The sequence below is a fragment of the Vidua chalybeata genome, chromosome 1, assembly GCF_026979565.1.
Source record: "Vidua chalybeata isolate OUT-0048 chromosome 1, bVidCha1 merged haplotype, whole genome shotgun sequence".
NCBI lineage: Eukaryota > Metazoa > Chordata > Aves > Passeriformes > Viduidae > Vidua > Vidua chalybeata.
In genome coordinates, this window is record NC_071530.1 from 39336007 (window position 1) to 39408095 (window position 72089).

At 40.2% G+C, this 72089-nt stretch overlaps 1 protein-coding gene across 5 annotated transcripts; it reads left to right on the top strand.

The window, feature by feature from the left end:
* Positions 1-9654: 9654 nt before the first annotated feature.
* Positions 9655-53762, top strand: LRRC3B (leucine rich repeat containing 3B). 5 transcript variants are annotated; one of them, XM_053949918.1, is made up of 3 exons: positions 9655-9817; positions 19086-19176; positions 52501-53762. In XM_053949918.1, the coding sequence occupies exon 3, from the start codon at positions 52666-52668 to the stop codon at positions 53443-53445; it is 780 nt and encodes a 259-aa protein (XP_053805893.1). In that variant the 5' UTR covers positions 9655-9817; positions 19086-19176; positions 52501-52665; the 3' UTR covers positions 53446-53762. The 5 variants fall into 5 exon arrangements, with proteins under 5 accessions (XP_053805893.1, XP_053805884.1, XP_053805897.1 ...); XM_053949909.1 differs by lacking the exon at positions 19086-19176; XM_053949922.1 differs by lacking the exons at positions 9655-9817; positions 19086-19176 and adding an exon at positions 10414-10562.
* The last annotated feature ends 18327 nt before the right edge of the window (positions 53763-72089 follow it).

The following is a 72089-nucleotide window of genomic DNA, read 5'->3' on the forward strand; positions in this document are numbered from 1 at the left end:
CTTTGGTTTTAGACAAACAATGCTATATCAGAAATGTCTCATTAGAAAAAACAATAATGTAGCTGATGTTTTTGTCCTGACAATGTAGCATCCTATATAAGATCCAATATTACTGTGCTCATGTTGCATTTCTGCAAGCACAAACAATGTATCATCACTGGACAATAATTTTGCCAGATGAAGGCTGTGATTTTGTCCTCTGAGGGTTGTCTGTAAGCAGATAATACTGTTGAACTAAAAAGAGGGATTTACAATTAAACTCTTTTTAGTTATCATGCATAAGTCCAGGGAGCTTCTGAAAATGGTCCCTCTTTGAATAATTTAAATATTTTTCTAAAACATTTAAAGTGATATAGGCTCAGTATCAGAATGATATGTATGGCTATTTTTAAATAGTAGTGTAAAACCCCAGCTGCACAGCTTTGTCTGTGTTCATATTTTATTAATCAGTCTGTTTTAATGTCCTCACTTCTCACTCTCATTATCTTCCTTTAAGTCCCTGCCCAGCTACTTCCTAGAGACCATTTTAAAATTAATTCTAATTATTTTAGGCACTTTAAATATGACTGTCATCATAAGACTGTTCTCTTAGTGAACTAAGTTGTTAGCTGACAGCAGTATTATTTGGGGACCTTGTCTTACCATTTCCCCCAAGCTAGCAAGAGTCAGGCCAAATCCTTGGTCTAATCCTGTTTACTTATTTACAATTTAAATAAATTTAAATGAATATGCCACAGGATAATTGACTCTCTTAAAATGTAATAGGAAAATAAAGAGGATCTAAACTCCAGCTATTTTTCAGAGAGGAAGACAACTCAGACAAATGCTGTGACCAGGCTCATTTTCTGCAATCAGAAAAACCCTGAACACATGGGGCATTTTCTCTGGCCTGTTGGGAATCTGGGGCAATTTGTCCCCTCTGATTAGTGATCAGTATGGCTAACAGCTTCAGATACTCCACTGAGTCTGAAAGAATTCTTGGCAGACCACTGATTTTAAGTGGTATTTAATGTTTTTTTGGGTTAAACACTCTGGATGGAAACCTTTAGTGCCTTTTAACACAATAGTGAATGAGAAGACCAGCCAGGATTTGTGCATTTGACTAGTTAAACAAGAGCAAAAATGTCTGATCTTATTGACATCCAGAAGAAATGAGGCAATTATGCTTCGAAGATTTCTGGTTACTTGAACGTCTTTTCATTTGTTTTACCAATTTTGTTGTGGATCACTGTGTATCTATCATGACTCTGAAACATCAGCTTTGGCAATTTGTCTAAGATCAGTACCTTGTAACAAAAAAATCCCTTAGTGGGCTTCTTTGCAGAAAGTCCTGCCCCTCTCATTTCCTAAAAAAACAGAAAGACAGTGTTCCTGCATGTCATTTTCTCTGGACCTCTAGCTCTTTTATGGTGCTTATCCATCCTGGTTGTACTGGCAAAACTTAATTCAGTTGAGGGAGGGGGGGGTTCACACTGGACTTTCTGTGAAATTTTCCAAAAAGGAGACTGTTGAAAGATGATAATAAGAATCACAAACTGTGTTAAATCTCTACCAGCTTCTTCTCAGAGTTTCATTTATTACTGTGGAGAAATACACATCTTCTTAGGGTTTCAATCTCGGTCATCCCTAGTGTTCAGCACCAGAGAAGAGTAATAACAAGGGATGGCTAATATCTGAGAAGAGAAGGAAATCTTCAGACATAGGACTTATATATATATATATATATATATATATATATATATATATATATATACACATAGGACATATATATAATATACACACCAAAAAAGTATATATATTACTACAGATCATGTCATTTCCCCTGTAATACCATATTATATTTGTCTATATCAGAACACACCTGTTATTACACCAAAATATAATTTTCTCATGAGACAATTTCAAGGAAGATAAAAGCACTTTTTTCAACAAACTGGCTGCAGAAAAACAATGGCAATCTCATAGTAATAACTGCTTTTATGAAGCATGTTTATCTTACGAGCAAGATCTACCTTGAAAGTAAATTGCATATATTTTCCCATTTTATCTAGGTGCCTAAGCATGAGGTATCATTTAACCTACATATTTGTTCTCCCGGTGTTTCTGTAGGTATTGCTACAAGTGTCACTCAACACAAGACTTAGGCACATAGTTTACTTTAAAACCTTTAAAAAGCTCAATTGAAGTCAATACCAGTACTTTTGACACATTATATTGAGCAGATGTGTAAATACCTGCAGGATCAGTATCTTAGGTTGGTGGCTTCTTTGGGTGCACCATACTTCTATTAATGTAAAAATACCACATAAATATGTGGAAAAATATGCACTTACTGTAAATATGCACATATCCCAGTAAATTTGGATATTTTGTAGTTTGGAGTTTTGTACATAACAATAATAGACATAATTTTAAAAATTCAACCTCACATCAGTCAATCAAGCCAATTATTCTGAAAGACTCAAGATAGCACATCCTAGGTACCATGTGAATTCTTCCAGAGCAATCAAGTTCTATAAGTCCTCATGATACTGTACATAAAGAAAGAAATATCTTCAATATCCTCTGAACAGTATCTCAAATGTCCACATCTTAGGTGGCTGAAATGAATAGCTATTATGCTATTGTCAGTTGTTGCTGGACTATATATTTTTTTTCCTGTTTAGCGAAGACAATAAATCCACCAAAGTTTCTCATTTTCTGCCCAGACACCCTGCAATTCTTTATGGAAACATCTTTTCCATCTAGCTACTAAAAATGACAGCAAAGATTATGCAATAGAGGAGTTGCTTGGAAAACATAATTTGCAGTCTGTACATACACTCAATGACACAAGCCCATTTCTTAAATAAAACTGTAGTTTAAGAGAAACCTGTGATAAATCTAAACTGAGAAGAATATATTGATGAGCTAAGGCTATAATGTGTCCTTTTCTCCTACCCTTCAGCAACAAAAAAGATCCACTTTCTGTAACGATAAGCATTATATGAAGCTATACCTACCATGATTTTGTAGGCTTCCAGGTGCAAACATCTTGGGGGTCTCTAATACCATTTTTGTTTATAAATAATTTGCAGTGTCACAGTGTTCGTGGCATTTACTAGTGATAGATACAACACTTATTTTACAACTATATTATTCAGTGGCAGTAAGACATGGAGATGTGTTTCTACCTTGTTTCACCAGTCTTAGTTGGTGTTCTCTCATTCCTTTTTATGACTCTTTGGGTAAGCTGTTAGAAACAAGTTTTCACTAATTATGTCAATCTACACAGAGAAACAGCTAATTTATGTTTATTCAGTAATTGTTTTCCTGGATGCAGCCAGTCGCACCTTCCAACCACACCAAAACACCATGGTGTGTTTAAAAATGTTTTGCCAGAGAAGGTGTTAAATATCCAAGTTTTCCTGCAGGGATGCTGAGCACCCTCGCCTGTCATGAAGATGGAATATCTCATAGTTTAAGACTGGACATCTTCAGAAACCTGCTTTCAATAGGGCTTTTCCACAACCAAGCTGCCACTCTACCTGCAGTTGTGTCTGCCAACCTAGGCATGATGGGACTACTGATGGCAGAGGCTGTGAGGACAGGATTCTTCTACTACAGGAAGATACCTCTGATAACTTCAGATGCTTGCAAGGCAAATACCTGCAAGCAATTGGCAATATTTTGTGCTTGCATATTTTTAAATTTTGGTGGGAATTGCTTGGTTTTTGAATTCTCAGTGAGGTTTTCTATCTCTGACCAGTGGCACTGGAAACTATTTGGTGCTTGTGGCTCATGGTGTAACCATGGACTGAGAGCCCTGGAAATTAGAGGCTGTTATTATGTATGAGTTTTAAATTTCCTTTTAATTTAAGACCAAGAGAGATCATCAGACTGTCTAATCTGTCTTGCATATAGGTGCCTATTAAATGTTGTACATGTATGCCAAGGCCAAGAGAACTACTTTCATTAGCCCGTAGTATTTTAGTTCTCGAGAAACCAAAGTAAAACAGTGCCTAAAACAGTACCTGAGCTTCCTATGATACTTGAGAGCTGATTAGGCATACCCAGACCACCACAGAAAAAAAATCATGCAAAATATCCACCATGCTTGCCAATCTGAGCTATTAAAATTTCTACTGCTTCTGGACTAGGCTTAATTCAAACCCAAGCATCAGATGTCTAAAATAATTTTCTGAATTGGTTTAATATCTTCCTGGCTACAGCAAGATAAATAATACATGGTTCAAGGGAAGGCAAAACGTTCTTCTGCAGAATATATGAGACCAAATATCTCTCAGAGGAGAGAAGAAGAGATTCTTCCTCCCTGCTCTAGGCAGCCAACTGGAGCTCTCAAGTATGGGATTTGATTATACTTATTACCTTAATGCCAGCCTGAAAATGTCTGAGTGGGCAGGGTGCAATTCAAGCCATCTTGTTCTAGCCATAATGGAAGAAGTTGCACAGATGCATTGTTCTAATGGATGTAGGGCCAGAGGGACCACCAGGGGACCTAGCCTTATGTGACCCTCCTTCCCTCCCTGAGCCTGCTCTGTCCATTAGAAGTTCTCCCAGAAGCTGAAGTAAAGCTATATCTAAGAAAGACAGCCTTTTTTTAGGACAAGATCAAGCAATGGTGAGTGCACCACCTCCCTTCATAAGCTGTTACAGAGTTTAATTACCTTTACTGCTAGGAAATTGCATCTGATTTCAAGGTTGATTACATCTAACCTGAAACTTCCAGTCACTGGATTTAGTTGTGCTTTTGTCAGCAAGAGTGAAAAAGCTCACCATTGTTATCTATTCCCTGCATCCTCTCACTCTTTTCTTAAGTAGAATATGTCCAGCTCTTTAAGCCTCCTATCTCAAGACTTGTACTTGACATACAAAATATTTGGATTTTTCTCCAACATTTTCTCATCTTCTTTAAACTGAAGGCACCAGAACTGTGCTTGATATCTTGGAAACATGCAAGAACTGTGCTGAGTCCTTTCCTCACCAATGTACTGAGACCTCATGTAAGGGGTGATGAGGATAATCACTTTCTATTATTCCCTGAGTCTCTGCTCTCAGAGCCAGTGTTCATTCGTACAAGCTTTTGGACTGTAGTGAAATGAATTTAGTGTGCTGCTTGTTGGACAGTGATCATTTAGCCAAATCAAATTACTGCAGAAGTAATATATCGTCTTTATTTATTGTGCTATATGGAAGCCTTTAAAGCAAAGATTCTATCTCATGACCCGATGTTGGTACCTAGGGCACAGGGAACGTGCCCTAAAAGACCCAAAGTGCTGAAAACAAAAGAAAACAGTATCAGATAAAGACTGTTTCTGATTCTGTTTGGAAAGCTCCTCACATTGAATGAAATCTCCCCATTAAAAGGCTACATTTTGAAATTTGTCAGTGAGACACTTCTTAATCCTCGCAATAGGTGACCTCTTAATTCCATGTAATGCAAGACTTGAAATCAAAATATCATGTGGTATTAACTGCCTTGCAGAAATCCAAGTATCTCCTATCAATACAACTGCTTTTCTCCTGCAGACCTGTAATCTTTTATATAAATCTTCAAAATAACCAAAAACTCCACAGCAAGTGTATGTGTTAAGAACTAACTGCCACTAACTTGTTTTGACCAGGATTAAATAGATTTATTCTTCTTCTAATATTTAAGCATCCCAGAAACACATGCTATTTAGTGAGGAGACCAAAACATCAGTTTCAGCTAATGGATGGCAGGCACATAGCAGAAAAATATACTTCCCTACTTACATTGTTCTCTAAATCAGAGCTAGGTGGAGTATGAGCTGAACTAGTTGAGTTTATTTACAACCACTGCTTCTCTCTCAGTGTTAATGAATTACTGACAGTCTAAGGATCTTCTGTTATTTAAAACAGAAGCTCTCTCCTAAAAGTCACTTAATCTCTTTCCTATAAAGGGACCAAGTAAAAGACCAACAAAACCTTACATATTATGGAATCTGCCAAATACAGGTACAACAGAAACTACTGGTGCTTCTTGAAGGGAGTGTTTAATGCCCAGTCCTCAAAGCCTTGTGAGAGTAGATGTGCTTAGATGGTCTGCACATTGCCAGCACAGAGCTTAAAAAGATTAAGAGACACAATGGATTTGTACAGGCCCTCTGTAAAGAGGACTTCGATTCATTACTAATCTTCTCAGGGCAAAACCTCATCACCTATACATGCAGTAGCAGTACCTATGGGCTGAGAGGAGAATGAGTACTGCTGGTACCATCAAGCCTAGAGAGAGAGCAGAAACAGGTGTACAATTTAGGAATGCAGCTATAGTGTGAACATTGTGGTTTGTGTTGCTTTTAGTATTTCCAGGTTGCAAAATTTCATGCTTTTTGCTGTTCTTGTGGCTCAACACAGACTACTGCTCTGGGCCCTGCCTGTGTCCTCCCTTGGATTATGGAGTAATTCCAGGGAGAATGTGCTCCTGACATGTCTTCACACTGCTCTCTACAAAAAAATCACACTCTGGACCATGAACAGAATATTCCCTCTTAACTCCTAAGCATGTGCTGCTAGAATTAAAAACGTTGTGAGATTTAGCTCTTTAATGCACCTACATCTAGAACATTAATTTCGTACTACTGTTGGTTATGAAAAGAATTGATCCTGTAATGAAAGGAATATTAGTCAAGGGATAAAGAGAAGGTCACTCAATTTATCTCAGCACTGGAAGAAGCGGTATTCTTTGCTGATTTTGTAAAAAGCTATTAATGTCTCAGAAAATAAAGGTAATAGGTGGTACCAGATGATTCTTTAATTTAGCCATTGAAATATTTTGTTATTATTTATACATTTTTAAGAATCTAATCCTGTAAAGTCTTGTTTATATGAATAATCCTTACTCACAAACAGTCTTGATGAATTATGTAGGGTTTTTTGCGTTAGAAAAAAATAATTTGTGTAAAGATCAGTACTACCAGGCCCTTAAATATTTATAAACACTCATCAAAATTATTTTATGAGGGAAACTGAAGAACCATCTGGTATCCCCTGTTATTTAATGCTCCCTGATTTTCCTAAATACGTGTAGTAGTCAGTAAATATTAACATTTTCTTTCTTATCTGAGGGCAGCCAAATGACCATCTCCTTATCCTTTAAACTTACACTCCTTCCTAACAGGACTAATCCTTTCATTTCTACTTATGTAAAATAGACAGGTGATACCTGTAAGCCAGTCAGCAAATCTGCTGCTGGGTTTGTTCAGGGACCAAAGTTTCTTTCACCTAGAATAATAATATAGTCTTTCTTCTGCACACAACCACCATGACATCAGCAGTATTTTAGTCCTTAAAAATCGGTGACATTTTTAACAGCAAGTAGCTGTGCATCCCTTTACAGTAATTTCCCCAAGAAAAGTACTCTATTCTTCTTTTCAGAGACATACTAAACACCCACTTTTCAACTGAAGTTGTAGATGCTTAGCTGTATTCCAAGACTCACTCAGGAGTGAGTCTTTGAATACAAACCTGCAAACCAGCTACACATATGCAGCTGGTCAAAAAACTTTTTATTAGGTGCAATTTTAACAACAACAACAACAAAGTATTTCTATATTTTTGTGAGGTTCTGTTTTCCTTGGCAATTGCACTTAAATCATTAGGATGAATGACATCATGGCTAATGCAGTAAGTTAAGTTATGCATGCTAAGATCAGTCTTCTCTTATACTGTTGTGATACTTAACAATGGGAACAGTTCATTCCACAAAGTAACAATAGAGGTTCAATTTTAAAGGGAAACTACTACTTTTTTGCTTATGGTTTTTTTTGGGGTTTTTTTTTGTTTTTTTTTGAGGGGGAGGTGTCAAGCCAAACGAAAAGCAGATCTGCTAACTCTTTTCTTTTTTTTTTCTTTTTTTTTTCATTAAAAATATTTAACAACAGCAAATCACTACAAGGAAGTTTGCAATGCTGATAATGTGGTGTATTGCAACCGAGTGCATCCATTCTGGGTACTACACCCAGCTGCCATATCTATATAACAAACAGTAAAAACATATGAACACAAGCTGTAGTTGAAGAAAGGGATGCTGCATATTAGATTTTGGGTTTGGGTTATCAACAATGACTGATATTTTTCTACTTCCTTAAAATGAATCTGAGTTGGTTTCAGCTATAAGTATAAAACTCACAAAGCCTGAAAATTGTTTCCTATTGCAAATAATACAGGGCTGGTAATGCAGTCATGGCTCCTTCAGTCAGTTTCATCAGCTTTGTGACACAATCAAACACACTGCAAAAAGGAATGCATGCTCATGTACTAGGTTTTTATTTTTTAACTGATTGTGTCTTCAAAGCTGGGTTGAGTCAGTCAGTGCAAGAATTGTGCAAGGAAGTAATGAAAGTGATTTTTATCAAGTTGCTTTTTGTATTTTTTATTTTCTCTTATGTGAATAAGAATTTAAAATGACAGGCATACATATAAGTGTTCATGAGCCAATTTGCAAATATTCCTAGGAGAAAAAACAGCAGGCTTTGCTGTAGTACAAAGGCCTGGTCCTGCACTGTCTTGCTAATATGATTCAGATAGATTACTCAGAGAGGTAAATATTTACTTGGATAAAAACTCACAGGACTGAGGTTTAATGATGAAAATTGACATTTGGCAATGTATTAGTTGCATGCCTTTCCTTTGTCTCCCCTTCCCTCAAAAGACCTCCTCTCTGTGGCCACAGCACTGGTCCTTTGGATCTAGAAGTTTCTTTTTGACATTGGCTGATATGGAGATAAAACAGTTTTGTATAGTTAGAGGCAAAAAAACCAGCCCAGAGGAAATCAATGCCAATTCATTTTCTGTTCCATGCAGCATCTCAGGCAGCTTTCACCTTAAAGCAAACCAGCTAAGATGGATCTTTCTAAAACCCATCTACCCAGGTGCTCTCAACTGGAGACAGGCAACAAAATTCTTTGCTGCACGAAATGAATAGAATGCTTACTTTGCAGAGCCAGAGTAGAAAAGTGCACAACAGAGAAAGTATGTTTGAGTGAGAGAGGCAACCAATTGGTGATGTTTCTTAAAGTCTGGGTTATGACAGGCCATGCAACTGCTGCAACACAGCACATTTCACAGAAGCACCTCTTGGAGAATAAAGTCAGCCTCGCAAGAACCATGGTAAACCCGAAGCAGGATGTGAATAACTGGATCATCACAAAAGGCTGGTGAGGCTGAGCATAGCATAAGTTCACCTATCGTAGCAAGTATTATACATTGGCAATGACAGCTGTTCACTCCGATGAGCAAAACAATTAACCTTATTCCTATTTGGCTGGGGCACTGGGGGGAGCAGAAGCACCCTCCGAAGGCACCCCACGGTGCTCCGGACAGGCCGGGCTATTCTCTCCATCGGTCCAGCGCGGGCGGCCCCGGCCCTGCCTCTAAAGCTGGAGGGTGAGAGCCACAGTCAGCCCCGGGCGGCAGACGGGCAGCATCACCCCTCGCGGGCAGCACCTCCCCGCTGTGTGGTGGGAGCGAGAGGGAGGTCTCCTCCTTCTCTCCCTCCCCGCCCCGCTCTCTCCTCCCTCCCTGCCCGCCTGCCTCCGTGCCTGCAGCCGCAGCGCAGGGGCAGGGGAGCGGCGGCGCGGCAGGCACAGCCTCCCGGCGGGCGCCCGGCGGAGGCAGCAGGGCGGGCGGGCGTTGGCTGCGCCCGGCCCCGCCGCGCCGCCCGCAGGCTCCGCCCGGCGCTCCCATGGCGCGGCGGCCCCGCGCCAGGTGAGCAGCGCTGCCTGTTGCGCCGAGCGGAGCGGAGCGGAGCCACCGGGGCCACACGCCGAGAAGTTTTGCGGGCAGGCGCCGCGATGTGAGTTGCGGCGCCCCGCGGATGCACTGGGTGGGGGGCGGCAGCTCCGGGAGGAAACTCGACGGGGAGGGAGCGGGGGGAAGGCGATCAGCGCTGCTGCCTCCGAGGGGCTACCGTGCCAGCTTGCCCGGCAGCGATCGGCCAGGGCCACCGGCGATGCCCCCTCCCCCAGTCCGTGCTGCCGAACCTCCGGTGTCCGTGAGTCCCGGGGGGTGACGGGGTCGGGATTCCGCCGAGGCAGCGGGAGATGGGGAAGGAATCCAGAGGCGGAGGCTCTGGGGAGGGGGTTGACACCCTCCCGTTTGGGAGCAAACGAGGGATTTGAGACCTGCGGCCCCCGATCCCGTACCGGAGCAACATCAGAAAAAGGGGTGGAAAATAAAGCGCCCCTCCCATCCGTGCGTGTTCCCGGGGTGCCTGGCCGCTGTCCCTGCCCGGCCGAGTGCGGGCGGGCTGCCGGAGGTCGGTCGCGCCGCTCAGCGTGCGGGCGGCGGCCGGGGCGCCGAGCGGGGCTGCCGGGGAAAGGGGGCGGCGGAGGCGAGGACGGGAGGGAAGACGCCGTGTGTGTTGCCGTAGGATTTTTCCACTTTGAGACCTATCAGGACCAATTGCTACGGTTCGGGCGGCGGTGGCCGCGATGCGGAGGGAGGGGGGAAGAGGGCATCTCCCTCCGAACGCGTGCAACAAATGGCAGCGGCGGGCGGCAGCTGGGCTGCAGGACAGCGGCGGTGCCTGCTGCGCCCAGGTGAGCTGCGACGCCCCCGCTGCCCGGGGAGGTACCGGGCGGAACCGTAGCGGGTGGCGCTGGAGCTGCCCCGGGGGGCCGTGGCGGGGTGCGGGTGCCCCCGGCCCGGGACAGGAACGGGGGTTCAGGGGTCCCGCGGCCGTGGGGAGCTCCGTGCGACTCGGCGCTCTGAGCGGGTCACGGTCGCGACCTCTGAGCCCGCACAGAATTGTCTCGATCTCTTGCAACAAGCGGGTACTGGGTACTGTGTGTCTGTGGGAACCGCGGGCTCTTCTCTCGCCTTTCTGGCAAACTACATGTCCAGAATTTCCCTCGACAAAAATTTGGAAAATGCCTCAGATGTGCCAGCGAGAATTCTTCTTTCCGTCTTTGCTTCTGCCTTTAAAAATTAGGAGATTTTAGAGTATCGGTTAGAAAATGTCAAAGTGATTCAGGCTGCAGGTTATCGTCCCATCTTTCTGATTGTCTCTAGACAGCAGAAATGGTGTAATTACTGAATGAAAATAGCTGAACAACTTGAAAAGCATAAATAGACCAACCACCTCAAGAGTCAGAATGAGAACCAGGCAAACAGCATTTACTGCTCTCCTCAAAGAGGTAATCCTAGAGTTATTTACATAGATATGAAAATGACAGAATAAGCGAAAGCTTTTGAGATTATTGGAATTAATTAAAATATAATAGCCATGACAAAATGTTACAGATTTGGTAAGGAAAGGAAAACAACTCTTTTTCAAGCTGAAAACTCTGGCTGGGATAGCCTTTTCTGAATGTTGAAAAGACCTGTCAAAAATTTCTTTCTATGGTAACCTAATAATTTGTAGGTTTTAATTGGAAGGTGTGCATCACGCCCTACTGAAAGCAGTAGCTTGAAGGCTTTGATACAGAGCACCACAGTGTTCTAATGTCTTACCTATTGATATTATTCTTAGTAATTAAATTTAATTTAAACGTATAAGCTTCTAGTTTGGTTTAAAGGGAAAGGAAATAAGCTGTAGCATGAACTAAATTTGCAAAACCTTTGCTATATTCAGAGTCTAATTTTCTAGTTTAGTTTCTAAATAGTAAAATTGCTCAGAATTAATTATAACTGTGATTGCGGCACCCCTTACTTGTGCAAGTTGCCTGGATTTCTGTGGGATTACTTCTACCGGTAATATTCTGATGGCTCAAGATAGTAGGATCAGGCCCATGGTCAGAGAGTTCCAGCACGCAGCACCATGTAGGGTTGTGTCCATTGTCGCTAATGAGATGATTTGGACTTTGGCAAGAGAAGAATGTGAGGTTAAGTCCAAATCTCTTGCATTTATTCAGCTATTGCTGGCTGGGTCACTGAACCCTGATCTTGCCTTCCCCTGAGGTTTGCTGTAAAATGTGCGCTGACTTCAGTCCAACCAAAACGAGCTCCTGTGTGATTGTAGTTTGCCTTAGTTGCCTTAGGGCGGGTTGAAGCTGCTGAGTGTCTTGGAGATCAGGGCCTGAGTAAATGAGGATTGTACCTGCAGCTATCAAGAATCAATGTGTTTTCCGTCAAATGCGAGATTAATTGAAAGAGAAGTATCATTTAATAGGCATATAATTCTGTGGTCTGGATCCAGTCCTGAGCTAATAAAGTCCATGTGAGCTTTTTCCATATAAATGGAATAGCAAGACTTAAGGGTACAGGTGTGATTTGTCTTTTCCATGTGCTTTATGGATCCATATTTCAAGTCTTTTGGGAGGTAGGAAATTCTTTGTGCTCACCCTGAAACAGCATTAGGTAACAGAGCAAGTGCATTATATGCATTCTTCCAGCAGGAGAACTGGAATTTATAAAATTCAGCTGTATTCAGAGGTGCTAACTCAAGTGTCTAAAGCCAGTGAAAATGTATTGCTTCATTTCAAAAGCACCTTTAGATATTCAGTTAAATAATAAGGTGCTTCTAAGTCTTGTTTTTAAGGATATTTCCTGTCACTTCACTAGGAATATTTATGTGAGTAGCACAAGGGATACATGGCTCACTGGCAGGAAGATTTTAAACTTTTTAATGAAATGGATGATTTAAAGAAGAAGGAGTATGGGTAGAAATATTTCTCGTTACCACTTCAGTTAATCAGAAGATGAGCTAAGGAAGGTAGTTCCTCTCAGAGTGGAATACTGCAGTCGTAATGACTTACAGGATTTGCATGTAACTACTGTCCTTGTTGTCATCTGCATGCCTGGTCTTTGAATCAGCACTCATTAGAGAATGCAAATTAAATTAGTGTTCTGTGGCTAGCAAAATAATGCCCCTAATTTTGCCTCATTCAGTAAGCTTTGTTCATAAGCTTAGAGAAAACTCTTGTAAAGCAATTTAGAAACTTATAATAATGTTAAACAGAACCTTATTTCAAAATGATGGTATTTTGAGCCAAGAATAAATTATTTGAGTTCATAGAATATGTAGCATTTACCTTGGCTTGTTTGGCCAAGCATTTTTAAGTTGATATTTTATTTACTAAAAGTAACCTCCAGAAAGTACAATTTTGACAGGGTACTTCAGTACTTGTATGAATCAAATGCCAGTATGTCTACTGAAAGTACAAGCAGAAATGATTTAGGAATTTCTCAGAACCTTCAATAAGTATTTTTAAAGAGATTACAGCCCGTGAATACATGGATGAAGAAGGTATAACTTCTGCTCTTAAATCCAATGTGCCGTGGGTGCAGTAGCATCAAATTTAGAGATGTTTTGGTGAATTTAATCTCTGCTACTGGTTTCAGTCTAGCTCTTTTCATAACTATTGTCTGTGTTTCTGTCATTCTGGCGTGGTTTGTTAGTCTGGATGTACAGCAGACTTGTGGGTACATCCCAGAGGGAAAAAGAGTGTGATGTGGTATTGGTTTTACTCATCATTTTACTGCTTCATCAGAGCATCAGATAAACAATTGCTGTGGAACTCACTGTGGAGGAGGATCTCATTAGTTCATAGTGCTTAAAGATGCATGATCCTGCTTCATGGAGATTTCTGAGGGTGACTGGTGTCTGTGTCTGTACTTGCTGCTGATGACCTGCACTGCTTATGCCCATCAGCACCTGTATCCAGTGCTGGCTTTGCTTTACACGCTTAGGTTGAACTTGGAAACACAAATGCAATGCTTACTGTTACCAAAGTACCTTTTATTCCTCTCTCTGGATATTTAAGTATATGAAGGTACACTGACTACCTTCACCAAGCAGATATTTTTTAAAAAATGGTTTTATTTCTGACTGACTTCCACAATGGACGTGGGGAAGTCCTTTTCATAGGATCATCCCTGCTCCTGAGTTCTGTTTTCCATCAGCAAGGAAAAGGCAACGGTTGCTGAATTTAAATGGTATTTCTTTCTCTGGAGGGTATGAACTTTTGTAGTGATGAAAAAAAGAGAGGTAGACAAATGGGAACAGATGAAGAAGGACCAATGCCCTCAAAACAAGGGAGAAGTAGATGACAAGAGGGAGAAAGTAGTGGCTGGTCTGAGTAGTTTGACTCTTGAAGTTGAGGTGATCTGGGCTGTACCATAGCCCTCTGGCTCAGATCTGTGCTGTGCCACGCATTTGTCATGGCCCTGCCATGGGCCTTCAGAAAAGATGTGTTGGTTGATTTCAGTGAGACTAGAATCTAGCCTTGCTGAAGAATTGAATTTGGCATTTTGTATCTCAGCTCCACTGACAGAAAGGAGATAAAAAATGCCTCTTGAGGAAATGGGACTGGAAAAAAGCCTTTTCAGTGATACATTGATCTGGATAATTGGACTTTTTACTTAAACAGAGATGAAAATTACCACTACAGATCTTGACATACTTGATTAAGGTTTACCTCTGCTTTTCAGCTAGCTAGTGTGTGTGTTTTAAATTAATTTGGCACTTCATTAATAGTACTTTCATAAAGCTGCTAACTTTAGAGAAGAAGAAAAAAGTTAACGTCTGCTTGCCAAATAGTACTATAAAGACATGCTAATAAGAAAAAATGAAAAGTGATAGAAGTGAGTGACGATACATAAATGGGATGCTACTCTGGCCTGAAAGCAGGAAAGCACATGGACTATTTAATTATTTAAGGAACAATAAATGAGAAGTCCGGTTCTCAAGTGACAGTAGAAGAAGAGATGAACAGAATTTTAAAGGGTTAGGAAAGGGAAACAATGCATAAAGAAAGTAGAAGGTGGACAGGAAGGGACCAAAGGGTCAGGGGATGGACTTAAGATTTCTGTGGAGTTTTCAGTTGGAAAATATTACCTCTATATTGTGGTGTTTGCATAACAGCCAGTATTTTACTCAAATTGTGGAAATTTGGCACACAGTGTCCTCCTGGAGGAGTCACTTCATGTTCCCACTTCATCCTCTGGATGCACAACCTCAGTTAATAGGGCATGTGCTTTTAAAGATGGCATGTCTTAGGTGTCGGGCTCTCTGAAGAGGCTCACTTTGTGGATGTTGTTAGTTGTAATGGTGCTATCATTTACTTCTATCAAAGTTGCTTCCTCCACCAAACAGTAGCATTGGTTTTAAATGGAGTATTTTTTGCAGTTCACCAAAATTGGCTTACACACTTTTGCAACTGTACTCATTAAAGATACATTGTATGTAAAGATCATAAGTATTCAGCATTTCATTACAAATGTTTGCATTGGGAGTTAGTGGGACACATGAAAAGTATGTGAAGGCTGTTTCCTTTATGTAGATTACAAATGTGTATTGTTTTGGCGGAATTTGCTTCATGCAGAATATTCTTGTAGTGCTTACAAAGTATATATTTTTATGTACTTGTGAATAATTTGCAGCAAAAGGTGAAGCCTTTGGACGTGAAAATAAACCCATGGTGCTTGCCATTGTAAAGGCATTGCAATTAAAAGAAAAGGAAAAGCACTGGGTCAACAGCGTTGAGTTCCTGCTAGTACTCCCTCACCTTTAAAAGCAGAGACAAATATTTCTTCCTCTTTAAAGAGGAACTGCAACAAAAATTTTGTATGAAATTGCTTGTTAGGTCATATATGATTAAGCAAGCAATGGTGGTTATGTATATTATTGATGAAAGTTCATCTTATCAGCATTAAAACCAAAATAAATTTATGTTACTGATGTTTTAATTCTTGACTTTTTACCCTGTTTCTGTTCTATGTTTAGAAATGAAAATAGGCACAATCTCTTTAGACTTCCATTTCAATTATTTTTAATTCTTTACATAGCAGTGTTTGTATATTGTTTTCTATACACTCTTTTCTTAAAAAAAGAAAAAGAAAAACCCCCGGAAAGCCTTTTCTTACACTTATAAAAATACTTCTGTAATGGTTTTTTTTTTTTTTTTTATGTGGAAGACTTATTTGGAAATGTTTATGTTCTTTTATACTTTGCTCCATCTATGCTAAAAAACGGCATTTGCCAGGAAGAAAAATTGTGGAATCAATAGGAGTTGTAGAAGAGGGGAGGTCCTCAACAGCAGGAGACTGACTGTTCGCAAGACTGACAGTTGAAAAATGCAAGGGTCAGTCTTTATAGTAAATTCTTGCTAGAGCTGGGTTTGGTTTTGTTGGATTTTTTCCCCTAGATGTACTGCAAATGGTCTTTAAAATTTATCTTGATTCTTACATTTTATTAAATGTAATTATTGTTATAAATGTCAAAAGAGTGACCCTTAGTTCTTTTCTCCTAAAATGAAGTTAACAGGCTAATTCTGCCATTGCAACCTTCAAATAGTATGATTGTGTTTCTAAGCATCCTTTTTGCCCTTGTTTTCAGCTTTGTTGACACCAACTCATTGAGATGAGAATTGGTGACTTTTAAACAGTCTATTTTTAACAAAGTTTGTAATAGAGTATTATGGTTTATGAATGTGTGTCAGCCCCAGTTTGCACAAGCACTAAAAGGGAAGGCTTGTATCAGAGGAGATCTGCTTCTAAGTCCTCATTTTCAGTTTTGTTGTTCTCTGGGTTTTCCTGGTCCTGTTTTTCAGATGGGAGTACCAATTTTTACTCTGCTGCTGCGAGGACATCTCTTTTTCAAAGCTGAGAGATTTCAAACTGAAACCTTTTTCAAAGGAATGGTCTATATCATGTTATAAAATGACATACAAGTGGGGAGTTTTGGTTTCTAGGCTCATCTAACTTGCAGTGAAATAACTCCTTAAACTTCAGATCACAGTATTTCTCAGACCTTTAGTTGTCACTTCTAACACACTGCATATGACCAAAGCACACATTCAAATAGAATAAGAACATCTCAGCTTTGACTGAAAAGCAGCACATGGATGACAGCATGCAATCCAAGTAATCCTTTCTTTTCCTATATGTTTTGAGGCTGCAGAGCTGACATGTCATGTCCCTATACACCGGATTTGTGATCCCTTCTTGATTATAAGCAAGACTGTTGTCACTGAAAGGTTAATAATTTCTGTTCAGAAAATGTCTTGGTCATTTTCTCTTTCCAGAGTCTTTCACAGGTTTTGCCCTTTGACAGAAAATATTTAATCTGTATTCTGCTCATCACTTTCATCAATTACTTGGTATACTTATTGACATCTCTGATGCATAGTGGTGTTAGGAATAATTTCTTGACAGAAAGGGTTATCAAGCATTGGAACAGGTGTTTGAGTCACCATCCTTGTAGGTGTTTGGAAGATGTATAGATAAGGCACTTAGGGACATGGTTTAGTGGTGGACTTGGCAGTGCTGAGTTAACAGTTGGACTCAAAGATCTTTTCTAACCTAAATGATTCTGTGATTCTATAAATACTTATTTTGCTAGAGTAGGACTTGACAGAATTTAGACATGCAAGAATCCTAAATCTTTGGCTCAGGAAACAATCCTGGTGGATACAAATGGTATTTCAATAACTTTCGATCCAAAAATACTTCTTGCAAAGCGACAGGACTGTTCTTCTTGCCAGTCATGGCAGGTGCTCCATCTGTACAAATACCACCTAATTTGAAGAAGTCAAGCTTAATGAGCTGTTTTTTTCCCATTATCTGCCTCGTTTTCAACAATTTTTTCTCTATTTAAACAAGTGTGAGGCAAGGCAGCAGTGTGGAATGAAATGGACAGAGGCCAACCAATTACTTAATTATAGTAGACTTTTTTTAACACATTGAAAAACAACTGTCAACCGTGCAGTGTCAGTAGCATTGCAACTTCCCTTGGTTGTGGGCAAAAAGGAAAAAAAATGCATGAATCTGTTAAAAATTGAAATGCATGCTGTTGTACTGTCTAGTGCCATCTCAGCCCTTCCCATTGTTATGCTGTGTGAACAACTATGGACATATCAGCTGTGTGCTGTTTTTTCAATCTGGTTTGTGCAGCAATAATTGATGTACCCTCTTGTATTCAGGCTTTGTTTTCTGAGAACAGCGCTTTCTCACAAGCTTGCCATAAGGGATATTTGCTATTACACCTTTGTCACTGATTTCAGCTCATGGATGTGTATTTATTTTTTCCATGTAAAAAGCTGTCATGCAAGGGATCTTTCTTGAGGTGAAATCTGTCCATAGGTCAGATGCAATAGAATATGTTTTACATTACTTTCAGGATTAGTTTGTATAAAAGTACCGCTCCAATTTGGACTTTACGTGACTGTATCACCACAAGCATACTTCTACACACCCTATTTTCCAAAGAACTTCCCTGAGAGAAACAATCTCTATGCAGTGTCAGCTCCATGCACTGTCATCTTAGTATTTTTTTTCACTGTGGCATGCATGACTTAGCAGGCAATGCTTTGATGATAAGTAAATGGATTTTAAAAGCTTATGGACATTTGAATTAACTGGGAAATAATTAGAAAAACATAAGGTGAGTGAGGTTGCACAGGTCCTTTATTTTCCCCTTGCTGTGGGATTGCAGAGCAGGTCCCAAAAGGAGTCTTGTTGACTGGAGTTAGTGTGTGTTGTTTCACTGAAGCAATATTTTATCAGTGAGCTAAGACTGCTAGTTTTAAATTCTGATTCTTGAAGCTGTGGAGTGCAGCTTTGAATACCAAGTAAATGCTTGGGCATTTGCAAATGGAGCCTCAAATATTACCAGGCTTGCATAGCAGTTCTTCATTACTGTAAAGCATTGGTGGGCTAGGGGCTGATTCTGTGGCCTCATGTATTTTTCCATTCACTTGGCTGTTCCAAGTAGCCTCCTCCATTTCCTATGCAGCCACAGTTTCCTCAAATTATTTTTTAAAGGTATATTATTGCGTTTCTTCTAAAAGTATATAAGGCTAGGGGTTTGAGCGTTGAATTTAATAAATATCGTTATTGAAGTAGAATTTAATTTTCTACATTTTTCTAAATGTAGATGTGATTTGTGTATGAGGCGCTCATGTGACTTTAAAAGCATTTGGTCTCAGCCCTTCTGACATTATTTCTGCATTTTGGACCAGCCACTTGCAGGTAAAGGGCACTAACAGAGTAACATTTTAGTGACTTTAAATACCACAGCTGACAGAGAAAGATTGAGTTTTTAAGGATCAGCTATCGGGGAAGTGCACTTCAGTATTCCCATCTAGGAAAAAAAACCCAACCATGTTTGTTTTTAATTACAGATACTGAGCTTGTTGTGGTCAGTTGATGCGGAGGTAGCCTGACTGCAGAGGTGGAAAGTTTGTGGTAGTGAAAATTGGAGATCGGTGAGAGGTGAGCTTCTTGCTAACATTGATATTACTCAGATTCACTGTTTTTACTTAATACACCTGAGTGTTCTTGGAATTACCTAGCAGCATTTGGCATGGAAGTGTTGCTCCTGAAAAGAGTTTCAATCTGAGAAATTAGCCATAAACTTTGACCCTTTTCTGGTATAACTTAGACTAGATGGTTTTATTTGACAACTTAATAGTTGTACCTAAGCTGCCTCTAAAAATATTTTGCACTTGAACTTCATTAGTCTTGCATATATTACTTTTTCAAATTAATTGTTATAGTTCCTACTAAATAAAGGATGAACTTGGAAAAAGAAAATTAAAAGCAAGTGATCTGTATCTTTACTTACAAAACAAATACAATATAAATAATTACATTTTCACAACATTTACTTTTCAACATTTTCACACCAGAATGGGAAAAGAGAAAAAGCGCATCAGTGTAAACCTTCTGAAACCTGTTTTCTGTGCCGTTGCCTGTGCCCCTTATGGTTAGAGAGAAACGCTGTATTCCTCACATGCCATAAGGAGAACATTGCCATTCAATGGTTGTGGCAACAAGCAAAGAAAACACTGGGCTGTGCTGTAGCTCCCCATAATGGTGAAAGCCTTTAATTTTTCATTAGGGATTTGACCCTTGGCTCATTTGAAGGGTGAACTTGATTTCTTTGCCCCTACAGGAAAAAAACACCCAAACAGACTAAGCAAAAGCACCGGCCGCTGTCATTACTAATTCATCAGATGTGACGGGGTTGGTGTTCTTCAGCTTCACTTTGCATGTCAGGATTTAGGGAAACTGGAATGAGAGGGAAGTGATGTCTATAAAGAGCTGGCAGGGATGTACCAGATAAAATACCCCTGTAAGAAGGCTCATCTGAAGAGATGAAAGGCAGAGTAATCAGCACCTGCAGAAACGTTTCCTTTAAGGTTTGTACTTCTGGTGAGAGGCAAAAGATAAAACACACCACTAACACTACAGCATGTCCTTGCTAAGCCTACAACTGCTTTCTTGGCAGCCCCAATGGAGGCATTTTGCTGGGCCCTGGGAAAACAAGTGTTTTGGACATGCACAGGTCATGAGGATTTTTCAAGGCTGAGACGTGAGCCCTGGTGCAAAGGCAAAGTCACAGAGCTCCTAATGCATCCAGGGAGGCATCTCAGACAGGAGCTCAGTCTCTGGGCTCACAGCCGTCAGCAGCGATGGGCATCCCTTAAAAGTTTGTTCAAGTGCTGAGCTTTTCTACAAAAGTGGAGTTTCTTTATAGGTTAGGTGGCTGGTCCAGGGTGAAAAAGGAATGATGGCAAGTTTTTCAGTTATGCTTACTGCACTTCAAAACACCAGTTTGACTGTTAACATGAATATTGTCAGTGTAAGTAGACGGTATTTTTAATTGCTGTTGTTTACGTGGGGCCTTCAAGGTTGTCATTGAGGGCTCAGGAAGGCTATTCCAAAGCCTTACCGAACAAAAGGGCTCAATTCTTTTTCCTTACTAAGTGCCATGGTGTAGGGGTGAAATGGATAGATGAGATTTCAGTGTTCTCAGCACTGGGTGGAAGGGAGTCCTCATGTGGCTTTTGAATATGGGTTTGCAATATTTTCTAACTTGCCAGGCATTTCTCCTTTGTTTTGTTTTGCTTCCCCAGTACTTTTAAAACTTTATTCTAGTTTTCCTCTGAACCAAAGTGATGTTTAAAGAACAAAGTCCAGGAAAGATGTTGGTACAACAAAGAAAAGAATTCCTAGAAGAGGTTTAGGAGGTCTGAAATGGGAGATGAATAGTTCTTTTCTTATCTCAGGGGAAAGTGGTCCTTCTAAATAAGAAGGTCAAGTGTTCTTAGGTGACAGAAGAGTCTTCAAAATACTTAAGTAAAAATTCTCTGTGTTTCCCAATGAAGAGGGGAAAGATGTTTTATTATAACAGACCTGTAGCAAGTTTACAAAAAGTAAATTTTGTGTAATTTTCCTTGAAAGTATTTTGATACTAATGAGAATCTTAAAGTCCTTAAAAGTCCTTAAACTTTCTAGAGCTTTCTTTTTATCCTGCTGTCTTCCCTTTTCACTGCTGCTGCTCTCAGAAAAAGCTGTCTACCCTCTCTTTGAGGTGTCATCTATGCAGGACTCTTCCAAGGCACCAACTTGACCCTTTATGTGGGCTAAGGGTTGCATGAAACAGGGCAGCAAAAGTCTTTCAGTGCAGGTGCCTGGAGCTGGCCTTCCTGTACCCTTGCTGGAGCTGGTGGCTGGGTCTGCTGGGGGAGAAGCTGGATTTTTTTGCAAAGAGGAGACCATGGGAATGTGCTTAGGTTCAGAGCTGAGACGGGGGTTGTACAGAGGTTGTGGTTTGATTGGTATTTAGTTTGGAAACATCAGTATTGTGGATTCATTTTTCTTTTTTTTGCTTGCAAATCACTCATATTTAAAGATTTCAGGTTAACCTGTGTCTGAGCTTGGTGGAATTGCTTTGATTTATGTGGGTGTAAGGCATAATAGATTTATGTCCATAACGTGCATGCTGTCTCAATTTTTTACAGACTTAGGCAAAATCATAATGAAAACACCTTGAGAATGGATGTTATATGTACTGATTTGAACACAGATATTTCCAGGTGGGAAGTGAGGTATTGTTCCTAACTTGCAATATAGAAATACTTGAAATAACTGTTTCTGGGACTTTAGTATTATGTATTGAATTCATATCTACCCCTGTCATCCTACAGACTACTAAAACAAGATTCTGCTCAAAATGATAGAAGTGACAGTCATACAATGCATTTCATTCCTGCTGAGCCCTGTTAGGTAGTTAGTCTGGGGAGATTTGGATCTCACTTCAGTCATTCAAAGGCATTCCTTTGGAGGCGATTTGCAGAATATGTAATTGTGCCCATGAATCCCTCGCTTCCCCCTGCAAATAGGGTAGAATTTCTGTTGCCACCCTACTGTGCTGAAGCAGCAATTTCCCCCCCCCCATCCCCCCTTTTTCAAAGCCCAGCAGTTGTGGTGAATTCTCTCTGCCGCTGGCCATGCTTTCATTCCTCTGCAGTGTGGTTACATAGATATGCTTCTGTGTTCTGTCAGTGTTTGATCCCTTCCAGCTGGCAGTGAATCGAAGAAATCATATGTATGGACACCCAAACTCTGCCCTTAGCTACACTTGTGAAAACCTATGGCATTATACAGTTGGCTTGGAAAGGCTTAAGAAATCCCATGAGATCCACTCCACTGAAAGTCACTCTGTAAATGTTAGACAGGGCTGTTGTTTTTGTTCTAGTACATTTTACTTTAAAGCTGCACCTGAGCTGCAGTCGATGATACTGTTTCATAACATTGAAAAAGAGGGACGGATTTGGAGTATGAGATGTGCCATGCTGTCAGTGGAGCTTGTCACTGAAATTGTCATAGCTGGGCACCACGGCAGTGTCTGAGCTGCAGGAAAAACGTGCTCAGTGGGTTCTGGTTCCTGGCAGCGTTCAAGCCATTGGTCACCATGCAACCATCCTCCTCAACAGCCTGATCTCCTTTGGGAAAGAACCAGGGCTATCTGCTAGCAGGGTTGGCAGCAGTGGTGCCCAACACCCCAGGGTATCTTGGTGGACCCTGACCTTGCACAAGAGTGAGTTCCAGGCAGCAGAGCATGTTTCTTCTGGGCCAAGAAAACTGTGTTTAGGTCTGACACGTTCCTAGCCTCATCCAGTATGGAGGAAGCACAAGTCTGAGGAACCCCTTTGGTCTTCAGGCTCTGGGGAAGGTCTGGGTACTGGTCTGTGGTGGTGTAGCTGAGTGCCCTCTGACTGTGAAACAGAGTGTAAAGGAGATGTACATTGGTGTGTGGATGGGCCCATATGATCCTTTTGTTTCAAGTTTATTGCAGAACCACAGGAAATAATGTTGAGGCAGATACTGTACTGACACAGCATTTTTGACTCATGCTGATCTTTGCCATTGTGGAGGATACTTCATGCAGCTGATCCACAAATAACCAAAGAGCTTGAATAGTTGTATAATACGTCCTTTTAAAAGTGTTGCAGTGATCTGAGCAGATTGAAGTTGCAGTCAAAAAAGCCCTGCCCTGAGTCATTTACTTTAGTTCTTGCTTTCTGTGTCTTGGGACCCTTAGGAAACAAAGAAACAAATTATTAGATGTGAGGAAGGTAAGCACAAGATACGGTGACAGGTATTATACACAAATCCAGGACTGTCATTGGGTATTTTTATCTACTTTTAAATTTTGGAAAATTTTCAAAAAGAAGAGTTCTGCATATTTTTCTTTCAGACTGAATGGAAATTTTGCCATTGGTTAATACAGAAAGGAAGTTCGGAAATACCAGAATGACGGGTGAATTATTTATGTATCCAATTTGCTGCTGTGAACAGAGGAACAAGGATCTTAAATGCTGTTAATTACTGTGGATTTTATTTCACTGACTATGGTTGTAGCTGCAGGCCATGTAGCCTCCAGAGGTGACTTGGGTGCCATGCAGTTTAAGGGCACTTCTGGAAGGGAGGAGGGAATGTGCAAAGTGTTCATTGCTGGGCAGTCAGATGACATCTGGATGTTTTATCATGTTAGCAGAGAAAAGTGATGTTTTTCCTTCAAGTCTTGAAGGATTAACAGCTTTATTTATATTTCTTCTGGTGTGTCCAGAACAGAAAAAAATAATAGAAAAAAAGTTACAATTCTGTAGTACAGCATCTTCACATTTTTATTCTGTGCTTACTGTATTCAAGGGATTTCCTAGCAAGAATAGAAACATCTGCAATAGCAGATCCTATTTATGTTAATCTTTTCCAATCAGCATGCAGCCTGAAATAATTACAATAAATGCACTGTCTGCTCCAAACACTCACAACTTCCATTTATTTCAGGCTTCTTTGCTTCGCAAATCTGAGAACATAATCCTTCATTCTGCTCTGCTTCATCTCCTTTGCATTAATTTATCCAACAGTATCTTTTGTGAGCTTCATTAACAATGGCCATGCCATGATAAATTACATAAATTGAGAAGTTTTAATTAACTAAGTTAACAAAACAGCCCCACAAAGCATAATAAATTTAATTAGGTAACGTTTTCCTGTAATAAGTTTGCACACAAAGTGTGTAATGAAGTAGGCCAGAGTAAAATCTGTAATCTGAAGGTTTTTAGATTTCATAGCTGCAGAAATAGTTTCTTTTAAAAAAACGTATTTTTATAAGATTATGTGCTAAACATACCTTGTTGTGCAAAGGATTATGCAAACCTGGCAGAAAAACAATAGTTACTGACAAAGACATGACTAAGAGTGTGTTTGAACAGAAGAAGGCATCTTCCAGTCTTTCCTCCTCTGCTTCTGCCAGAGCTGCTCTTCAAGTCAGGGTCATTTTCTCCAGCTTGACAGTGGTGCTTTGGCTCTGGTTGTTTTTGGTTTTTTTGGTTCTGGGTGGAATTGATGGGTGTTTTTGGTCAAATTGGCTAACATATGTGGTGTAAAGAGCACATTCAGAGCACAGTCTCCTTGCTGGTGCTGTGTGCATTTAGCTGGGCTGCTTGCCCAGGTATGTGGGAAGGAAAAGTAAGATCAGCCTTGGCTCATGTATCGAGTGCTGTGGAGCGACTTCTCAGGTGTCCTCTGCAGCTAACAGCATCTGTCTTTGCTTTTTCTTGCCTAAACTTGCATCCAAAAATATTGTTATCCCTTGCCTCCTACCTCTTACACAGCCCAGCCAGGCTGCTTTTGCTTGAGGAATGCTCCTTTCTAAGGAATTTGATTCAAAAATAAGAACTTCACTTTCCCTTTATGTCCAGGACAGCTTTGTGACAGTAAATGGTACTCTGATTTTTGATGGTGAGACCATGAAGCAATTAAACAAAAAACAGTGGGATAGGACACAGAAAGGAACTCTTTAAATTATGAATATTGGTTTGTGTTTTTCCCAGACTCTCTGCAGTCACAGAGAGCAGAACAATGGGAGTATGTGGGTACATCACATTTACTGTTTTGGTTTGGTGATGCATGAAGTCAGAGTAAGGTTTTGTAATTGTCTTTCACAAGTGCAAATGAGTGTGTATTGAAGGCTGTGGAAAATAGTTACCAGTATTTATTATCTCTGTGAAGTGTCCTTTTTATATTTTAATTTAGGGCTGATTTAGAGAGACAAGTTTGATGTCAGCAGCATCAGTTTACAGTTTGGAGTGGATCTCTGGTTTTTGGATCCCACTCGTGTTGTTTACCATCAAACTCTGAAAACAGGGAATGGGACTTTTGGACATTCTGTGAAAAATACATAGCACTACATAATCTGATTTGTGTGTGCATATAACTATTTTGCTATCGGCAAGAGCTATGTAGTATTTAGCCAGGTGAGGTCTGTTGTGAAGATGGAATGGCAACATACCTGAGCTGCTGAATAACTCCTGACCAGAAAGGTCGCAAAATTGTGAGAGGTAGATCTCTTTCAGTTTTCTAACTCACAGTCTACAGTTATTTGTCCATCAGAAGACAGAATAAAGCATTTCAGCATGTGTATATATCCTATATCTCTCTGTTCCTGCCTTTTTACAATCAAGAGTGAAGCAACTGTAATTCTAGAGAAGGTAGGAGGGCATAAAGTTTATGTAGCAGAAGCACATCTATTTTACAGAAAATGTCCCACTTAAATGTCCCACTTTAAACTTTAGGGTTCCACCTGAACAGTTTGAACAATTGCCAGACACACTCCTAAGCTTGTAGGGTATTGCACAGAAATCATGACTGTACTCCTCTGCAGAATTCAAGATAACCTGCAGCATGCATGGTAGTCTGGTGGTAAAGAGGGACACACAGGTCTGGAGCACAAAACAAAGTGAAAGGAAAGAGTTGATAGGAGCAAAAAATAGGGGGGAAAATTAATGCACAGAAGCAGAGGGGGGAAATTAGTGAAGGAAATAATAGGAATTAAAATACAAAGTGTTGACTGAGAAAAGCAGCTCTCGTTAGGGTGAGAACATTGTATGTTCAAGAAGAGATTCAAACAGACCTTCCCTGGAGATTTGTGAATCTTTCAGGTGAAGGACTTTGGGATAAGCAAGAAGACACTTTGCCTCCTAAAGTGTTACAAGTAGCTGAGGCAGATAAATTTTCCAATAGTATCTGGAAAAGAAGATATTAGAAATTAAGGTCTTGATGACAGGAGTATGTCAAATTAATGCATGATGTATTTTTGGAATTATACAATGTGTCATAAGCCAATTTTGTTCCAGGGGAAATGTGACATCTTCTCCCTTGTCAGTGAGGTTTCCAAAAGGCTAAAAAGCAAGGAAAATGGAAAGCAAAAAGTGAAGTTGTCAGGTGGAGAAGAAAAGCATCGCCTGTGGTATTTAAATTGTATAAATTGGTGTTGATGTATCCTGCTCCTCAGCCCCGTCTGATAGCTCTGTGTGTTTCAGCTGCTACACTAACACCTGTTTTCCATTTTCAGTCTGTTTCAGGACAGTAAATTTTACCTTGATCTGTGAAGCCAGTCAGATCCTTTTACATAGCAATGACTTCCCAGGAAGCAGAAACATGAGTCTGTACTGTTGTCGTGAAATACATGCTGTGCCTCACAGCAGATCTGTTTCTTAACTCACAAAAATGTGTGCAAGAGTATTTTGCTGGGCTGCTGAAAACATTTGCGCTGCAGTTTTACATACTGTATTTTTGTTTCTTCTGCTTTCAGGATCTGGACTGTTTAGAAGGGAAATGTGGAATTAACATCTGCAATCTGATGAGGTCTTCCATGTCAGAAAAATACTGTTTCTGCCATTCATGTTGGGAAAGAGGAGCCATCCTTTCCAAGACTTTCAGTATAGGTATAAAAATATTCAAAGAGCTGACAGTTAGTAATTATTATTCATTGGTGCTACTTTGCTTCTAGTACAGTGAACATATTTTTGAAGCAGAATTAAATCCAAGTCTCTCCAGGGGCTGTTGGTATTTTGCTAATGCTAAATTAAAGCGTGCCATGTGCTATGCACTAGAGGTGGTCAGTGGTGGCTTGACAGAACTTAATTGTGTGTGTGGCAGGGGTGCTCTGAGTCACTGCGTGGTAGGTGTGATGCAGCCGCAGTCTGGTGGGAAGTCACAGCCCCTTGTGTTTTCATGAACAGGAAGGAGACATTCCCCAGCTGCTTTCCATCCTGCCTGCAGGTTAGGCGGTCCAGCTCCTGGAGTGGTTATCCTGTATAGCCAGTTTTTGTTCCTTCTGCTCGTCACTTATCCCATTGCTTTTTCAACTCCCAAGCTGTAAATACTTAAAATGAGAAATAAGCTAATTAGAAGCCATGAAATAGAGATGGAAGCTGAGCTTCCTTAAAAAATTAATAAGTGAAGAAGTAGGTCCAGATTGGAGAAGAAGGGATGTAGTCTTTATAGTCTTCAAAATTATCCTATTAAGCTGTTGACTCATGTGTTTGGAAGTATCAATATAAAAATTTAGTAGTATTCCATCTCTGGGACATGCTAGTATATGTTGGACATTTTTAAATGCCCAAAACACTGCCCTGTTTTGAGCACTCATCCTTTTAATACATTTTTGGTATAACTGTCCTTGATGAGGTCCTCACCCTTCTCAGCCAGACACTTGGAGCGTGTTAACCGTGCCCCGATAATGCAGTCAGTGCACAGGATGTTGCAGCATGGCTGGGCTGAAGTGTTACTGGGAAGAGAAGCACCACAATTTAAACTTGTGAATGGCGCACCTGAGCCAGCAGAGTCACTGTGTGGGGAAGTTTTCCTGAGGAGATGAGCTGAAGGCCTTATTCCCAGGCTCTCCTTCTTCACACTCTCTTTTCTTTCTCTCAGTGAAGGCTGAACTAGCTCAGGCAGTCATGCACTGGATGTGGATAAGGCTCCCTGGAGGTGGTAGATATGATCTCTGTAGTATGAAGTAACTAAAGGGAAATTAATGGGATGCAATGCTCAGGTACAGGTGCAGGTGAAGGACTGGGGGGCAAATCCTCCTGCTGTGTATTGCACCCACAGTGATCCTTGGTGCTGCCTTGGAGCAGGGAAGGAGAAGCAGCTGTGGCTGTAGCTCAGTACAGGTGCTGTGGCTAGTTAAGTGGAGACAGAGCAGAAGAGTTGAGGAGGAGAGCAAAACATCTGAAGATTAATAGGGCTAGTGTGATATTTGGGAATTGCTGTGTGGAATGGTGGCACTTTGTTAATTTATTTTGTAATCTGTGTTGACAGTAAGCTGAATATTGAACAGCTTAAATCTAAGCAACTGTCATTTCATGCTTTGGTGAAGAGGGAGTGGGTGAGTGAGATAGTAGGGGTAAATTGTTAATAGGAGTTAAACCAATATGTGCAGCTTTCTCTGAATCTGCCCACCTATTTTTTTTTTTTTTTTTTTGTGTGTGTTATATTGAGCAACTGGGGCTGTGCTATCTCAGCTTACCATCACTAATCAGGGTATAGATCTCTGGGGACATGCTTCATGCTTTGCTCTCAGTTGCTGTGGTAGAAATCTAAGCTTATTACCTAGATTACTTGCATATAGACCAGCAAAACCACATAAATAGTGGTTCATGAGACACATTCTCATTTTTTGAGTGCTCTTTGTTTAGTCAAAGAAGAAACCTCTTGTACTCAAAATGAGACAGCATTTGCACTATTGCCATTTTTTCTTCTTTGTGGAAAATTGTACTGCTTTTAGTAGAACTAAAATTAATAGAGTTCATTGGAAATTAAATTATTTATTTTGTTTAAAAATGACATTTTCGTAGTCCATAGTCTGTATGCCTGCCTGTAAGAACACAGGACACAAAGTTGACCAACTTAGTTACAGAAGTGTTTGCTGCTGTAATTTAATTTCTTCAGCTGTTTCAAGCAGTTTTCAGGGAGATTTTCCCCCTTCCTTGAATTCCATGGAGTTTTTATCTTAAGTATCCTGCTGGTGACCCCATATACACTTTTTAATGCTGTGTTAGGTAGGTCTGTTTATGAGTTGCTCTTCTGGACTGCTCTCTCCAGAGATGTAATTTAGAACTGGTGTTTCATTCATTACTATGCTTACCTTGGTCTGAATCTACAATTTTGTCTGTTCTTTAACTTTCAGAATGATGACTCATTCCTTTGCTTCATGGGATTGCTGCATGTGATCTTATCCCACTCTGAGAAGAGCTTTGGAAGTGAACTAATAAGAAATGTTTACAGAATTCAGCATAAATCACAATTCCATGGAGAAACACACGGGGGGAAAAAAAAAGGGGAAAAAGTGTTTCCTGTAACTTGGAGATGAATCTATACCTAAGGGACTCCATGTTTTCTTCCAGGTAGCAAGGGACAGGACCAGAGAAGATGCCTCATTGCACCAGGGGAGGTTTAGATTGGGTGTTAGGAGAATGTTCTTCACTGAAGTGGTGTTGAAGGCATTGGAACAGGCTGCCAGGGAAGTGGTGGAAATACCATCCCTGGAAGCATTCAAAAGGCGTGTGGATGTGGCACTTGTGGACATGCTTTAGTTATAGACGTGGATGTGGCCAGGTTAATGGTTGGACTTGATGATCTGAGAGGTCTTTTCCAACTTCAACGAATCCGTGATTTTAAACCATTTTAATTATTTGTCTGTTTCATATGACTCCCTCGAGTCTCGGTATATGCAAGAAGATGTTCTCTGCACCTTCCTAACCTTCATGAGAAGGTGTGCAGAAGCAGATTGGTGCTTCCATTCAAGAATGGGGTGTAGGAAAACCATCTGTGGGAATCCATGTGAAAAAAGAAATCTTAGTGGGATGTCCATTGTATTTGCAGGCGTTTTCTTTAGAAGAGCAGTTCCCTGCGTGCCATGTCCCCGCATGACTTAGCAGCATCCTGTAGGTGTGAATCCCTGTCTCTGCAGAGCAGGATATGCAAAAGATGAGGGGATGGGTGGTGGAGGTAGACATGGTGACTAACTCTTTATTCCTGGAAGTGCACCCTCCATGTGGAGGACGGCATTAAGTATGTCCCAGATAGGCTTCTCACACTGCGTCATTGCTGGGGATTAAGCCATTTCCCCAAGGATTCTGTACTTGGCAGAAAGCTCTGCAGGAAGTGCTAGTGTGCCTCCAGATTTAAACATATCAGCACTTGCATAATGGGTTTATTCTTTATTATACACCTTTTCTTTTTCTGTTCTGTGGCACGGGCTTCAGATACCGCACATGATGATTTTGCTCCTGCTGCCATGTGGTCCTACCACGTGGGGAAGGAAGGATGTTCAGACTTGTATTATTTAATCTCCCAGAATTTGACAGTTTTACATTGCTGCTTCACTTAGTTTTCTTCTAAGTGTCTCTTCTGGTATTTTTTTTGTTATTTTTAAAAAATCAAGCATTAAGGCTAGTGATTGTTACCACAAAACTGGTTGTTCTTGTTTCCAACTAAAAGATAATTAGTGAACTGCAACTGAAAGAATTATCAGGGTGTAATTTTGCCTTTTTTGGGGAGGTGGAAGGAATTTGCTTACATCAATCTTTCTGTTTTGCTGTGAAGACCACAAGGCTTCACTTCTCTAGGTGATTCTAACTTGTTGATGCTGATTTTGAAAGATAAGAGGAAATTTATAATAAAGACTTGTCATGAAATTTGAGGAGTGAGTACCTTTATGCTCAAGGTAAATGAATAATCTCTTTCTGTACTTAGGTACAAGTCTCAGCCAGCCCTCTTGCTGATGGTATCCTTTAGAACTATCCTGGGTTATTGTACGCACAGAGCGCAAACGTTGAAACGATACCAGGCAATGTGTTTGTGGTTATCTGTTTGTAGGGGGTGTCATGGTAGCTAAAGGCAGCATTGAGTTTACACTCAGTATGCTCAACTTGTCTTCCAAATGCTGTGTTCCAAATGCCCCTTTGCTGCCAGCCACCTGGGACCTGTTTTCACCTGGTAAATGTTTCTTGTGGCCATTTGGAGGGTCTGCATGACTACAGTCCACAAGATCTTTCTTCAGCCTGTTTGCACAAGCTAGTAGCTAGCTAGTAAGGGTCAAAACTGGGATTTCTCTAAAGTTCTGTGTATTAGGTTCCTTCAGAGCACAGGAAAAATGTGAAAGAGGAGTGTGGACTAATTCTGTTTAACAGCTTGTGCAAAATATATGTAGGAGTGTAAAGAGGAAACTGTCACTACTGAATCTCAGAAGAAGTAAATGTAAGGAAAATGCTTAGAATTCAGGGAAGAAGGAGAAAATAATGTGCACAGATATAATGTGAAGCATCAAGTTCTTTTTTCAAAAAAGGAAAGCTATTCAAAGGCCATTTGGGAAATTTGGATAGTTTTCAGTGGCATATTCTGTTATACCTTACTACCAATTAACAAGTCTCTAAGTTTTTGGTCCATGTCATAGTTTTGCCACGTACCACTGCAGCTTGCTGACTAAGGCTAGTGAAATTTGTTATTACTGAGGATGGATATCCTCATAGGACATGCATATAGAGGTTGGCTGATTTATTCTTCACCTTTTGAGAGAGCTAAAATGTTCATTACAACCAACTTGTAAAATAGCAAAGAGCATTTCACTGATAGTGTTATGTCAACACAGATTTTCTGTGTGATTTTATATGAAGCAAACAGAAAAAAAGCACAGCAGTTTACCCCACGTATTTGACTTCTATCAGTGCTATTACTGCATGAATTTCAAAGGTATGTCTGTAACTGTGAACTTGAAAATTCAGATGATAGTTGTTTTGGTTTTTTTCCGCAAGGCTGGAACTGCATGATCCCATGATGTAGGTCCTTTGCTGACATGTGGAGGTTATCCTCATGGACGACTCCCTCCGTGGCGCTGGAAGAAGTCTGGTCAAGCAGAGGTGCCCCCCTTCTCACCTCCAGATTATCTGGACCTGCACAAGTATTGGGCAGAGGTGGTACGCCTTGCTTCTGCAGTGTCTTCTGGTGCTTGAAGGTTCTTTCAGAGCTCGGATTCCTGGGGGGCTCTGGGATTTCTGGGTTAAGCAAATAGCCTGATAAGAGTGTTTGAATGATACCAGGAGATGAAAACAGCCAGCCTGGATCTGCTGGAAGATAGCAAGAGAAAGCAACACTGGGCAAATGCAATGACAGATACCAAGAACAGCCGAGGGCTCTTTGTTTGGCAAGCTGAGGACCAACATAAAAAAAGCCTTTTTTCCTTTTAAGGCTATAAATCCCAACAGGAAGCTTCAGGGAAAACCTTGGTGGCTTGTTCCTGCAGAGTTGGTTTTTTTTCTCTTGGCAAATGTCATATCCCTATAGAGGGTTGTGAATTGGCCTCAGATGTTCTAGGAGAGTATTGTAAATGAAGGATGGAAAAATGTATTTCCTATTACAATCCATTTGACTGACATCTTAAAATTAATAACAGAAGTTTGAATTTTAGAAAGCTTGTTCAGTGGGCTTGTTTTATTTTGAAGCTTTCTAGCTACACTTTGAGGATTATCTTCTGTAATTTGTGTACAGAAAACAGAATTAAAGTTTCCCCTTGTTTTCTTGCCAGCTTGAGAGTCATTTTGGTGTCCAAAAGCATTTCATAAAAAGGCTCAAATTTTTTTCTCTCTCGCCGTTTGTTTGGTTTCTTTAAGAGCAGTGTTTTTAAAACAGCTTGTATGAGACTAGGCACCCAAGTTGGTGTTTGATGCATTGAATTCAGTTAATCACTTAATTGGTCCATTAGGTTCTCAGGAATTTATTTACCTAAATAAATTGACTGCATGTGACTTGTCATCATTTAAAAAAAACTTCTCCTTTCAAGAGTTAACAGATAAGTTTATGCATATTTTCTAGGGATATTGTCATGCTATCAATTCAGTAATTCAATTTGTTGATGTCAGTTACAAAAATGAATAAATATTTGCAGTTTTGGTCCTTTGCTTTTGGATGCCTGTATGAGTTGAAAAACAAGAATACTATTTTGATTTAGAGTCACAGAGCAACACAGTTAATTGTGTCTCTTCAGTGTTAGTTGGCTAATATAACCATTTCTCAGGAAGCACCGTTCTTGTGGAAAGGAACATAATTTCAATTAATGCTTTACACCATGTTCCTTTCAAATTGTATTTTTAAAAGCGAACATCTGTAATTGCATCTGCTTACTTACTGTAGTCATAGTAGAAACTATACTCAGTGGTAAGATATTTCATTAAATCTGAGTGATAGAAAATATCTACAGCCAAATTCTGGTTTGGGGTAATTCTGGTTTATAACTAACTCCCTGTTGCAAGTGAAGAACCCCATGAAATGCATCTCTTCTTTACAGACAACACAGGTTGTACAGTCATGTGTAACATAAAGAAGAAATAAAAATGTGCATCTGTAGGATTTAAGCATTATGCTGCAAAGCCTAGAATTGCCTCTGTCTTAAGTTATTGCTGCTTTTGAGTATTTTTTCTTGAACTGTAGTCCTTTCAGCTGTTCTGTTTAACTTGATTGGAAGTAATCATGGAATGGTTGAGGCTGGAAAGAGTCTGTGGAGACTGCTTAGTCCACTGCCATGCTCAGGCATGTTGCTCAGAGCTATGTCTACCAGGCTTGGATGGAGATGCCACAACCTCTCTCGGTAACCTGTTCCAGGTTTGACCACCCTCACAGTAGGGAGAAAGAAAAAAAAAAAAAAGGAAAAATAAATTATATTCTTACTTTCAGATGGAATTTCCTGTACTTCAGTTTGTGCCCATTGCCTCCTGTCCCTTTGCTGGGCACAACTGGGAAGAGTCTGTCTTCATTCTTGTCTCATATCAGTTGTTTATACATACTGATGAGACCTGTCCTGAACCTTCTCCAAGCTTATCAATCCTTGGAATCTCTGCCTCTCCTACATCAGATCTTTCAGTTCTTTTATCACCTTTGTGGCCTTTGCTGACTTGTTTCAGTCCATGTTTTGCACATACCTGGAAGCCCAGGACTAACCCAGCTCTGTGCAGGTGTCTCACCAGGGTTGAGTGGAGGGAGAGGAGCACTCTTAACCTGTTGGTGTTACTCCTTCTTGATGCAGCCCATGATGCCTTTCAGTGAGGGCACAAACTTTGTGTCTGTCAGGGCTCTGATGTTTCTCTCTGCAAGCCTGCTTTCCAGTTGGTCATGCCCCAGCATGTAGTGATGCATGGAGTTAACCATACCCAGGTGCAGAACTTAGAATTCACCTTTGCTGAATTTCATGAGGTTCCTGCCAGCATGTTCTCCAGCCAGTCCAGGTCCTTCTGGATGGCAGCACACCCACCTGGTGTATCTACTGCTCCTCCCTGGCTTCTATTATCAGCCAGCTTGCTGGAGATTCTCTCCCACCCTCCAGGCTGGTTGTAAAAGTGTTAAATGATGTTGGTCCCAGTACTGACCCCTGGAGTACTCCACTAGTGATGGGCCTCTAGCTGGACTTTGTGCTGCTGTGCACAGCCTTTTGAGCCAAGCAGTTCAGCCAGTGTTCTCTCCCCACGTCAACATTTACTTATTTAGTCTGTACTTCATCAGTATGTCAATGAGGATGTTACAGGAGACAGCATCAAAAGCTCTGCTGAAGCCAAGATAAATAACATTCACTTCTCTCTCATCTCAGCAGGCATCTCTGCAGAAAACTATCAGGCTGGTGAGATGTGATTTCTGCCTTCATAAATCTATGTTGACTATTCCCAGTCATTTAATTTGACTCCATATGTTAAGGTAATTATTCCCAGATTTATTTGCTGATCACCTCCCCAGGGTTGGAGGTGAAACTGACCTGCCTGTAGTTTATGGGATCCTGTTTCTTGAAAATAGGACTGGCAGTCCTCAAGAAATTACTCTGATCCCTATGATCTTTGAAAGATAGTTTAGAGTAGCCTCCTGTAAACTTCAGTCAGCTCCCTCAGCACTCATAGACGCATCCCCCCAGGATCCAAGGTTTGTGTATATCCAGTGTGGTTAAATGTCCCTTCACTGGATCCTCCTCTGCTGACAAACAAGCCTTTATGGCTCCCAATTTTCTCACGGGTTGCAGTGCCCTGGGCTTTCTGAGCATAGAATATTGAAGGAAGAAGTACCTTTTAAATTGACGGCCTTTTTCTTGCTAGTCTGTCTTTCCAGATATCAGAGATTCACTTATTAATATGCTTCAGACACAAACCAGTCTTGTGCAGAGTATGTGTATTAAAAAAATTTAGAGTCTGTTGATAGACCTGTATTTAAATTAAGCTATTAATGTCTTCCCATGATTACACTAAAAAAGAATTCTGCACAAAGCAGTATGAATCTACCAAAAAGGTGCAAGTTTTTTCTACATGCTTCTTTCCTGTGTTGGCTTGGCTGAGTGCTGACTGTGCAGAGCTGGGTAACAGGAATGATTACAGACAGTGGAGCAATTTCAGAGATGGTTTTCATGTGTCAGAACAACAAAGTGAATTAGTCTGCAGTCACATTCACATTGCCATCAAGAGCTGTCGTCCGTGCCTGAGCAAGGTTGTTTTAAGCTTGCAGGGGTGTAACAGTCCCAATCTACAAGTGTTTATGTGCAGTTGTCTAACTGGGGAGAAAGAAAGTTTAAAAAAAAGTGAAGCTTTTATTTCCAGCTCAGCAGGAACCTGACAGCTCCTGAGCTCAGCAGGACCAGAAACTGCTGCTTCTTGGGTGGAGCCATCAGCCTAAGGCAGGATTCTGGCTCCTGCCTTCTTCTGAGCTCCAAGTCCAGCAGCAGTCGGGACTAATGGGTGCAAAGCAAAGATCATCCCTTTCCTGCTGAGCATGTGCCACTGATGGAGAGCATAGGTTGGTCAGCCCTGCCCTCCAAAGAGACATGGGGCATCCGCACTGAATGCAGTGAGAGCTTGTTCATTTGCAGTGTTCATTTACCTTTCCAGCATGGCTCCACCAGATCTATCGTAACTTTTTAAAAGCCTTTCCCTTTCTTAGATTCCAGAAACAGCCAGTGACTCTCAGAGGGCTACACTGAGTCCTGCACTCAGGACTCAGCCTAGCAGCATGTGGAGATCTGCCAGGGTTGCTCCTCCTCCTGCATGGAAGCAAGAATGGCTGTGCATGGCACCTGTAGCACTGCCTCAAAACTAATGGGAGGCTGCAAGTGCTGCAGTAATTATTCCCAAGAGTAGCTGTACCAACCAACTTCTGGGCTGCTTTCTGCTGGCACTGTGACACAATAAAGGTTGTTTATTTTCTCCAGCATATTTGCTGTTGTCATCACATCTTGTGAAGTCAGAATTGCACTTTGTCTGTTCATGGTGGACCATTCATAACATAGCCCAAATCAGATGTCTCCTGTGAAGACACATTGCATGACCTCACCACAACCATCTGAGCTTCTGTTTCAGATCATTGCTCAGTTCCTGAGTATGAGCCCAGCCAAGCAGCATTCTGTGGGGCCACCTTGTTCACCTGTTCATAAAGAGCTGCAACCTTTAGTGCACCAAAGCACCTTCTCTTTGTTTTGAAGAGAGCTGACTGAAAGCTCCAGAAGGAAGAACTGATAAAGTACCATATTTTTAGAAAGACAGAAAAATGCCAGTGTGGTTTAGATTTTGTATTTTGGTTGAAGTTTTTCATGTTGTATAATGTTTTTAATTTTTCCAAGTTTTTCAAAATTCATATTTAATAAAGAAAACATGTATGTTCCAGTAACACTGAAATATCCATTAAAATTTTAGTAGCAGTATTGATATGAATGCTATGGAAAATGCAGCAGAAGTAAGAAACTACTTAACTGAAAGAATGCCACTGTATAAGAAAAAATATTATTTTTTTCTTCTTCATCAAACTTCAGGCCATGTCCTATTTTAATGAGTAAAAGTGGGGTGTAGCATTTTGCCTGGGAAATACTTGGATAACTTTAAGCAAAATATGTACTAACATGTTATAAATAGAGTCTTTTTTCCTCTCATTTTGCTACTAAAAATTATTCTAAGAGAAGCCTAGTTATTTATTTTGTTATTAGTAAATGATTGCCTTAGTAAGGCAGATGGAGATTACTAAGTCATTGATGGAGAACTAATAATTCATTCTTAATGGAGCTTTTTGCACAGTCATGAAAGTAACTTTAAAATATGAAATGATGATGTGATGTGTTAGTATTGTAGATGAACTTGTAAGACACCTCCTGGATTGATGGTTGACTTGCCCTCTCCTCCGTGTTTGCAGAGGTCTTTGCCAAAGTGCATTTTTGTGTGCAGCTTTGAAGAATTCTAGAGGGGTTATTTGCAAAATGACAGTTTTTTGATGGAAAGAGAAAGGAGAGGTTGAATATATCAATCAAAAGGAAAGCAGACCCGTCATAGTAGCTTTTTGAGGCTGTGGAAGCTCATACCCTAAGGAGCCACGGGCTTGCCATCCTGCAGTCTCCTTGCTTGCCATGGTGCAGCCATGAAGTGACTCATAGCACACACTGATGCCATAGCTGTGGGTGTCTCCCTTTCGTGTTCTGGGGACACTTGTGAGTGCAGAGCATTGGGAGAGCCCTGGTGGTGCAATAACATGTGGCTGTTAGCACTGTGACCACCCTACTGCTGCTCTCCTATCGTGGGTCGGCTTGAAAATAGGTCAACAACACTATGTTGACTGAGGTTTATCACTGGGCTGCTCCTCAGGCTAGCAAAAGTTTTAAATGTAGGATTGCAAGGATGGGCTCTCCTTGCAGCTGGAAGAGATGGAAGATTTGTCATTTTCAGAAAGCATCCTTCTGGGATGCATCCAAACTGTCCTTGGACCAGAATGAGTGACACTGAAAGGTGTATGGCACTGCTTCATTACAGAAGCTTAATCTGTTTTATTGTGCTTGAGCTAGTCTGTTACCCTCACTATCCAGTGAGGAAGGGCAAGATGGAACTGGAGGATAGCTGTGCCAGACTGAAAGCAAGAAGGGAAGCAGTCAGGAGTGCAGGAGTGCTCAGATTTGAACCAGCTTATGAAGATGGCTGCATGTTGCTGCAGCACTGTGGTGCTGCATCTATGGCAACTAAGGAAAGGAGAATGAGTAAGATAATGTTTCTCATGATGGGAAGCATGAGGAAAAAGATTTGAAAATGCTGCTCTCAAGTGATACAGTTTGGTTTACTTGTTGTTGTAGTGTTCTCCATAGTACATGGCCTGGGGCTTGATAACGGTGGTGTTAAGGCCATTTGGACTTCTTTGTATGTCCTGGACTCTTGACTTGTATTCAGATGTGGGAATTGAATGCATAAGAGGTAAAGGTGTCTTCGAAAAAAGGAGGACAGTTAATAGGGTGCTTTTCATGGTTGACTCTCATTGTGAAGATGTGTAAATATGGGGAAAACTATGGGTTTTTTCACCATACCAGTGTTAAGTGTTAAGTCAGTAGAATGCTGCTGCTGCTGGGCTGTTTCATGGTTTGTCATGTAGCTCCTAGAAAGATGGTATAATTTAAATAACTTGTTAAGGCTTGGCAGTTTCACTGGGCTCCAGGTTGTAAGTTCATCCATGGGCTTGTGAGTCAGTGTGGTCTCTCATGTGAAACTCCCACGTCTGGCTTCCTCCCTTCATGGTGCGTGCGCAGGTCTGAGATTAACTTCTCTTCTTCACTCTTCCTGCAATTCCACAGGCTTGTCTGTCAGCCTTAAACTTTCCTGTAGGTACTACATTTCTTCTAGCCTCTGTCTTTATGCCCTTGAATTAGTAATTCTCTCAGTGAGACGAAGACTTTTCTTTGTAGCTGGGCCATCTCTGTAAGAGTCCCTGAATTGTATTCTTTTCTTCTGACAGAGGAAAAAAGTGGGTGAGTTGCTTTAAATTCACATGCTTTTATTTGGGCCAAACAAAAGAGCAAACCAAAGAAACAATGAAAAAAGAGGCAAGTGACAAATAAACAGATGAAAATGTCTTAATTTCAAAAGAACATCCATTATTTATTTGCTTTGCCATTATATTTCATTACTTCTCTGTTACTTTTTTTTTTTTTTTTTTGGAAGAAATTATTTCGGGAGAGGAAATAGAAGTCTTGTTTTACCAACCAATGCCCACACCATTTTGGAAAAGTGTGACACAAGGAATGCTCACTGGCAGATAAAGCCACCATCATAGTTGTGCTGAACACACCTCACTGAGAGTAGCTGTTGCTTCAGGAACTCAAGGAGAAGCAGGCAAGAAGAAGGTATTTGTGTGCCATGTGCCAGGCACAGATTCCCTTTGCTTTGATTTGACTTTTACTAGAAATGAGTGGGTTAGTGACTGGGCAGGGATTGCAGGTGACACACTGGGGCTTGGCATACCAAGGAAAACCTGAGGCCACTTGGACTTCTGTACTGAGTGAAAAATTCAGCTTTATGGCTCTCCTGGAGTCTGACTGAAATAAGACTGGTAGTAAACAACTTATGTGCTAATAGCAGGGTGCCTTAGTATGCAGGTGGTTTGGAACAGAAGTGAGTGCCTTTAAGCATTGTTTTATGGTCTTGTGCGTTTCAGACTGAAAAATGGCCACAAGCTTTATTACTTTAATATTAACACATTTTCATTACTCTCTCCCTCCCCCATCCTGCAAACTGCTGCATTCATCCATTATAGTGACTCTTCTTTCCCCTTCACCTGGTGTTTTTCACAGCGTGGGGGACGTGGGTGGCAGGAGGGACAGCTGAGGACATAATGGACCTCATCTGTTGCCGAGTGGAGCCAAAGCCCAGGCTGCCGCCGGATAACCTGTTGAGGTAACTTGCAGAGCCCTCAGTGATGACAGCATCCCTCCTGCCATTTCTGCTAGTTTCCACTGACCTGCAAGGAGATTGCACCTCTTACGAGACCTTTTCCCATTAGGTTTTTCCATTCTCCCTCCTGCTCCTTGCTGGCAGGGGCTTCACAGTGCAGATGTTGTTATCCATCCTTTCCCAACCTTTGCAATCAGCTATTTTCACTGCACTTGCCATTGAGGGCTGTGTGCCAGGATGTTTTAAAATTGGGAAACAAGCAGCCATGATTCACAGGATCGAATTTGCCCTGCTTTCTCCTGCAATGTGGAGAAATGGTGTTAAAAAGTTTTTTTAAAAATCCTATTCTTATATGCTTTTTTCCCATTCCAAGTGTGTCAAGTTAAGTTTATCTCAGTGCCAGTACCAACAGTAACCAGAGTTAAATTAGCCTTCCTGTTAGCTCTGCTTGGGTTTCACTTTTCAACAAGCCTTAGTAAAATAAATTGTGCCCCACATGTCTTTAAATTTCATTATCATGACCTAACTTAATTTGCTATGAATTATTTCTACCTGAGTTTCTTCAGCTGTGAACTTGCAGCCTCGAGTGTCTTGCTTATTGGATCATTGCCCAGCTAATCAAGACTTTTTTTTCCCTTCACAACTCCTGCTTTTTGTATCACCTCGGTCTGCCAAAGTCAACTTGGCTGTGTAACCTCAGAGGGGACACGCAAAGAGTTGATACATTCTTGTCTTTAAAATAAGGGTTTTATTGAACCAAGTTTCAGTCTGTTTCTCTTGTGCTCTAGTGCTGCTGATAAAGACCTCTTTTCCTTTAGTAAATATGTGACCTCAAGGGTTTGTTCTCTTTCTTTTGAAGGTAGCCATTGCAACACTTCCTGTCGGCTCTTCCTTCCTTTTGTTTTCTCCTTGGGAAAAGTGATTGACTGGAAGATCTCTGCACACTCAGTGTCGAGCAGCTGTGCCTTGTTTTTGTTTTTTGCACAGCTAGGTTCCATGTCTGAAAAAGGCTGGTGCTTATTTCCACTGAGAAAAGCAGATTTTTTTTTTTCTTTAGAGCTGTTCCTTTCATTTAGCAGTTGGTGATAACTTTTATTTCAGCGTGGTGAACGTTGAAGGCTTGCTTGCCCCTCACCCAGCTGATGAGCTGCAAAGAGGCTGAAGTTTTTTGCTGAGTAAGGGTCAGAGAACCCTTAAAGGATTACAGCCTGCAACCTCAAGTTGTAATAACAACTTGCTATCATCGTATGTCCTCAGAAGAGAAACTTAATACAGCAAGTTTTATTATGACTTTGGAAAAGTACTACTACATGGTTCAAAAAAAAAAAAAAAAAAAATTACCTGACTTCCTGGGAAGCCTTGGGGATGCTCCAGAGCACTTATTTCAAAATGAAAACGTGCTGATTGTTGCTTAGATGTAACACATGCAATTTGAACAGTTCTTTAATGGCAGCTGAGGGCCTGATACAACTCACCAGCAGATTAAAAAATAGCCAGTTTGTTTGACTTTCATTTGGAGAAAGTGGTAACATGCAGCTCTTGATGAGCAGTGGAACATTATCTTTCAGTATAGCCTTTCTTTTGAAAACAGATACTCTTGCTTGGTGTCCGGATCCTGGTGGAGCAGATATGTCTGCTAGAGTAGTTTAACTCTTATGGTGATTGGTGATACAGGTGCTGCAAGAACAGTGGGCACAAAAGGCACACAGAAGTCTTCTCAGTTCAGACATGCTTCAGTCTGACCTAAATTTTTGGGCTCAATATGAGGGTTACTGGTAAAACAACACGTCATGTGGTAGGCAGGGGGTCAGATTAGATGATCTAATGGCTCCATCTGGCCTTAAACTCTTAATTAGGGAAGTGCTGCCAGCACAAGATGGCATTGAAGCTTTACACTGCTAGATTTTTCTTTCTTGGGAGATCTTCACCTGAAGCAGGGCTGCAGAAGTTGTACTTGGACTAGTTTTTTCCACAGCCTCTAATGGCAGTAGCTGCCAGCGGAGCTTAAAGTGGGTCCTGATGGGAACCTGGTAATTTTGTTTTCATGGAAGTACAAAATCCCTGTGTCTGTTTATTCCAGATTACTGCATGTTGTGCTTTTAGAGTTATAATGATACCTAAACATAGAAGGAATATCTGTTATTAGGACAGGAAAAAGAGGTAATTTTCTCTGGCAAGCTAATGAAAAAGAAATTACAGTTATTTGAAGCTGATCATAGATTAAAATATTAGAAGTGGGGATGTGGTTTTTGGGTAGTTTGATGGATGAGTGGTTTGATACAGTAGGTTATGATACTTTTGCTTGACACCTTTGGTACAGAAATGGAAGTGTGGTTGTAGATGTGCTCTTGGCTCTCTCAGCTATGCAAATAGCAGTGTGCAGGTGTAATAACCATTGGCACAGCAAAACCAGCATCACTGATCAGCCAGTTTCTTTGGCAAGCTCAAGTGGCTTGCAGCTAACTCAGTGTGTCACTTGACACACTGAATGTGGCACTTGAATGTCTTTTAAAGTTGCTTAATTGCTTATTGATCTCATAATTATTCCATACTTGCTGTCTCTTCTGCTATTTTCTGAATTATATTGGTAAGTCACAATTTTAATTTCATTAGGAAAAGCTTGTGGTTTTGTGGTGTTGAGCATTCACTTTCAGGTTTAGAGCTTTTAATTAGAACTTTCAAACTTGATTGGTTTCTTTTATATGCTAGTACACATTTTATTTTTCATGCATTTTTCTAAATGAGCTATTCTACTTCTGCATTCTTCTTTAAGGTCCTGTTAATATACAGGCAGCATATTTCAAAGCACAAGGAGCTGAATTAATAACTGCTGAGGTACTATATTTTAACTGTTGTCCCCTTTTGCTGATTTATCTTGTGGGGATTTTTCTCCCCTTTAAGATTTTTTCAAAGTAATTGCTCTGGAAGTATGTTCTTTTTCTTGCTAGTCTCATCTTGTGTATTACTATTATTCAGGTTGCTTCATTTTAGTAATAGCTTCTGCTGGCTTCTTTCCTTTCAAATTCTTTGTGCCATGAATTACTGCTCTATGTTTGTCTCACTGGGAAGTTGTGCAGGAAGAGAAACAGCCTTGACTTCCTGGGTTTTAACACAACAGGGCAATCTAGACCCAGTAAAAGCAAGAGTTTGTGAAAGTGGGTACTGAACTGTCACTGTGGCACTTCCTCTGCTCACATCTGTATTTCCTGTTGAGCTGTCTAACCCAAGCAATGGTTTCATCTGTGGTGATCCATTGTAGTTCCTGAGAACCTGCTCTGTGACAGAAGGTCAGCTGGAAAAAGCAACTTTCAGCCATTTTCTGCTTTGTTCTCCTTCTCCCTGTCTTGCTTTGGAGTCTGCAGCACCTCTCTTGCAGCATTCCCTGGTGCCCAGGTGTCTGCTGCCAGCAGCTGTCCTGCTGCTGCTTTGGCCAACTGAGGGCAGCTTTGCAGAGCCACCAGTGTGTTCCTCACTGAACAGTCCCCTCAGGGTAGCATGCTCATTTCTGCCTTGCTGACTTTATTATCAGCACAGCCTCCCCAGCCTAATTACAACCTCTGTCTTCTACTAAGTTGCAGGAGCATTTGGATGAACCTCAAATGAGCTTAAAGATCACAGTACACAGAACCAAATAAACACCCTTAAAAGTGGAAGAAAGGTCTCTAGGTGGTCTGAATCTTGCTTGTCTTTGCAATAGCCTTATTTCCTTAAAGGCCTGTCAGTTTCTGATAACACAGTTTTGTTAGCAGGGGTAAGATTTGCACTTTGCAAAAATAGAATGAGGTCTTCAACTGGGCAAGGACACCATCTGCAGTCACCAGATGCAAGATTATCAAGATTAAATTGCAAGACTTGCCACTGATTATGCTGGTAATCATTGAAGTAATCAGTGTAATTATCTTGAGATCAAGACAAGATTTTCTCTGATCTGATAAATTCTGCCTAATTAAGTTGAAGTAGCATCCATCATTAGCTACTGGAAAGACTGTGGCTCCAACTGGGCACTTGTCTGTTTCATTTTGATTGTGTTATTTTATAATATGGGAGAAAAATAAATCGGCAAATATTGTGAAACTGACATCTTATGATGAAAACATTTTCCATGGGGTTGTGTCAGATTTCTTGAAAACCTACAGCATTCCTTATTCATGAAAGGCTCCTAGGTATTCTCCTCATAACCAGACTTTAGAAAAGACTTTAGTCTGGATCTCTTTACCCAAGGAAGATGAAGTATTTCCACTTCAGGTTATTTTAAGCTTTCAGAATATATTTTTTTTCTACTATAGATCATGTGGAGGATTGACTCAGCTGCAACTGGAAAGGATTTTCTTGCCAAATAGAATGGTTGTTGATGTTTTCTCAGAAAATGTGACTGAGACTTGGTAGAATATAATCCCAAACACCGATGCACACTAATAATCTAGAAAAAAATGATAAGGCTTTGGAGAACTCTTCACAAGTAGTCATTTATGTGTGGTGGAGCATTTTCCTTTAGCATCTGTAATGTGGTTCTTAATGTTCATATATAGCGGTAAAAAAAAAATCTTTTTGCAGATCTGTTTGCTGAGCGGTAACTGGCATATCTTGAGCCTTTGTTCATTTCTTCTATAGGTTTTTGAGACAATTTCTTCCAAATATAGTGATAAATTATGTTAAAGATTATGATGTATCTCACTTACATCTCACGCCTTTCATTTTTACCTTGCTTTATGTTGCCACTACATATGCACTGAAAGTGTATTTAACATTTTGCTTTCTTCTTCAAATGGCATAGGTGTGCATACAAAATGCTGTTTATATTTCCCATCAGGGTATATTGCTCAGTGGAGGGATGGGAGCCGTCTGTAGTCTATGTCAGATAAAGAGGATACAGGAGATAACAAAGAGACATAGACAGCACGGAATACCTTCTAAAAAGCAGGTGATTCAATCTTTGTTAAGGCTCAAAAGAATGAGGTCTAACAGCATGTCCAACAGCTGTTTCTTTAATTTCCAGCAAGTTACCAAATTTCATTCCAAGAAACGTGTTGCCACAGAAGACTTACAAGAGCAAAGCATCATAGGAGATGATTGTCATCAATCTGTTATTATATCTGCTAAGCTTCACACAATTATTTATCAGCTGAGAGTTATGAAATAATTCCTGATTTGATGTGAAAAGGGAAAAAAGTCAAAATCATTTTTTAAAATGAACCCAACCCATCAGTCTTAAAGTGCTGATTCATTTGCCCACACAGTATAATTAAGATGTTAATCTGTAATAAGGAGTGATACATTCAGTGATCTCACAATCAGAAAGTAATTATAGCTTAAAATCTTCATTTGGCTCTCCTCAACCATTTTATTACTCTGTGACAGGTAAGGGAGGGCATTCATAGCACAGGCTCTATAAACCTTTACCTACACCCTTTGCTTCTACAACTGGAAAAGGTTTGCAGTTATATATAGATGCCTATACTGGAAGTTTTTTGGGAACAAAATGTCAGCTGGCATTCTGAGTCCTGTCCTAGAGGAGAATATTATAGTTTGAGTACATTTGGTGTTTCATTAGATAATGAATCCATTATGTAGTTTAAGTTCAGGCTCACACTGATTAATCATGACATTTCAATTATTCATAGAATCAGTGATCTTTTGCACCCTTTTTTCCCCCACCTCATTTGCCGTTGGCTTCTATTAATTTCCATTTTTACTGCTTTAGGATTTTTCATCTTGCCATATTCTGAAATCCTGAAACTCTTCCACTGCTGGAGACTTCCATCTGGGAATTTAAATGACCTGACACCTTGCAAGCAGCTTGTTGCATCTCTCTGGTTTGGTGCTTCATAGCATCTTAACTGCCTACCTTCAAGGTGGCTGAGCTGTGAAGCAGCCAGGCCTCCACATTTGAGGAGTGACAGGGAAAGATGCATGAAAGACACAGGTTGTCCTGGGAATCCAAACCACGTTCTTGTTTCATCTGCTAAATGGAATTTCCTCATGCTGTCCTGGAGCCATGGAGAGGGTTGACTCGCAGTCTGTCTGTGCAGCTAGTGAGATTACCCTTGGCCATGGTGTGCTGACAGCACATAGGTGGCATTGTTTTAAAGGATCATATTGTTTGTTTGTAGGAATTCACTTGGTACGCATGCAATTTGATGTTCTATAGTGCACAGACAGCACAGAGGTCACAAGTGGCTGCTGTGTTCCCCTTTGGGTCCTACTGCTCCTGTCCAGCTCCAGCTCGCACATACTTCAGCTTGCACACTTTTCAGCTCAGTACCCACTCAGTCAGTCAGTCACATTGTCACGGTGTAGTTTTATCATATATCCATAGGTATGTAAAAAAACCCACAACTTCTTATTTTTACATCAATCTTCTTGTGTTTTTAAAATTTGTGAGCTGATTCAGCCTGCAGATGTTGGCGGAGCCAGGCAGGATTTGATGGAGGCTTTTCCCCAGTGTGCACAGACTCTGCTGGCCTCCAGAGGCTCAGATGCTCTCAAGCCTCGTGCACAGGACAGGCCAATGTGCAGCTTACTGGGAGGTCTTTATTTGCCAGTAGTGTAAGATTTACTAAGGGTAGGAGGTATGTAAATATTTCTTTCTCCAAATATCTTCTCTGTTTTAACTCTTCCTAAATATGGCATTAGCAATTGTTTGGGAGTAGTGGTGGCAAATCTCTTTCTTTGGGTTCAGGTAAAATTGTTCTGTCCTCAGTCCTCTAGTGAACTGGACTTTTCAGGCTGGATAATCACCTGTTAATTTTAGCCTATAATCTCCATTTTATGACTGTCTTGTCAATAATAATTGCAAGGTAATATTTTTAGAGGTAAAGTAGTATATGGCTTTTAATGACAGTGGGGAAAAAAAGAAGAGTACAAAGTCACAAAACACAGCTCTATGGATGGGGGATAGCAGGGGATGGGATGTATGTGTGTTTTGTAAGAAGCAGACTGGCGTTACAGGAAGCAGAACTCGTAGGAAGCAATGTATTAGAAAGGGGCATATTTTCTATTTCAATGGTTAATTTGCTAAACCCAATGTAACCCAAAAATATTAAATATGGCAAAGTTAAGACCTGTTTTAATAGAAAATAGAAATCTAGATTTATCAATGAGCATATTTTCTATAAACCAACGTAGTCGATGTCTTAAAGGAGGGAAAAATATTATGATAATGTCAGGTCTCTATAAAGCATCTCAGTAATTTTCTGGAAGTTAATGATCTTTTTCAGTGCTCCATTTAATGGATTTTTAGTTATAAAATTTTAATACTTATTCAAAGTGCAAGTTTGCTTTAAAGATGTCTAAAAAAAGAGCCCTGTAGGAGTCTTATTTCCTGGACTTTTCTAATTCTGCATCAAAATTCCGATGTTGGCATGCAAGAAAAGTTGTTACTCTGGAGGATAGGACTTTACTTAGACCAGGCTTGAAAAGTTGAGCTCTTTTTCAGGGATCTCTTGAGGGCTTACTGGGAGTTGAGAGCTTCTTTTGAAGGCAGTAGAGCTGCCCACAGAAATAGGAGCTGTCTCTAGATGCATACATGAGTTGTATGGGCTGTACAAGAGGAGGATGGGAGGCACCCTGATATGTGCAGTGCATCTCTGATGTGGGGGGCCTGCAGCCTGTACCTTCAGTATTTACTGAGGATGCAATGATGTTTGTTGTGGATTCTGTGATCCCAAGGAGTGTGGAGCTCTGCAGTGCCATTTGGGATCCATTTTCAAGTGAGGGCTTCTCTGGGTACTGTGCCTAAAGTTAGTAGCAAAGTCACTTAAACTTTACAGCTGTATACTTGGAAGCATGGTAAGCCTAGGCAGGTGAATTGTGCATCAGTCCCTGTGATCCACATTCTTAGGAAGCTGGATTGTACATAATTTTTTCCAATTTTTCTGGTGGTTGAAAAGTGACAGACCAGACAGATTGAGTTACAGTCGTGATGCAGCCAACAGCTCACCCCCTGTGGTTGAACCATTGGCTTCTTCCTTTTCCCTGTTCTGATCTTGCCTGCTCATTTGAGTACATCAGCTACAGTAACAAGAAATTGCTCTCTAATCACGGAGCCTTCGGTAACCTCAAGTACAAACTGTGTGTGTAGTTGCTGAGCATTAGTAGTTAGCTGTGACCCCTTTGACATTGCTGGAGTAATAGATGCAACCTTTTTCATCCGTGGGTCTAGCTTTGAAGAGAGAGCAGAGAGCTGCTGCTTATTCTTCCCATCAGTGTTTGACAAGCAGGTAAAACAAGTGAGGGTGCTGTGTTGTGAGTCTGGGAGCTCTTGTGTTGGCATGTACCTGTGTGATCCTGTTCTTCAGACTTAATTTGTGGCCCTTGTTCTGTGATTTACAACAGGAATCTTCCCATAAAAAACATTTATATTAAATACATTAGGTCATGGTTTTGTCTTTATGTGTGAGATCTTGCTTGATGAAGAGCTGTCAGGAGAAGGATAATGGTCTTGATTTTTCCTCAAAAATAATGTTTGGGAGTTCACCTGACACTGAGAATTCAGGTGAAATTCCAAGTAGAAGTGTTGTCTACTGCCATCAACTTGAACAAAGATATTTGAATGTCACAGGTAATTTTTGTAGTGCTAGGAAGTAATTTTTGAAGGACCCTACTAAAAATGTAGATACACAATGCGTGGAGAGGCCATCTGCTGAACAAATAGGGAGTGAATCCCTCTCTTGCATCTGAAAGATACAAATTTGCAGGAAGAGTGTCATCAACAATTGGCTCCACTGATTTCACCTGAGGGCTTAGGGGATTGTATGTGCGGGTGTGTTCAACATACTGTAGGTAGAATACCTCTCAAGGCTTTTGAGTCCTCTGAGAGCAGTGGCTGGCTCTCAAGTGCAAGGATTTGGTATCTGCTCCATTCTCTTTTATGGAGGCAGGGATGTGTGAGTACTTGGGTCATGACCAAAGCTGCCATGTGGACTCTGAAAGTCTCAATACTGCAGCAGAAACTCGTTCCTCTAGTCAGACATCTTTAACTAAACATATATGTTTATGTATCTTTTATTGTCTTAGTATTGCCCTAAACATCAAAACATCTCATTTTTTGGCTGTTCTGTGTGATGGTTATAGGATTCCTATCCTCCTATATCTTTCTTTGAAGACAAAACAGGATAAATTAATATTGCAGGCAGTCTTGTCCTGGACTTTCTTGAGTCTGTGGAGCCTTTCTCCGTGTCGGTAGTTGGAGGCACTAATGCTTCCTCACATCACCAGTTTCTTGTGGGGAGAAGTTATTATTCAATTAGATAATTTAGTACTGTTGCATTCAGGAGCTTAAATACAGACTGCACCTTGTTTGCAGTAAAGACAAATACTTGCAAATACCTGACACCTGAAGCTCAGTAGAAAGCTCACTATGTATTAAAAGCAATGTGCTTTCCCTGAGGATTCCAGGATTTGTACATTTTCCTACGTCGTTGGATGTAGGCACTGAGTGAATGGTCTTGGGGGAGCTTGAGAAGAGGAAGCCTTGGAAACCTGTTTAAATTACAAGACTGTAAAGAACTCTTCTGTGCAATCTTTTATATGTAGTATTATTCCCCTGCAATATTTGACTTGGTTTTAGGTATTCTATGTTTGTACTTGTATTTTAGAAATGTGCACAAAAAGCCTTTTTTATACCATGATGCTGCAAGTCACTTTTTAATTTTTTTTTCTTTATTTGCAGATTTATAATTAATTCACATATTTTAATTTGGTGTCTTTCATCCCTTTGTCTGTAGTCATTACTGTTTATTCTGGTATATCTCTATTTTGTTTGTTCCAGTCCTGACACCTTCTTAATTTATTGTGTTCCAAGCAAGAGGAAATTAGATATAGCTCAAGAAGCCACAGATCTTCCTACTGGCATTAGAAATGTGTGAATCCTAGTTTTCTTTTCTTTTCTTGCAGTCACTAGAAGTAAGAAAGTTCTTGCTCTAAGTTTATTGTTGAAACCTAAACCTCAGATATCCCTTCAATTATATCTTTAGAAGCAAACAAAGCTCTGTTTACCCTGACTGATGCTCAGTCCCATTGTGTTTCTTCTGGTTAATTTACTGGGAATTTGCTGAGCTCTGTTCTTATTCAGACAAGTTTTGTTGAGTGGGTTGTTAATTGCAGGTTTAAACTTGTATTTGCTCTATCTAACAACTTAAAATATTGTGTGTTCTTTCTTCTCTATATTAATTCACTTAGTAAGGCCTTTAGAAGAGGCACTGCTTCATTAAACACTATCCTGTTTAGTCTGTAATGACTCTGCTTCTTCCACTCTAAACATATTAATACATTAAATAGTTTCATTTGTCTTCAGTGGGATGAGGCTGCTCTACAAAGGGGCTTGGGGCCTCTTTGATGCATGCTCTTTGGTGGTGTAACAGTGCTGTGGAGGACTCAGCAGAGTCTACACTGTATTTGCAGGTTGACTGGGTTTTTTTAGCCTGTAATGAAGCAAATTTGATATTTATTTGTCACATTCTGATGAGAACAGTATAATTTTTGTACTTCTATAAAATGAAGCACCCGAGACTGCTTCAGGTCTTTGCTCTTTCCTCCCGGTCTCTTGTTGCAGTAGAGCTCCAGTGCCGCTGGTGGGAAGCCACTGTGTACAAGTAGTAGGTGATGAGATGATGCTCCTTCTGTGGTGGTGAGCTGGAACACTCATCTACTCTTCTGGTGCAGCAGCACAGTAGTGAGACACATGAACATGAAGGGAAAATAGGTGGCTGTTTTTCCAGGGGACAGGCTGTCCTGCCACAACACCCAGGGCTGCTGGAGGGAGCAGCAGATTGCCAGCTCCGAGTGCCAGGGGGAGCAGCTGCCAGCTCCAGCTTGGCCTCTGAATAGGCTGCACATTTTAGCAAGTACTTAGCACTTTTGGGCAGGCTGGGAAAAAAACAACTTCTGGAGCTTACCTCCTCCAGCAGCAGATTTCTGTCTAGTCTGAAGAGCAGGCACTGCAGTGACCAAAGAGCCAAAGGGAAAAATGGGAAGGATATATATGCACGCACTGCAACAGGGCTCTTTCATGTAAACCCTGTTTTTTCCACAGAGGTCATGAAGGATTTCATTGACTTCGGAGGTGCTACCTCACCTCTCTTTCCTCAAAGGGAGCTTTTCATGCTCTGCTTAGTTTCCTTCTAAGCAGTTTCACGTTTCCAGAGTTAACTTCACAATTTCTCATTTCTAACAATTACATTTCTTTTTCATTTTAGAGTAGAAATTTTATGGAATCCAAGTGTAAGCTTTTTGTTTAGGTTCTTGGGCAATTGCTGATTTGAACAATAGGTAAGTTGAAGATTAATGGTGATGCACTACTTCTCCAGTAGTTGCAGTGAGAGTATGCTGAGCTTGTGTGAGCATTCCCAAGCCATGGAGTAATCACAAGTAATGTACATGCTGTTAAGACTGGTTTGGGTTGTTTTATTTTTCTTTTTTTTTTTTGTGGGGTTACTGACATAATGAGCCTCAGCAGAAAGGGTTAAATAGAATTTGAGCTATGAGTTTGAAATTATGCTTGACACATCTGATCCACATTACTGCAATGGGTCAGTAACTGCAGTTGGTATGTCAGTTCTGCAAGTAAAAAAGTGATTGCAATGTAATTTCTTCTTTTTCATGTAAAATCACACATATCCTTCGTGCAGGGATTTTCTTGTTCAGTGGGCTACAGTATGGATTTAGAAAAAAACATAATTCATTTATATGTAAATACAACCTGAAGGCTACACATATCCAAGCTGCTACGAAGATAGAGAGCATGTACATGAAAACAAATGAACCTGTTGTTAGAAATTCATAGTTTACCATAATAGGGGTGGTGGTGGAGGGGAAGGGTTGTCTTTGAAACCATATAGGTCAGCATTTCAGACTTCTGTATTTGTATTCCAATTAAAGGAGAAAATGGAAAAGATTCTGGATATTTGCTATTTTAAAGCCAGCTTGAGGGGGAGAAGCAGAAACAGTATTTTCATATGTCCTATTAGCAAATTACGTTCTGTGAATAAGATATTTTAATGTTTGGCTCATATATAGATTTTGTGAGTTTTATTTGTTTTGGAGGGTGAGATATGTGAATTTTTGGCAATTGTTCAGTTTCTTTTTGTTACATGAAAAGAAAATTTAAAAAAAACCTGGAAGTAGAAATTATGTCTGTGGGTCTCACAAAATACTGGGAGTACAAGAAATCCAGCATTCTAAAGCAAAAGAGAAGGAGGGGGAGACAAACAAGGGTGATTGTGGTGTCTTACAGCAGCATTTGCTTTACCTGATTTTTGTTCCTTGATATAGTAAAAGTATTTCCTTGCTGAAGTACTCGGATTTGGACTTAGAATAAATTATTTTGCAATAAGTTCACAATAACCACCATAAATTCCTCACTTAACCTGTCACTGTTGCTGGAGATACAAGTCATAGCTCCTATCGATGTATCTTCTACTTCAGCAAGGGAAAATACAATTTAGTTTTATAGCTGTTTTAGAAGAGTCTATGATAAAAGCAAACCAGTGCTTTCCCTAATAAGTATTAAAGACCAAACCTGTGCAATTTGTAGTAAGTGTAGTCTATCCTCCTAAAAATATCCTGGGGATTTATGCACTAAACTCAGATTAATGCTAATAGGAGTTACCTAAGATAATAAATAATTTCTTTGGTGTGCATTTCCCTTTAACATCTTCTTATTTCTATTTTTTTAATGAAAACAAAGTTAGAATTGGAGTTTGTGGTATAAAGAACCTTTTTTTTTTCTTCTTCTCTGTAGGCATGCTTCTAAGAAGCATATTGACCATGAGGAAGCCCATGTGCTAGTAACCAGTTTTTAGTAATCCTGCCGAAGAAAATGAAGCCACGTTTCAGCTTTGCCAGTCCTTTTCCCACCCTGTCGGCTGAATGAGAAATGGTCGTGTGATTATGCTGACAGCCCAGCATGCATTTGGTAGACCTGTGGTTAACTCGTTCCCTCTCCATGTGTCTGCTCCTACAAAGTTTTGTCCTCATGATACTGTGCTTTCATTCTGCCAGTATGTGCCCAAAAGGCTGCCTCTGTTCCCACTCCGGAGGTCTGAATGTCAGCTGTAGCAATGCAAACCTCAAGGAAATACCCAGAGATCTTCCTCCAGAAACAGTCTTACTTTATTTGGACTCCAACCAGATAACATCTATCCCCAACGAAATTTTTAAGGACTTGCACCAATTGAGAGTCCTCAATTTATCAAAAAATGGGATTGAGTTTATTGATGAACATGCCTTTAAAGGGGTGGCAGAAACCTTGCAGACTCTGGATTTGTCCGACAACCGGATAAAAAGCGTGCACAAAAACGCTTTCAACAACCTGAAGGCCAGGGCCAGAATTGCCAACAACCCCTGGCACTGTGACTGCACGCTGCAGCAGGTGCTCCGGAGCATGGCCTCCAACCACGAGACAGCCAACAACGTCATCTGCAAGACGTCTGTGCTGGACGAGCACGCGGGAAGACCCTTCCTCAACGCTGCCAACGACGCCGACCTCTGCAACCTCCCTAAAAAGACTACTGACTACGCCATGCTGGTCACCATGTTTGGCTGGTTCACCATGGTGATCTCCTACGTGGTTTATTACGTCCGACAGAACCAGGAGGATGCAAGGAGGCATCTTGAGTACTTGAAATCCCTGCCAAGCAGGCAAAAGAAACCAGATGAAGCCGATGACATTAGCACTGTGGTATAGTATTCTGAATGCAATGACTGCCTTTGTGATGGGAACTAGAGTTGGATGACACTAAAACCAGAGGTTTACTTCTAACGTTCATTGTAAACATTAAGACTTTTGGGGCTTTTTTTCCTGTTTAACTGAATTACACCACTGTTGAGTTTTCTAACAGAAAGTTTTGTCCGGGTGGTAAGCTTCAATTATTTCTCTGGTGGTATCCTAAAGCAAGTGAATTAATATGTAAACATTAGTTTAGACCCATTCCACTATTTAATAATGAAATTTATTTTTTTAATTTAAAAACCAAATAAAAGCTTAAATTTGAACCATGTAAAGCCGAGTAATTTATTGCTCAGAAACCTGTCCAGTGCCCGAGCACTCTTGGCTTATTCAGTGCTCGTGAGGTAGAAGAGAGGAGCGATGATGAAGTGGGCTGTGAGAGGTCCAGGACTCAAGAGTCCCCAAAGGGCATGTTTCACCCATGGGAGCAAGGTATGCAGCTGGTGAATGGTAGCCCATTTTGTGGGCTACCTGCTACGGTGGGAAAGGGACACAGTGTGGGCAGAGCAGAGTGCCCTGACTCTGAGTGTAAGGGACTGATGCTTGCTTAACCTCTTGGAGGGCATTTTGGCAGTGCTGGGGAGGAGGCAGCCTCGAGGAGCTGCACCTCAGGACATCGAAGAGAGGTAAGCCAGGGGCATGTGGTGGTTTTCATCTTACACCTTACTGCCTTGCATGAACTTCAGGCAGGTGAACTCAGCACTGGGGAGTACAGCAAGAAGGCAACAGCAGGCTTAGTATCTTAGTATGCTGGTCAAGCTAGAGTACCACTAGTGATAATTAAAAACAAAAAAAATCTGGTGGGTTTAAGCTGTATATTAGTTCATAAGTAAACATAACTTCTATTTTTTAGGGAGCAGCCTTTTAAAAAAATGAAGGAAATAAATGAACATATCGGGTAGGCATATTCTATTGTGTGTCCTAACATAACATATATGTATGGTTTTTTATGATTTTGTGGCTAAACATTTGGGCAAATAGAAAGTCCATATGCAGTTAAACTCAGCCTTGCATATGAAATGGATATTTTAAATCTCTGCTGTCTTTAAAAACACAGTGTTTTTCTCTTTTCATAGACAAAATTTTCAAAGGGAACAAATCCACAAGAATATATTCCTCTAGTCCTTTATTACCATAATAAAATGATGCTTGTCTCTGGGTCCTTATAGATCCAGTCTAATTGACATTGGAATATATATTACAGGAGGGTGGATTAAAAAAATGTATAAAATACTGCTTTGCAAGAGTAAGTGTTAAAGGTCAGCCTTAAAAAAAATGTAAAAACCCTCCAGAGTAATCTTTCTGATTAGTTTATCTATTTCTGTTACGGTTCTGTTACGAGGGCAGAAGTTTGTTTATCTTCGTTTTTTTTTCTGAACACTGTTAAAATAATAGCTAAAACTTGTTTCAAAGCAAGTGACAGAACAGGAAAAAAATTAAATGGACATAGAGTCAACTTTTTATGTCATCTTTGCACTTTTTTGTCATCTTCAGAGGGTGACTCCTTGTGACCGACTTAGCCGTTTGCACACCTCCATAAGCAGTTTTTGGCAAATTAAGAGAATGTTAATGTTTGTAAAGGGCGCGGTCTGTCCATAAAATATCCACTTTCTGACATTTCTGTCCCTGTCACCAACTCCCTTAAGTAAAAATGTTATTTTCTAAGGAAAGGCTCTTGTTGATGACACATCCTCCTTAGTTAGCTTTTTATGCTTTCCTGTTTCCAAGCTATATCTATCTACCCAAGCCCCCCAAACTCTGTGTGGCCTCCTGCAGGACTCAAAAGCAGTAGGATTAGATACACAGGTGAGTCTGAAGAGAGCAGATAAAATGTTATACTGTAGTGGCAATATAACAAACTCTACTGAACAGGACATGTAGTGTCTCTGTGTAGGCTGAGCAAAATTACTTCCTGATGTAATTCCCCTAATTTCTCTGAAATTTCCTTCACAGTAAAATTGGTCTCATTTCTGTCACTGTGTTCCCCAAGCAATATTTAGGAGCCAAGCTAATATGCTACTGTGGGAAAAAGCAGGGGCGACTACCTAAAAGATGACTCTAAGCTGGAGGTGCTAACAATCAAGAATTTTGTGTTGTTTATTCACAGCTGAATGCAGTAATTTCTTCACAAAATTTGGACAGAATTATTTAAACAATATTTAAACAATTATTTAAATATTTTCAAAAAGAACCCCTCTTCCTAAAAAACTGACTAAGAAAAATATAAATAAGTTATCTTTAGGTTTTCTGGTTTTTTTCTTTATTACTTGATCCATGAGACAGGATCTGGTATAGTTTTACCCCAGCGGAACTCTGACTTTCCAACTTTAAATTCTGACCCAAACAAATTTAAACAAAGTTAAGCATTACTCTGTAGAAATGCTTTGGAGGGATGGTTCCAAGAAGATACGAAGATGCTTTTTTTTATTGTGTTTACTTCCCACCTTTCTTTCCAAAACTACTCTCTCTAGAAAAGCCTGGGTGATGCCCTTTGAAGTCAATGGCACAAACTTTTAGACTTTGATAAAAGTTAAACACTTCAAGGGGTTATTTTCATTTACAAAACAAATTTTGCTGAGAAATGAGTAATTTGGTATATTTTTATCTATAATACCTTAGCATGTAAATACAGATGAGAGGGAATGGATGTTTCCTTACTCACTGAAGATAGCATATGATAGAAAATAAGAAGGGATATACATAACACAGTGATTTTTTTTTTCTATTAAGATGCTTCAGGAAAAGTAGAGCTGGGACTTAATAGCTTAAATGTGATTAATTTCTCTACCCTGATTTTCTTACAGAAAACATCCACATTTTTGTTTCTAAATGGTAAAAGATAACTGTCAACATTAGTTTTGTCTTAAAACTAATGGTGATTTTTCTCTGCTAATTTTCTAGTGTTATGCTCTGTGGGTAAGATCTGTGACAGTGCATTTGGTCTGTGTGTATTAAGGCTCAGGCTTTTTTGTTTCTTTTATTATCAGCTTGGTACACTATTAGATACAGATCTCTTCGCTGTTAATGTACATCATATTCTTAAGTCTTTGGTAGCAAGATTTTGCACTGCAATTGCCATAAATTTCGGGGGTTGAGTATGTACAGAAAATGTGGTGATCCATGTTCTGGTCTTCCCAGGAAGAAGAGAATAGAATTTTTGTTTACCAAATAGATGCCATGCAGAAAATCTACCACATTTGTTTTTCAGCTTAAAAGGGGAAAATCATAAGCATTAGAAAGCAAAAAAAGGGAAGTAAAGGGAGCAGCTGTAGGCTTAAACACTTGAAGGTGTCATGGAGTCTTGCAACATGTTTTAATGTGCAGTGGGATCTCAGAGTGAATCTAAGTAAATTTTTAAAAGGGTGTTGCTCTACTTCCACACCTGGAAAAAGAGTTAAACAAGCTAAACAAGAGTAAATGATATCTGTTTTAAAAACAATCTTTACACTTAGGAGGGAAATCTAAAGAAGGAAAATACAGGAGGATATAAATTCTGAGGTTACATGTGCAGCCATAGTATGGGCAAAACAAATGGGAGCATTTTTTCCTAAGCAAGTGAGAAACAGGAGTCCAACTAAAGCAGAGCCAAGAGTTCATCAGGTATTAAGGGAACACTGTGAATAGGTAGGGCAAATGTTTTGAAAGAAACTAGGCTAGCATTTGAGAAGAGGAAAAAATCACCTATCAATTAGTTACTGGTTAAAAGATAAAAAACAAAAGTAAGAAGAATTCGTTTGTTGACTTGAAGGAGAATGGTTACTGAAATTTCTGAGGTGTCCCATGGAAATCAGAATGGAAGCAATGCTGTACAGTGTATTCCTGGAGAAGGGAGTTGATAATGAGCTGATAACATTTATGGGTTATAAACAGTTATGGAGGGCAGTCCAGCCTACAGCTAACTGTGAAGAAATACAGAAGGTTCTCACATTTCTAAGTTGGCAAAAGATGATACAAAGAAGATTGGATTTTGTGTGAATAATTACAAAGTACTGCAGATGGCACATCTGAAGATGAGGATATTCTTTAAATTGGCTGTAATCAAATGGAAAAAACATATTGGAGGCACAGTGGGAAGCTCTTCAATGACAAACACCAGAAATTATTAGGAGGGAAAAAATCAAACAGCGTAGTGGAATGGCATGACAAACCACTGAATAAAATCTGTGATGAACACACATCTGGAGCATTGCATTTCAGTTCTCCTCTCTTCAAAAAAAAATTAACTTACTTCTGAAGTACTGAATATGTAGAGAAAGATGATAAGATAACCAAGAATATGAAGTTGTTTCCATAGGAGAAGACATCTAACATCCCTGGTCATGGAGGTGAGACAGCATTAGAACTCACTGTAATAACTGGAGTAGTAAACAAAAGGGAAATTCAGAAGCTCTGATCTCTGTTTCTTGCAACAGAAAACAGCCGTGTTCAACAATATCAGGTAATGGATGCTGGGGTTTTTTTAAACATTTTTGTAGAGAGCATGCATTTAAATGAAGTACAGGTTACTGTAGAGAAGGAAACATATTCAAAGGTAGGACTTCATAAATTCTTGGAAGTCAAGGTTGTTAACAGTTAACAATGCTAACATTATATAGATACAGTTCTCAACAAGGAAAGTCCCTGCTCATCCCAGGAAGCAGGGAAGGTTTCCCTAGGATAAGCTTATAGGTTTGTGCTTCTCTTACTCTCTGAGATGCTGTTGTGGGGGTTTACTGAGGAAGGGAAGGTGGGGTTGATTTGTATGGCACCGGTGCCATATCCAGTGGGATGCAAATCAAGCTGCCTCCCTGAGAGGCAGAAGAGGGTATTTGTAGTGCAAAGAGATTTCCCATGCGTGGGCTGGGAATGAAGTCCAGGAAAAGCAAAATCCCACTTAAGTGTTGGTGTCTTCTTGCAGCACTAACTGCTGGACAAGGTGCTGAGTGCTGTGTTAACTAAGGGAGAGACAGCTTTTCACTGGGGATCTGTGGAAAAATTAATTCAAGCCTTGATTGACATATCGAGGCAAATTGATACTACTCTTACAGCTCACCTGGTGGTCCATCTAGAAAGCATGGAAGGTTAAGGACTTGATTTTCACAAATAAATCCCTTCATTGTTGTTTCTTCAAGTGAAACTGGTGTGATGAATTCTTGAAAGTATAAGTACTTCAAGAGTGCCACTTACAACAGGGAAAAGCCTGTAAGCTTTGCTTTTGTTTTGCTCGAGTCAATCTGAGGAGCGAAGTCACTGACAAGCATCAGACACCACGTTTATGTGCCATGCCATGACAATATGTGAAAGAGGTGGTTTTTGCATGCCAGTGCATCCATGAGTATGTACATGTGTAGGGCATTCATACACCTCTCAAGTTCACTCATACTTCCCTGCGGTTAGTCGTGTGCATGACTGTATCGGTCAGCTGTACATACGCATGCAGATAAAAAGGATCTCCTTTGGATGCTTTCATTTGCCCTATTTAATCATGAAAAGGGTTGCTTTGTTGCTTCAAACCCATAATTCATACTGCATTTAAGCCAAGTACACCTCGATCCTCAGCCTTTCACAATGCTCCCTGATCCTAATACCAGCTACATAGAATGTGGAAGAAAATGAGGTGACACTGGTACAGCTCATCCTCTTTCTGAGATCCATTGGCTACCATACCGAGCTTTACAGATCTTTGTGAACAACCTTTTGTTTCCCAGCTGGCTCAGAAAGCAATACAACTTCCTAGAAAGCAAGATATTTAGGCAGATGATGTAATGCTTCTAGCTCATAAGGAGCAGCCCCGTTTGTGAAAACTGGGCAGTAAAACTGCAGCTCATGTTCCTGGATCAGTTCTCCTCTTGTGCACTTGTAAATGAGTAGGTTCTTGGCATTACAAGTGTGTTTGGCTATGTTTTTCTCCTAGGAGATAGTTATAGCCCTTGGAGGAAATTCCTTGAGATGGCTGTGGGTCTGAATACAGCTGCTAATTCCAAAAGAAACGCCAGAATGAAAAATTAGATGGTTTTAAGATTTCCTTACTGCAAGGAAACTTGAGAAGCAGTTAAGTTTTTGGGAAATCAAACATCTGTATTATTCTTAATGTGGTTTTGAGGTTTTAAAAGCACGTTACGAGCATCCTGCTGCTTTGGTGGGGCAGTCTGCGAGCAGATTTCATAACAAAGCAGCAATCTCCATAGCCTGTCAGGGGCAGATTAAACTGGACATTGAGGAGAAAAAATGCCAAAACCAAACCAACATGACAAAAACACTAACAATAACAACAAAACCCAGATAAGCAAAAAAACAAACCAAACAAGAAGTCCATATGTCTGTTTAGGTATCTTCATCCTACACAATTAGTAGTCACTGCCTTATAATGAAAGAGTTTGTGATCTCTTGAATTCTTCACAGCTCCATTTTAATTTGGAGCTAAAAAATAGGTCTGTTTAAATACATCTGCCCTGAGATTGAAGTTGAATGTATTAGCTAAACCTTGTCTGCACTGAGGTCTGTTTCTATGCCTGTCTGCACATGTGTAAAAAAACCTTTAGGTATATATTAGAAAAATGCACATTTTCTGAACGTAGGTGCGGTTATAAAATCAGGCTCTTTCAAATATGCTTTGGAAGTTTTTAATATATAAAAGCAAGATAAAAATTGGGAAGGAAAAACAGGCCCCAGAACTTTCAGGTTGCCTTCAGACATCAAAGCAGGACAAAAAGGAGAGAAAAAAACCCCTATCAAAACCTATTATTTTTTCTTCCTTTGAGGATTAACTTCGTTCTCCATGCTGCATTTCATGGTTTACCAATTTTTATTTCTGTACCTAAGCCAGATTAGCATCCACTTTGAGCAAAGTCTCTTATAAATGGAGTTCTTAGCCACAGAGAAAACTGAAACATATCATGTTGTCTGAAAAAAAAACTGTGACTGCAACAAATAAGCCCTCTAGACAGTATCTCTATACCCTGTTAATTAAATTTAGTGGCAAAGGAAAGGAGTTGTTGAATTGAGGTAATACTAGAGAGATTTCAGGTTCTCGAGCAGATGCTGGCTTTTATGTTCTTAATGTGACTGTGTATGGGGCAACCAACACACCTTTTCACTATTCCATTTCAGAAGCTCCGGGTCTGGTTGCTGTTATGGGACACAAAATCCACTGTCTCTGACTTCACATAGTCCTTAAGGAAAAGGGCTTTGGGGAACGCCATATCTGGGAAATGCCACCCTGAGAGCAATTTGTTCAGCATCTCACCTCAGCACTGCCAACTGTGTTGGTTTAGGCCACTTGTAAAAGGAGGGAGACTGCTGTTTCAATGAGATCTGTGAACCCTCTCTCTCTTGAAGGGACTTGCTTACCACTAGTAGCAGATACATCACAGGTCAGGATCCCAGAGACTTCATCCTTTAAAATCATAGGGAGCATGCTTTCCTTCAGAATGATACAAGTTATTTTTGGTACATCAAACTTTCCAGTACTATAAACTGAAAAACACCAGCACAGCCTGTTTGATTTTCAAGACAAGGGTGTCTAACCACATTGCAGCTGTACTCAAACTAGCATATTTTGCCTGGTCTTTAGTCTTTTGTTGTTTAGTGTTACATTTGTGGTTAAATGAACTTCATGTCTCTTCAGATTGAATCTTCAAGCAAGCTTGTTTTCACTTACCAGAAATGATTTCCAATTGCTATTAACGGTAAACCTCACTGGGAAATGTATTCATAAGTCAGCAGAGATTTGGATTTTTCTCATGTTTTTTTGCAAGATTCATTAACTGATTAATATATTAGGGGTTTTTACAAAGTAAATGAGATATGTATGCACAAGCTTTTTTTAAAAACAGAGCTAATCAAGAAATGAACAAAGTGAAATTTACTGATTCCATTCTGAAGTTCTAAAGTAAAAAAGGACAATCTGTTTAGGAGAGCTGGGTAAGGTAGAAAGGTATTCCTTCAAACAACAAGCTCTGAAGTACATGGAAACATCTTTTTGTTTTCAAAAGTTGTGGTAACCCTGAAACTATAGTTGCAGGATCGTAGATGTAAATTGCAATGCTGAAAATAATTTAGATAATTAAAGAAAATTCATCTCTCTGTTTGGTTCTCACCCTGTGTAATGTACCAAAATTCCTGGCTGAACTTGAAATTGTGCTTTCTTAGTTAGCAAGCTTTCTTCCCAAGTTCAGGAATGTACTTTGGACTGTATGCGAGACAGAAGTTTTGATATTGCCTTCAGTGGGACCAACATTTCTGCAATAAATGTGTTATTGATTCAGGGTGAACTGAGCCACCATACTGGCAATTGCTTTTGTACTTTTGAAAGGGTTAATTTGGGTTTAACATCTAAATAATGACATCACACAGCTCTGCAGTGGTGCACCCTCAGACTTCCAGCATGGCAATGAGGAACTATCCTTTCCTTATCCTGGTGGCAGATAGCCATGACAATTACCTTAATTTTTTATTGTTTATATGGCAAAAGACACTACATGTCTTTTTGTATTTGGCTCTGCATAGACCTCTGGAATCTCTTAAGTATGTGTGTATGAGGATAGGCTTTTATAGTGAAGAAAAATAAGTATTTAAGAGGGTTGACTGCATGTAATTAGCTTCCAGTAATGGTCAAAGTTCAGGCAGCCATCACCCACAAAGTTACTGTATAGCAAAATCACTGGAGTCAGCAGGCTTCTGGAAAATACCCACCACTATTGTTTAAATGCTTGTGTTCCAGTATTTTTCCACAATTATTTTTGTTTCTGCAGCATTGTGTTCTCTCTATGAGCACCACTGTGGAGGAGATTGTTTTGGGAGGAATGAGCTCTGAGTTTCCAAGCTGTCCTGAGGGTGTGGAATAAAGGTCTTTCATGGAAACTACCTCAATTAAAAATATGACAGTATATAATCATGGACCTGAGGAGACCTGACACACATTTCACGCCTGGCCCCTGACTGCCTGAATAAATAGATGCCATACTTAGCACAGAGAACAAATGGTTTGGGCTGAGAAGGGTGAGTCATTCAAAGCCAAGTTGCTTTTCCTGAAAGCACACAAAAATGCAATGATTAAATAGGCTTTGCATTTGGAAAATCCTGCAGGCAAGTCTTTAATCAGTCTTGAAATGCTTTTCCATGTGCTGCCAGTAGATTTGTTTTGACACAGCGTGGTGATGACTCTAGGTACGGCAGTCAGTTTTAGCTGGTAGAGGCGTATGAGTGACGACTGCTCACGTTACGTGAGCACAGTGTTGGGTGTCTGACGAGTGTGCTCCTTCTGCTGCAGGTGCTGGATTGAGCTCAATGGAGAACCAGCTTTTCCACACAAACTGAGAAGATGCCTGAGCTGCGTGGGCTGCCTGAATTCAAGGAGAGTGAGCAGATGGCACCCCTCACTGCAGGCCTGATGATGCTGTTCCTGATGAACTTGGTTTGAAACACTAGTTCTCATCCCTTGTGGAAAACCACAGTGGTTCATGATACATGGACAGCAGCTGTTCCAGCTTCCTGTTCCCATACATGTGTGTGTGTGTGTGTGCGCACTTGTGTGGGTCCAGCAACATTTGACTCAGCTGGATCTTGCTGGTGGGAGAGCAGAATTTCTGTGCTGGACATTGTGACTGTGTATACAGATGATAATATTGGATGGCAACAATATCCCTGGGAAGCTCTCTGTGCACTTGTTGGAGAGTGGGTGGGAAAGGGTCAGAGGGTGCTTGCCATAATCATGTGCTATTGCAGTATTCATATAAGTGGTTCTTGTTTATTCTATTTTCTGTTTTCTTACTGGTTTAATACTGGAGCCTCTTCTGTAAAAATGAAAGAGTAATTAAATCATTACTTATCAGTAATGCCATAATGTTTCTGCTGTAATGAAGAAGTGCTCAATTACTGTATGTTACATGTCATGTCAGAGTCTGTCATGTTGCTTTTCTCTGGGAGATTTCCCAGGGAAAGAGTCAGCAAAGTTCTTGGTACATCTCTACCTGACTGTAGGGCACACAACTGAGTAAAACACACCTTGTTCTCCTGGCAGCTACACTCAGGGGGGTTCTCTGTGTCTGTCAGAGGCAAACTATCTACTCATCTCTCAAACATTGTGCATTTCCACATGTAAACTTCATTTCTTGTTCATCTTCATCTGGAGAAAATATGTTGTTCAGAGGAGATAGCTGAAGGGTGATAAGAATCTGAGTTCTGCTCCCAGGGAGAGAAGAGCGGCTGGGGTGGATGAAGCAGAACTTGATTTGAGGCAAGGGGTTACAGGAGTACCTGGAAAAGTCAATAAAACCCAGAAATTTGGTGATGTGTATATGGGAGAAGCCCTGAACTCTCTACAGAGAGTGGAGGAGTAGGAGGGAGAAACTGAGGTAAGATGCATACCGGGAGAGGATGCTCTGCATGGACATATGCATTCATTCAGGCAGGTGCTGGGGTGGGAGGGGGAGATGCAGGGAATTTCCCTGTTCAGTTGTCCCAACCCTTGCTGACACCATGCCTTGTTTTCCACCTCCCATAACACCATTGATCTTGCTATCTGCTCCAGAAAGGCTATCTGGGGGCAAAGCTGAGCTAGGAGAGGTATTACGAGGTTTGTGCTTCTGATGGTCAGTTACCCAGTCCCACCTGGGCTGGCCAGAGTGTTTCTACCTGGACAGCTGGAGCTCCTGAAGGCTGGGTTGGTGGAAGGCATCCCACTGCTGGTGCTGCTCCTGCTGCGAGGCTGTTTCCCACTGAGCAGCATGGGGGAGAAAAGGTTCCAGCCTCTCTGGTAGCTGCTGGATTGATCTTTCTCTGCAATATTGCTACCCCACAGCTTTCCTCTTCAAGCTGATGCTTGGCTCTTTCCTGCCCAGCCTTCATCAAGGGCTGAGGAGGAAAGATAGGAAAGATATTTTTCTTTCTAGGAGGTGAGTCATAAATAATGCCCATGCTCTGCTTTCCCACTGAAAGGTTTTTAAACCAGCTGCATGTGCCCTTTGGAACACAGGAAAGATGTGGTGTATATAATGAAGTCATCCCTTGTATGCTTCTGTCTGCTTTGTATGTATTTTTTTTTTTTTTTTAATTTTTAAGCTGGGCCACCACCTACCCTGCTGTAATGTCTTCCTGGGTGACATCCAGAAGTGTAGACGGTCAGATCCTTTTCTGCAGTAGTTTAATGTAATTCCATTAAAATCAAAGGAGCAGTTCTCATTTATCACAGTAAAGGTCCTCTTGCAGAAAGTATTTTTAACTGCCAGCATCCTCACTGAGTGTGAGGGAAAGAAATCCATGGTAATTTGGGGGGGAATATTTAGCCAGTCTACTTTAAATGTTCTCCTATTTCATTTTGCCTAGGGATTCCTATCAGAGAAAAAGATGCTGATAAAGGGGATGGTTTAGCACAAGTTTAATTCAACATTGACTTAAGCTGTCAGGGCTACGTAGATCAAGAAGAATAGCATTCAAATTATGACAGCTTCAAGGCTTTGTAGATAAGAGAATCTAATTTTAATTAGGATCTTCACTGAATTTTGAAAAGATCATATTGTTTCATCAGTACATAGAAGGAAAAGAATCAACATGAACTCTTCCACCTTAAAGGCAGGAGCAAACCTGTCTTTTGTTTTAGCCCAAAGCCTGTGAAGGCCAGTATAACTTCTGTTCTTTTTCCTGGAATTATGTGGTACAATATTATTGTTGCAAAGCTATTACTATACTGAAAATGTTGTTGCTATACTGCAAGGACAGTTAAGGAGACTTTGCTAAAAGCAAAATTTTTCCTCAGCTGACTGAAGACATGCGTCCCTCCCAGTTTAGAGGTATCTCCCTCACCCAACAAGATTTTTAAAAAATTAAGTTACTATTAAAATATCAGTCTCAGGGTTTGTCTTAAGTTAAAAACTTTTAAACCAGAGGTTTATTAAGGTTAGTGTTTATAATGCTAGGGTTATATCACTTGCTTCTATGAGGAATTTATGGATAAATAGTTTACAAGCAGGCATCCTGCATTTAAAAAAAAAACTTATTTTGCAGGTTTATGTAACTAATTTTAGATACAGTTGCTGTCTCTACCTAAGAGCCTCATCATTGTCAAGGAAATGAGAGTTTCTCAGGTCTATTATCACTCTTAATTCCATTAAATGCACTCAAGCACCATGAATGTAAACCCTTGTTGTCTGTTCCCAGCCTCTTCTAGCACTTCATCATTCTTAGATGGGAACAGATGGGGTGCTGGTCTGCTGGGGTGCTTGATATCAACAAAGGCTGAGAAACTCCTGTTGAAATAGAGAACAATTGTTTAATTTTTAAACAAATATACCTAGGTGAAGCTCACCTGTGAAGGAAAGAATCTACAGAGCATGATTGGAAAGGTGTTCAGAAAACAGATGGTTCACTTTTATTGTTTCCCTCCTTCTTCTTTTTCACTTTTGAAAATGAAGTCCTGCAAAATTTTACAGTGATTGGAGAAATAGAAAAGTAGTGAATTGCCACAGCCAAATGAAAGGATGTTTAATAAGAGAAAGGAAAGGGTTTTTTAAAGTCCGATTTTCTTAGACTCTTCTATGTTTTTTTTTCCAGTGGCTAATTAACTTCAGATAAAAGAGATTGTAAAGTCTTTAATATCAATTTTGGTTCTTCATGAAGATGCAAGAACTCAAACATCCTTGATTCATCCTTTATTAAGCCATGGAAAGTGTGAAAAACTAAACTCTTGATCTTTCAAATTGATCTAAAGGAGACGAAAACCAAGAAGGCTTTAGCTTTATCCTCTTCATCTGTCCTTGACCCAGCAGCTGTAATTTAGCCACCAAATGGATGAGGAAGACAAACTTCATACAAAATATGTATCTTTTCTCATGTCAGCTACAATGGAAGGAATAGTTAGTGTAGAGGTTTTAATTTCTTTCAATTTCCCAAAGTTTCAAACCAAACTGTGCAGCTCTAAGGAAACAGAAACTTAAAACTAAATTTGCAAAACCTCAAGCAAAAGTCTTGTAGAGTTTATAAATCTGGTCTTGATGAGGAGACCTAAGGCTGGATTATTCAGATTGTTTTGGAAGTCAAGGTGATTAAAAATTTCTCTTAAATAAGAAGGCATCTTTTAGTGTCTTCTTGATGAAGATGGAGATCAGAAATGCCTGTTTAGGAATATGGTAAAAGCCAGAAATCAAAAAGCCACTAAAAGCCATCTTTCCTTAATAAAAATAGTCCTTCATTTCAAAAGTGCAGGGCAGCCTGGGAGAACAAAGACAAGCCCAGGACCCCTTCTTTTTGTCCTGAGCTGTGGTGCTCACAGATGCTGAGTGAGGGTCTGTGGGGATATTGCTACTGGTGGGGTGAGAATCAAGCAGATGGGAGCTGCTCTTTCTGGCTCTGCCTGGGGTGAGGGCAAGGTGTGGCTTAGCCAGTTTGGTGGGTGGGTTGTTAACCTGGTCATCAGCAAGAGTTTACACTGCTCCTGCCTCCATGCCTTGAACCTTCCCCACCATGCATGGAACTGCTGTGGTGCTCACCCAGATCATCTCCCAGATGGTTCCACAGGTGTGAGGATGTTTGTGGCAAGTGTTTCTTCCCTTACCACTTTGCTTTTTTCCTTCCTGTTAGTCACTGAAGGGAAGATTGAGTTCTCTGTGTCAATGCAGAACAGTGACATACCTCAGCAGGGCCTAAGGGCTGGGGAGTAATCTGCAGATATACCCAAATCCAAGCTCTGCAGAACAGTTTGTCTTCCCTACACGTGATTCCCGTAATGGGAGGAAGTGTGTTTAGAAAAGGAGTCTCACGTTTTGAGAGTGCTGTTTTCTACATGCAATGTGCTGTCTGTATCTTTTGCACACAGGGCAAGAGGGGCTCTGGCATTGTAAGAACAAAGCCTAAAGAGCTCCTCCAAAACACATGCAGCTTGCTAGTAACCACTTTTAAAGAGACGACATTGCTTTTATATCCTATTTTCTAAGACTATTGCCAGAGGAAAACTGCATTTACTTCAGTGTCTTGAGGATGAAGGGCTCAGAGTATCCAAATTCTTGGTTACTTATTAGAACTAAAGGTCTTGATATCAGATATCATACCCTAAAGGAGTATGAATTAATAATCTGGCTGGGAAAGTCTGGCTTTAGAAATATGTGACATACTGAAGTGCTTCCACTTTTGCTCATCAAATTCAGCATGAAGATCAATTTGTGCATCTGCAACCTCTTCAAAAGTAGCTGACAGAATGGCTTGTTTGCTCAGAGACAAACTTATGTGGCTTGTTACATGATATGGAGTATCTGAGTTCACCTTTCTGTCTTGTTTTTGCAGTTATCCTAGGAAAAGGAGTTGGGGAAAGAACAGGAAACCTTGAGACAGACTAAGATAAAAAAATATACTCTGTGACAGAATTTTACAATAGAATAAACTGTATTTTATGTCATCCCCTTATACACTCAGCTGTCTAAACTATTTTCACTCCCCTGAGACCTGTCAGTGTTGTGAACATCTGCTAAGATGTTCCACTGCTGATGATGGGTATGACATTCAGTAAAAGAGTTACAAAATTTATTTATTGGGGGATGCAATATGTTTTTCCTGATCATTCCTATCTACCATTAAGGAACACTAAAGTTCACACAAGGTTTTCCAGTTGGTTGGTTTTGAATTGAATTATCAAAGACCTTACATTACTCTTAAGTCCTCAAACACATTTGCGCTTGCTCTCCCTTGCTTAATGTACTTGTTATAAAAGATGCTGTCTTTTCTTAGACTTGTGAATATAGCTGAGAAAAAAGGGGGGGACACAATAGACAAGATCTTTCAAACTGCAGAAACGGAAAAAATTCTTGCTTGTTTTTTTATTTTCTCACAATTATGTCAGTTGGCTACAAAAACATGTCAACTTCTCCCATGTATTTTGCCAGAGGCCTTATGACAGCTAAAACAATGCTGCTACTGTTTAAATAGATACAGTATTTTCAATTTTTGAGAGCAAATAGTATTCATCATCCCACTAATATTGATATTCATAGAAGAGACCAGTGGTTTACCAATCAACTGCTTATTTTACAAGTCTGTCTCAAAACAGCCCCAACACCACTGTCCACTTTTCAACATGATCTTGTTCCAACCCACTAACAACATTTAAGACAGAGTTTTCTGGCAAATTGAAGAAAACATGAACTGGTAAATATGGAATAGATGGGATTTCAAACAATCCAAACGTAATGGCTTTCACTAGATGATCGGAAAGAATTTGCTTATTATTAAACAAAGTTTGGACAGATTTACTAATCACATCTGTCACTGCTGCAGATTTGGTCTGCAATTTGTGTTACTGCACAGCCCCAGACACCCTTGTCTCTGCTGGGAGAGTATAAACACCCAGTGAGGCTTCCTTAGCATTTCAGTGCCACTCCACCCTCCTAAGTGACCATGTGCAAGGCTAATGTCAGAATTTCCAGTGAGGAACAAGAATCCTCTTGTGCACAGAAGGCAGAGTATACTCATGTACATAAAGCACAGGTTCACTCTAGAAAAGACCTGAACAAAATCTATATTAATAGAATGTAATAGAACTGGTGACACAGCATGTGACCAGTTGCACAGTTTCTGATATTTCTAAAGTGATTAAGTATAAATAATCAAACCATGAAAAAATTTTTGCTGCTCAACAGGCATCTTGGCACCATTGTGTCAGCTTTGCAGGGACAGCCGATAACACATTAGTTAGAGGATAATGTAATGGGTTCACAGAGCACATCAGCAATATCAGTATTTCAAGCAAAACAGAACTAATGGAAAAAGAATCTTCAATACGTTTCTGTGCAGAAGAATCCAAGGGGAAATTATTAAGAGAACAAGAAGAGTTATATCAATCTACTAAACTGTGTTTTGTGATGTTGCAGCACGGAATTGAAGTTGGTGGCAATTCTTGCCTCTTAGAAGAGATTTCTAAGCATTTGAGAAGAGTTGGTTCAAACTGATGAGGAAAAGTTGCCTTTTTTTCTTTTTGAGAAGTTGTTGATGTTTTTGAAACAGGCCCAAGTAGTGTTTAAATTTTCCTGGGGTTTATTTTTGGGTTTTTTTGATGTTATTCCTCAGTTTGAAATAATGCGTCTTACTTTACTACTCCATAGAAAAATTATATTTTAACCTTGAGACATATATACTAGTTTTATTTCATTTCAGCCTATTCAGCTGCAAAGCAAGTAGTGTGAATCAAAGCTGTTGGTTTGGACGTTTTATAATTTGTTGGCTTCCATTTAAAGCCAATAACCCTAACACTTCCATAACACTTCGTGACTGTGCTAGTTCTCAAAGAAATAACACACACATGCAGGTTTCATTGATCTTTGGGAAGGCTGGAACGCTATTCTGTTAACATTTTTAAAGCTATTAAAACTTTCAATTAAACAGTGTGATTTTTGTGCTATTGAATTATTCCTTAACCTTATTGAAAGAGAAAACAGAGCCCTTTCTGCCAGCTGTCATTCCTCTGTTATGCTGAGGTGTACCATTCTGAAATGGTTCATAGGAGACTGCTCAGCTACGAATGTGTAAAATGGATGCAATGACCCAGCAGTGCATCTGGGGAGCTGGCTCTGGTACAGGGCTTTGCATTTAGCCACTGTGGGTGAAAACCGCTTCTGGATGCAATTATCCTGGCACTGCGTGAAGGCTCAGCAGTCAGACAGTCCTGCTTCTGCAGGAATCACAGTCTCTGGGGGTTTAAATCAGTGTAGTAAGTACCGTGCTACTCTGATTTACAACAGCGAGGGTATCACTCCTCACGAGCCTGGCAAGGGTAAGGCTTGGCTTCCTGGAGCACAGCAGCCCTGGAAGGAGGCGGTCTGGTCTCAGCTCTCCAGGAATGAAGTTGCTCCTTCAGTGCATGGGAAGAGTTAAGCTCACTTGCACAAAACATATGTTGCTTGCATAAGACACATTTTGGGTGAAAACTCTGCTTTTAATTATAGACGGTTGCATAAAATGTCAGTGATTAAAGCACAGACTTAGCAGTATTGTTGGCCTGAAGGATGCCAGCCAGAAAGCATGTTTCTCCTCCTGTTTACTCCTCTTGGAGCAGAATTTTTCCAACTTTATGAAAGTTTTCTAGTCAAGTGAAAAAAAAAAAAATCAACCAAAGAGGAAAGTAGCATTTCCTCATCTATTCTGTCTCTCAAGTTTTCTCAACAGTGAAATTTCTCATGAGCTGAGCAGGGTGGTTTTGACAAAGAGAAGATTGGAGATCTAATATCTCATTTGAAAGCAAGAAGTCTAAAAGTCAGGTTTATGTTGTCTGAGGCAATCTCAGCCTTTGTTTTCCTTTTGTCCACAGGCTGATGGGGAATGCCCGTCCTTTAAAATCAGCAGTTGCCTCTGATAAGTAAAATTCCTTCAGTAATTCTCCAGAGCCTGAGATAATTATATCCAAGGCAAAACTGGCAAGGTTTGAAATGTGATCAGATATATATCCAGCTGAGCAGGATCCACTTAAGTATTTGTTCTGATTTAGCCATTGTCATTCCAAAAATACTGCCATGGAGGAAAATATAAACATGATCCCTTCTTTTTTAGGATTGTTACCATCTGTATCATAGTTACCAAGTATTTCTTGCTTAACTTGCATTTAAAATTAACTGAGTCTCTACATTGCCTGCCTTTACTGTAATCATAATGTAGTAATCACAGCTCTGTTCACAGAATGTGGTCTACTTTGATAAGCATTTTGCTTTAGCTTTGAGTAATGTTTTTTGACAAGTGCTATTTTTGCCACTTCTTCTATAAATATATAGGTTATTATTATTCTGCTGTAGTGATTCACTTCTATACTCATTCCTCTGGAAGTACATTGAATTATACCAGCTGAGATTATGGCCTCTACTGTGCTTTTCAGAATGTTTTCTTTTAGCGTCCTCTATTTTTAGGTCAATTACTGAGTCCAAATCACATTACATGACTGAAGATAGCACCTGTCCTTTTATTTATATCCTCATATTTTCTGAGTTCCTGTTGCTGCTTTTTTTGACCTCCCTTCTCCATGTAACTGCTTCTCATTATGCTATTTCCTGACTTAACCTAGATTACACAATATCTCGGTAGATTCAATAATCACTTTGAAAGAACTAATTGAGCAGAAAATGCTAACAGGAGACCTGTGGGTTAGCCCCAACAAAGGCAAAATCCTCAAGCACATAAGGAGGATACTTTCCTTTTTAAATGAGGTGATTAATGGTAAGATCCTATTTCATTGTGAATGCTGTGCATGAATTACTTTGGCAAGGTTTGTTGAGAAGACAATCTTGTTTTAAGGAGTACTTCCTGGAAAGCCAGGTTCTGACTGATTCTAAGAAGGATCCTTACCACCAGGAGGGAACACAAAAGGCTGCCTTCCTTTTCTAATCTCCAGTTTCTGCATTTCTTGAAAAGTCTGAGAGGAGTCATTTGATTCACAAGGTGGTTGCCAGCTACGCGTTGCCAAATGTTGGAGAAGTGGAGAAAAGCCACTCGTGGCTCTGGTCCCTGTCTGCAGTCAGACTGGCTGCTTCTGACAAATGTGGAAAACGAACCAAAGCAGCAACCATCTGACCCTCCAAGAGCACTCACTTCAAGTTACCAAGTTTGTACTGTCAAATGTAATGGCCAAGAGCCAAGGCTCTTCTGTGTGAAGTGCC

Bases quoted from the DNA above. Each gene is read 5' to 3' on its own strand.
- LRRC3B (XM_053949918.1), top strand. From the start codon at position 52,666: ATGCATTTGGTAGACCTGTGGTTAACTCGTTCCCTCTCCATGTGTCTG.